Raw genomic sequence first — 72,089 nt, 5'->3', positions numbered from 1 at the left:
TCTCGTACATAAAATAAATGATGTTTCTGATATATGTAATTGTACTATGTGAAACCTGATTTTTTTTTTTTCATTTTAACAAGGCACTTTGAAGCCTATATTTTTTTACAAAAGTTGAATTGCACAAAAATTCTAGCATATTTTTGAAAGCTCAGGTTGTCCTGAAAAAAAACATGTATTGTTTCCCTGGTTAAACTAAAAGACCCCCCAGGAAAGGCTCTTAAAGTGAAAGAGTACAAAATATTCAAAAATGGTCTGGCAATAGAAGTACCAAATCAGCCAAATTGTCTGGCAGCGAAAAGGTTAAGTCTACTAGAAAATCATGTACACATTAAATAAACCAATATTTCTGGTTTTGCTTCCAATAAGGATTAATTATATCTCAAGTACAAGTTACTGTTTTTTATTACAGAGAAAAAGGAAATCATTTTTAAAAATTTGGATTAATTTATTATAATAGAGCCTATGGGAGACGGCCTTTCCGTAATTCTGAACTTTCTGGATAATGGGTTTCCGGATAACGGATCCCATACCTGTACCACAAAAAAGATTGCTTTGGAACTAGACAATAACAACATAAATGATTATGGGGTGAAAGAACGTATTCCATGTTACAAACAAGCTCACTGGTGATCAGGTGAGGTATTTTACTAGTAAATCACCATTTAGAAAGGTATCGGTTGGCAACTTTTACAAAATGAAGCATTAATATTAGGGAAGCACCGAATCCAGGATTCAGTTCGGGATTCGGCCTTTTTCAGCAGGATTCAGATTCGGCCGAATCCTTCTGCCTGCCTGAACCGACTCCGAATTTACATATGTAAATTAGGGGTGGGTAGGGAAATTAAGTGACTTTTCATCACAAAAGATTTTTTTTCCCACTTTTTCCTTTCATGACCGTAATTTGCATAAACAAATTAGGATTGGTTCGGTATTCGGCCGAATCTTTCACCAAGGATTCAGGAATTCGGCCGAATCTCAAATAGTGGATTCGGTGCATCCCTAATTAATAGTTCTCAAGAGACTAGGGATGCACCAAATCCACTATTTGGGATTCGGCCAAATCCCTGAATCCTCGGAGAAAGATTCAGCCGAATACCGAACCGACCCGAATCCTAATTTGCTTATGCAAATTACGGTCATGAAAGGAAAAAGTGGGAAAAAAATCTTCTTTTGTGATGAAAAGTCACTTAATTTCCCTACCCGCCCCTAATTTACATATGTAAATTTGGAGTCGGTTCGGCCAGGCAGAAGGATTCGGCTGAATCCTGCTGAAAAAGGCTGAATCCCGAACCGAATCCTGCATTCGGTGCATCCCTACAAGAGACTTTAGTTTACATGAGATGCTGTGTAAAAACATAATGGATAAAATGTCTTTTTAGAGCTTTTCTTCCACCTGGTTGTTTCTTCAAATCTATGCTCTTCGTTTTCCGAAGTTGCCTCATGAGTAAACTTCGGGCCACTTCGGAAAAAGAAGCGCTCCTAGTGCCATCCCACCGGTGATTTACATTCTAGCCGGCGGGAGGCAGTTCAGGGAGATTAGTCGCCCGAAGAATAGGAGATTAGTTGCTGGGTGACTAATCTCCCCGAATCTGAGCACGTGCCCTTACCCTAAGAGTGAGAGTTATAAAACAGTTACGATGTAATAACGTGATAGTAAATAGTCTTTCAAATCAAATTTACATGTAAGACTTATGGAAATGGCATACAGTGTACTGGGTAATTTCAGGCACTGTGTCCATCATTTTTAGATGATCAGAAGTCAGTAACAAATCACTTCAGATAAGAGATCATGTATTTTAGAAAATGGGTGTATGTTAGATTATTAGTGATGGGCGAATAAATTGGTCAGACGCAAATTTGTGGCGAATTTCTGCGTTTCAGGCAAAGGGAATTAATTCTTGAAGCTGTGGTGACAATTGTCAGGCGAAAAATCCAGAGCGTCAAAAAAAAAATATTAGTGCGCCCACTGACTTTAATGTATTTGGACCAAATAGTCACGCCTATAAAACTTGTCGCTCGGGGCAAAATTGACGTGCAATATAATTATATAGACGCTCATTAATTTCAATGCGTTTCGTGAATTTTTTGCCGTTTCATGAAACGCGACAGATCTGCCCATCACTGAAGATTATCTAACAAATTATCATTTGTGATACTGTGTGCAAGGTCCTGTATATATAATAACATGTCACAGGCAGTTAATCACTTATAGTGTTTTATTAGTTTAAAAAAAATGTCAGCATATCACATGGCAGTGTCGTCTTTCTGTCGGCATACCCCTTGCTAACCACACCCTCCTGATGAGTTTTGCATCATTGGGCACTTGATCAGAGGTGGTGTGACTGGATTAGCCCATATCTTTTTTTATACCTATCTTATTATATATATTACCATTCAGGGTGCCCTGTTGTATCCCATTTTGCCCATTGTTTGGGACCAAATCATTTTAGATGTGCTCGATTAGTCATGGATTTTACTTGATAGGCAGATTGCTGTTTTATTAATGCTACCAGTACAAAATGTTAATGGGGGCCCCAAGGTAACAGTCCCAGTGGGCCCAGGACCCCCAGTCCGTTTACTGAACGCTCCCTCTTGCGCCAGACTTGCCTTCGCCACCTCAGACCAGGTGAAGTGCAATAGAGTAGATAGGGATTGCTTCAAAAAAAAGTTGAAATTTTTTCTAAGTTCCAAAACACACTGGCGTCTTTTACTTTTTTTAGGGTGATAGGCTGAAAAAAATGGTACATTTTTTTGGGGGTACCCTCCTTCCCCCCCCTACATTTCCTAAAATATGGCACCTAAACTATACACTGGGCACATGTATAGGGCAAAATAACAACTCTATTTTATCTTATGAAGCTTTCCCAGGCTTGTGAAGTGTAATGTATTTGCTGCTACATATACATCCATTGTACTTTAACTTGGTGCCTAATGCAAATTAGGCTTCGCTAGCGTAACTTCGCCTGGCAAAAGTGCGGCGAAGCCTGCGCTAGCGCAACTCCGCAGGTTAGTGAATTTGCCCCATAGATAGAGAAACCAAGAACCTCATGCCGTCTAGTTGACACCTTTTAGAATCCATAGACCAGGGATCCCCAACCTTTTTACCCGTGGGGAGCAAAACCGGCATGAAAAAAAATTCCACAAGGGTGCAAAATAAGGGCTGTGATTGGGTATTTCATAGCCTCTTTGTGGACTGGCAGCCTACAGGAGCCACTATGTTTCAGTACATGTGATTTTTATCTAAAACTTCAAGCAAAAAATTGAAAAATAAGCACCTGCTTTGAGGCCAGTAACATCCAAGGGATCAGAGAACAACAGGTTGCCTGTGAGCCACTGGTTGGGGATCACTGCCCTAGAGCATAGAACCTTCACCATGATCCAATGTTTCCAGCACCCCAGAAGAGAAGCATTTATTCTAATGACAGTGTGCCTTTAATAGAGTGTCACACAATGTACAATAGGGGCCGCGCATTCAAGCAAATCACTCACTACACAGGTTTGTAGGTTTGAGGCAAATGATTTATTGCATTAAAACAAGTACAGTGTAACCAAAGTGAGAGAGGAGAAGAGAATTATTCCTGTGTTCATGTCTTGTGACTGGGTGCACCACCAATCCCAGTCCCCTCAGCTAGCTGCCACATGTAACTGCATTATTACATCACATACACAAATACCAATTGTATGTGCTACTGCCCGGGTTACTTTGTAGACTCAATAAGGCAATAACCTGCATTAAAACTACATGTTTCATGTACAGTACAGCATGGAGAAATGACATTTCATTGCACAAAATAACAAGGACATCCAACCAGCTGTATCTGAACTACACCTCCCACCATCTCAAGAACAAGAACTCTGTCAACTTGTATTTCAATTTGGAGGTGCAATGGTATAACTGTGCCAGAAAGTGAATCTGCCTTCAATACAAATAGATGCAATTTCCAACTGAATGGGCATAAAAAATACAAATGTGGATGAGGCCAAAGCGAGAGGCCTTCAGGTTGAACATCCCAGTCGTATGGCTTGCACAGCATGATGGCCAGTGTTTAATAAGAAGTCCAGCTAAATCTTGTATATAATGTATATAAAACATTGTGGATCCCCCCCACCCATGTTCCATGAGGACATGCTTCTAAAGTGAAAAAGAGAAGAATCTGAATATAATAATCCGTTATTTTCATTTGTACAGTATGTTAGATTACAGATTTCACATCATAGATTATCTCAGTGATTTCAAACAGACATAGGTTCCCATTTAGAAAGGGTTAGAAATAGGGTACAGTTTCCCTTTATTTAAAGCCGTAGCACATATCCTTTGTACTTTTTTACCTTGGTTGGTTGCTGCAATTCTCAGTGTGGCCGTCAGTCCTTCCACACAAGCCACAAACACTGTGAGCAAGCCCTGAAGTTCTGCAGTCCCATTGCTCTGATGTAGTTGCACTGCAAATGCAGCTCTGTGTTTTTAAGGCAGCTGCAGTCTTTCAATGCAACTTTGAGGAGCTTTTCTTTAATAAAGGACCCTTATATATTGTTTTCAAAGGTGTCTATTAAATGGTTAATGCAGTGTCCGCTCATATCTATGAAATTGGTGCAGGTGCAAAGCTGAAAGCAATCTCTCCTCTCCTAGAATGAAGTGCAAGAGTTGCTGCTCTCTCTCTGTATAGCTCTGCATTCCCTAGCACTAAATATAAGAGGGACGGAGATTTGTGTCACATTCAGAAGTAGCAAGCTGGGGGTGCCAGGGAGCTATGGCAGGTGGCAAATACAAGGTCCCCCATGTGTCTGACAGCTGACTGGCAGCAACTCTTCATTGCCTGTGGCTCTAAGCTCCATAGCCTCCTGCAGTTGCCCCTAACCAAGGTATGTCCAAAGACAGGCCCTGGGGCCAATTGCAGCCCACTTTCAAATTTACACTGGCCCTCAGCTTCCATCATGAAATTAATAATAATGTGCCCCCCCCAACACTGTGCAATTAGGAATAGCGTAGCCTTAGCAGCAGGTCTGGACTGAGAATTAAAATAGGCCCTGGCATTTATGTTAGAAAATAGCTTCTTTGCAGTGAATATTGTGTGCTTCTCTCATACAGGCAGTACAGAGTTGGCTTTGAAGTCATTACAGTGTCGACTACAGGAGACCCTGGGCCCTCTGGTTTCCAGAAAAACAGCAGCGGTGACTACAGGTAACACCAATCCTTCCCCCCTTTATATATGCAAATAATTCCAATCAGTTGGATACTTGATACCTATAGGGCACCCCACTTTGGGTCTAACATTGAGTCAAGTTCCCTTCAGCTCATAAGAACGTACCAGATATAAGAAAACACTGCTGTATCAGTCCCTGTCATGATTTCAAGCAGAACCTTACAATACCTAATGTACAGATTAGGGATTCACCGAATCCAGGATTCGGTTCGGGATTCGGCCAGGATTCTGCCTTTTTCAGCAGGATTCGGATTCGGCTGAATCCTTCTGCCTGGCCGAACCGAATCAGAATCCTAATTTGCATATGCAAATTAGGGGTGGGGAGGGAAATTGCGTGAGTCTTTGTCACAAAACAAGGAAGTAAAAAAATATCCCCTTCCCACCCCTAATTTGCATATGCAAATTCGGGGTCGGTATTCGGCCGAATCTTTCACAAAGGATTCGGGGGTTTAGCCGAATCCAAAATAGTGGATTCGGTGCATCCCTAGTACAGATGTTACCCAATATATACTTCAGCACCCTTCACATGCCTCAGCTTTATCTTTTATACTAAATAATGTGCACCTGCTTCTGAAACCATTTAAATGATGCAGCCCTCTAAATTGGTATGATAAGTCAGGATATGAGCGCTCAGCTAGAATGCTTATTGGCTGTCCTTTATACTCCTCTAAGACCAGCTTGAATGGCAGAACAAGTGATATTTGTGGGATAAGTGCTTATTTACTGTCATTGATTGGTTTTGCTTTTGTCACTTACATTTTCCATTTATGTAATTAATTAAATAAAATCAACACACCAGGGGACATTGCTGCCTTGTTGCCTAAAAACATGGCCTGAGGGATATGAGAGACACAACACCCACAATAAATCAGCTAATGAGTTGTTTTAGCTTTGTATGGGCACAGCCTTACAATCCCACACATATAGTGAGATGGTTGCACCACAATGGTCATTAATATCTGAAATTAAATGCAGGTGTCTGGCCAGTGCCGGGCCAAGCCTACTGGGCGCCCTAGGATACCCAGCCGGCCACCACGCTCCCCTCCATGCTCATGTGAGCGACGGAGGGGAGATTGCCAGAGGGGAGGGAAAAGCCAAAGGGGAGAGGGATGGCAAAAAGCAGAAGGGGAGAGAGCTGGAAGGGAATGGAGAGGTTGCATGAACATGGACTAGAGGTCGGCTGAAACAGACACCTGCCCAGTGCCCGTCTGTAATGGGAACTCATGTGTTTGTGAGGACCTGCCCAATTGGTACGATTGATCCAACCAGACCTCGAGTTCTTTCTCTGGAATCCCATGGAACTGGATGTACATTTTATTTCCTTTTTTTGCTTCATGAAATGATTCCTGAGACTTAAGTGACGGCTTCATACCATTTGGGCATCTGCTCAGTATATCTACCCGAGGGTATTCCCTAACTCTCAGCAAGTGCATCAAAGAAAGTGTGGCTTAAAAACAGCCTGTGATTAAGCCATACAGGCCAAAAGCATTTGAGTCTGAGCAGTAAAGTGTTGGGCCGTATTTAGTGATTCCCTGCTGCTTTATCACTGTGATATCATGTGCTGAGTCATGTCTCCCCAAGATACAGCTTCTGGGCCAAGGCACCCCATCCTCTGTGTGGATCTGGTGAAAGTCACCCTTTTTATCATTTAGAGAACTGTAAATGTATTATCTGCTGCTTATAAAATACCTTCAATATGGAATTATTAAAAGTTTCATTGTCAAGTGCAAAATTCATTTATATGCACAGCATGTGGAACGTTAATATAACACCAGGGCCAGTATTGCACTTTTTACTGCCAAGGAGGCAGCACCCACGTTCCCCCTCCAATTCTCTTCCCAGGTATCTGTCCTCTTGCAGACATGTGCAGAAAGGTGGGAGTTACAGGTATGGGACCCGTTATGCAAAAAGCTCCAAATTACAGAGACTGTCTCCCATAGGGGACATATTTATCAAAAAATTAAGTTAGAGATCGCCACAGTCCTCTAGAGTGAAATTCCGCCAAATTAATTTCTATGGGAAAGTTCATCATTGATAAATACGCCTTTCAAAATCCCATAGAAATTAATGGAATGTGGCAGAATTTCACTCTAGAGGACTGTGGCGACCTCTAACTTTACTCTTTGAAAATGACTTCCTTTTTCTCTGTAATAATAAAACTGTACCATGTACTTGCTCCTAACTAATATACAAGTAATCCTTAATGGGGGCAAAACAATCCTACTGTTTTTAATTAATGTTTAAATGATTTTCTAGTACGGGGCACGGAGATCCAAATTATGGAAAAGATGTGTTATCCAGAAAACGCCAGGTCCCGAGCATTCTGGATAACAGGTCCCATGCCTGTACTAGTGTACAGTGTGCTCCTGCCAAGCTAATGATCCTGTGTAAGACTGAGCCACTAGTACACTATAAATCAAACACTGATGTAGGAAATCATGTTTGTTAGCAACTACTAAAGTTAAATAGATTATCCTTTAAATGCTTTTTTAAGGTTAAAAACCCACCATATAATACAGTCATTATTTTTGAGGTTATTTATTGTTATTTTCATGTCTCTCTTCCAGGTGTGGTTTCTGCTACATGGAACTGGAGAATATCCCGGCTGGTGTCTATAACATTATAACTACTACATTTCTGCCTGCCCAGGAGGGACCCTTCTTTTTAGACTTCAACACCGCATTAGCCATTAAGGTGACCCAACTCCAGTGACCCGGGAATTAAAATCCGTTCTTCCAAGTGACAAAGATTTGCAAGCAGATTCCCAGTTCAAAGAGGCATGAAAGATCCTGCATTTCCCTGATGTGACATTGTGCATCTCCAGTACGGCTCACAGTCTTGTACAATCAGAATCTTCAAGGGAGTTGGGTACCACAGACAGCCCAAATGTAACTTGTACTTGAATCTTGTTTCAAAGGATAGTGCTATAAAAACTATTTTAAAGCTATAAAAACTGTGTTTTTTCACGTACTGTATATATGTGTATATCTATATATCACCTTGTAGCAATAGGAACCCCCTGACAAACTGACACAAGAACCTGCTTTAATAAATGTGTCCGTTCATTAAAATCATCCTGATGTTTGGAATATCCGGGGAGAGCAATTGTAGTATCTTAAAACAGAAAAAACTCTCAATATCGTTATTAAATAGACTATGGGGTTGAGTGCAGAGGATTTCTTCTATTTGCCAAGATAAGGAATTAGTTGGGCTTGAGATGTTGGCAGTTTTGAAGAAGAGGAATGGCAGCCTAACGTAGCAGATAAGCAAATAGAATTCCTGGGGGATGCCCCCCATTGGTTTTTACCTTTCCTTCTCTCTAAACAGTTGACAGCAATTCTGTTCACTTCAGTTTAAAACAAGGCGAGGGAGGGGTTAATTGAGTCGGCCAGCCTAAAGGGGCAGAGAAATGGTGCAAGCCGGAGGCAATGTATAATGATTTTCTCTCAGTTTGTGGATACATTCATATCTATATAAAAAAATAGGTAGTTCTATTATTCTTATTTATGCAGATTTTCTACATAAGCCCAACTGAATGAATTCATGTTTCCCCATTTTCCCATCTGTCAGCATAAGGGCTCTTACAGACGAGCGTTTTTACCTGCGCTCCCCTGCATTACGTTTTTCTGCGTTCAGCCGCAGGGGAGTGCAGGAATAGAGGCATTACATTTTTTCCAATGGGGCTGTACCCACACAGGCGCGTGTAGGAGCCGAACGCAGGTTGAGACGCAACATGCTGTATTTTTCCTGCGTTCGGCGCCTACACGCATCTGTGTGAGTACAGCCCCATTGCAAAAAATGTAATGCCTCTATTCCTGCGCTCCTCTGCGGCTGAACGCAGAAAAACGGAACGCAGGGGAGCGCAGGTAAAAACGCTCGTCTGTAAGAGCCTTTATGCTGACAAGACAGATGGGAAAATGGGGAAACATGAATTCATTCAGTTGGGCTTATGTAGAAAAGCTGCAAAAACAACATTATAGATTTTTGAAAGATTTTTTTTAAGGAAAGGTATTTAAGATTTCCAAATAATACAAAACAGACATCTTGCAACTTGCATGAAACACTCTTTATTTGGCTGCAGAAACACACAAATGAACACAAAGACAGCAGCAGTGGAAGTCATCATATTCCAATAAAACTAAATTCCCCTCGAGTTATTAATTAGTAGTGGAAACATTCAGTTAATGAGTAATGAATTAATTGTGGAAAACATTCAGTTTACGAGTTATTAATTAGTAGCGGAAACATTATGTGTTATTAGTGGTTGAAACATCATTCAGTTAACGAGTTATTAATTAGTAGTGAAAAACAATTTACTTATCGAGTTATTAATTAGTAGTGTAAAAATTAAGGTAACAGGTTAATAATTAGTGGAAACATCATTCAGTTATTAATTAGTAGTGTAAAAATTAAGGTAACAGGTTAATAATTAGTGGAAACATCATTCAGTTATTAATTAGTAGTGCAAACATTCAGTTAACAAGTTATTAATTAGTAGTCAAATTTTTTTATTGCTTATTAGTGGTCGAAACATCATTAAGTTAACGAGTTATAAATTAGTAGTGAAAAACATCATTCAGTTATTGCGTTATTAATTAGTAGTGCAAACATCATTAAGTTAACAAGTTAATAATTAGTAGTGTTAATGAGTTATTAATTAATAGTGGAAAACATCATTCCATTAACGAGTTATTAATTAGTAGTGGAAACATAATTCAGTTATTGAATTATTAATTTGTAGCGGAAACATCATTAAGTTTACAAGTTATTAAATAGTAGTGGAAAAAATCAGTTAAAAAGTTATTAATTATTAGTCGAAACATTGATATGGGTTATTAGTGGTCGAAACATCCTTCAGTAAACGATTTTTTAATTAGTAGTGAAAAACATTCTTTTATCATGTTATTTATTAGCAGTGCAAACATTCAGTTAACGAGTTATTAATTCGTTGTGGAAAACATCATTCAGTTAACGAGTTATTAATTAGTAGTGGAAACATTAAGTTAACAAGTTAATTAGTAGTAGACAATTAAGTTAACGAGTTATTAATTAGTACTGCAAACATCATTCAGTTAACAAGTTATTAATTAGTAGTGGAAACATTCAGCTAACAATGTATTAATTAGCAGTCGGAACATTGATATGGGTTATTAGTGGTCGAAACATCATTCAGTTAACGATTTATTAATTAGTAGTGAAATGTATCATTCTTGAGTTATTAATAAGCAGTGGAAACATCATTCATTTATCAAGTTATTAATTAGCAGTGCAAACATTCAGTTAACGAGTTATTAATTAGTTGTGGAAAACATTCAGTTAACGACTTTTTAATTAGTAGTGGAAAACATCATTCATTTATCAAGTTATTAATTAGCAGTGCAAACATCATTCAGTTAAGGAGTTATTAATTGGTAGTGAAAAACATCATTTAGTTAACGAGTTATTAATTAGTAGTGGAAACATTCAGTTACCAATTCATTAATTAGTAGTCGAAACATTGATATGAGCTATTAGTGATCGAAACCTCATTCAGTTAACTATTTATTAATTAGTAGTGAAATGCATCATTCTTTAACGAGTTATTAATAAGCAGTGCAAACATCATTTAGGTAATGAGTTATTAATTAGTTGTAGGAAACATCATTCTTTTTTCAAGTTATGTATTAGCAGGGCAAACATTCAGTTAACGAGTTATTAATTCGTCGTGGAAAACATCATTCAGTTAACGAGTTATTAATTAGTAGTGGAAACATTCAGTTAACAAGTTAATTAGTAGTAGACAATTAAGTTAACGAGTTATTAATTAGTACTGCAAACATCATTCAGTTAACAAGTTATTAATTAGTAGTGGAAACATTCAGCTAACAATGTATTAATTAGCAGTCGGAACATTGATATGGGTTATTAGTGGTCGAAACATCATTCAGTTAACGATTTATTAATTAGTAGTGAAATGTATCATTCTTTATTGAGTTATTAATAAGCAGTGGAAAACATCATTCAGTTAACAAGTTATTAATTAGTTGTAGAAAACATCATTCTTTTATCAAGTCATGTATTAGCAGTGCAAACATCATTTAGTTAATGAGTTTTTAATTAGTAGAGAAAAACATCATTTATCAAGTTATTAATTAGCAGTGCAAACATCATTCAGTTAAGGAGTTATTAATTGGTAGTGGAAAACATCATTCATTTATCAAGTCATTAATTAGTGCAAACATAATTTAGTTAACGAGTTTTTAATTAGTAGTGGAAAACCATTCATTTATCAAGTTATTAATTAGTAGTGGAAAACCAATCATTTATCAAGTTATTAATTAGCAGTGCAAACATCATTCAGTTAACGAGTTATTAATTAGTAGTGGAAAACATCATTCTTTTATCAAGTTATTAATTAGCAGTGCAAACATCATTCAGTTAACGAGTTATTAATTAGTAGTGGAAAACATCATTCATTTATCAATTATTAATTAGCAGTGCAAACATCATTCAGTTAACGAGTTATTAATTGGTGAAAACATCATTTAGTTAACGAGTTATTAATTAGTAGTGGAAAACATCATTCATTTATCAAGTTATTAATTAGCAGTGCAAACATCATTCAGTTAACGAGTTATTAATTGGTAGTGGAAAGCATCATCATTCAGTTAACGCGTTATTAATTAGTAGTGGAAACATTCAGTAACAATTATTAATTAGTAGTCGGAAACATTGATTATCGAAACATCATTCAGTTAACGATTATTAATTAGTAGTGAAATGTATCATTCTTTATTGAGTTATTAATAAGCAGTGCAAACATCATTCAGTTAACAAGTTATTAATTAGTTGTAGAAAACATCATTCTTTTATCAAGTTATGTATTAGCAGTGCAAACATGATTCAGTTAACGAGATATTAATTAGTTGTGCAAAACATTATTCAGTTAACGAGTTATTAATTAGTAGTGGAAACATCATTCAGTTAACGAGTTATTAATTAGTAGTGAAACATTCAGTTACAATTCATTAATTAGTAGTCGAACATTGATATGAGTTATTAGTGATCGAAACATCATTCAGTTAACTATTTATTAGTAGTGAAATGCATCATTCTTTAACGAGTTATTAATAAGCAGTGCAAACATCATTCAGTTAACGAGTTATTAATTAGTTGTAGAAAACATTATTCATTAGCAGTATTCAGTTAAAGAGATATTAATTAGGTGCAAACATTATTCAGTTAACGAGTTATTAATTAGTAGTGGAAACATCATTCATTTATCAAGTTATTAATTAGCAGTGCAAACATCATTCAGTTAACGAGTTATTAATTGGTAGTGGAAAACATCATTTAGTTAATGAGTTATTAATTAGTAGTGGAAAACATCATTCATTTATCAAGTTATTAATTAGCAGTGCAAATATCATTCAGTTAACGAGTTATAAATTGGTAGTGGAAACTCATTTAGTTAGTTATTGATTAGTAGTGGAAAACATCATTCATTTATCAAGTATTAATTAGCAGTGCAAACATCATTCAGTTAACGAGTTATTAATTAGTTGCATTTAGTTAGTTTTTAATTAGTAGTAAAATGCATCATTCTTTACGAGTTATTAATAAGCAGTGCAAACATCATTTAGTTAATGAGTTATTAATTAGTTGTAGAAAACATCATTCGTTTATCAAGTTATGTATTAGCAGTGCAAACATGATTCAGTTAACAAGTTATTAATTAGTAGTGGAAAACATCATTCATTTATCAAGTTATTAATTAGCAGTGCAAACATCATTCAGTTAACGAGTTATTAATTGGAAGTGGAAAAACATCATTTAGTTAACGAGTTATATTAGTAGTGGAAACATTTAGTTAACGAATTTATTAATTAGTAGTGGAAAACATCATTCATTTATCAAGTTATTAATTAGCAGTGCAAACATCATTCAGTTAACGAGTTATTAATCAGTTGTGGAAAACATAATTTAGTTAACGAGTTATCAATTAGTAGTGGAAAACATCATTTAGTTAACGAGTTATTAATTAGTAGTGAAAAACATCATTCATATATCAAGTTATTAATTAGCAGTGCAAACATCATTCAGTTAACGAGTTCTTAATTGGTAGTGGAAAACATCAGTCAGTTAACGAGTTATCAATTAGTAGTGGAAACATTCAGTTACCAATTCATTAATTAGTATTTGAAACATTGATATGAGTTATTAGTGATCGAAACATCATTCAGTTAACGATTTATTAATTAATAGTGAAATGCATCATTCTTTATCAAGTTATTAATAAGCAGTGCAAACATCATTCAGTTAACGAGTTATTAATTGTAGAAAACATCATTCTTTTATCAAGTTATGAATTAGCAGTGCAAACATGATTCAGTTAACGAGATATTAATTAGTTGTGCAAAACATTATTCTGTTAACGAGTTATTAATTAGTAGTGGAAAACATCATTCATTTATCAAGTTATTAATTAGCAGTGCAAACATCATTCAGTTAACGAGATATTAATTGGAAGTGGAAAACATCATTAGTTTAACAAGTTATTAATTAGTAGTGGAAAACATCATTCATTATCAAGTTATTAATTAGCAGTGCAAACATCATTCAGTTAACGAGTTATTAATTAGAAGTGGAAACATTCAGTTACAAATTCATTAATTAGTAGTCGAAACATTGATATGAGTTATTAGTGATCGAAACATCATTCAGTTAACGAGTCATTAATTAGTAGTGAAATGCATCATTCTTTATCGAGTTATTAATAAGCAGTGCAAACATCATTTAGTTAATGAGTTATTAATTAGTTGTAGAAAACATCATTCGTTTATCAAGTTATGTATTAGCAGTGCAAACATGATTCAGTTAACAAGTTATTAATTAGTAGTGGAAAACATCATTCATTTATCAAGTTATTAATTAGCAGTGCAAACATCATTCAGTTAATGAGTTATTAATTGGAAGTGGAAAACATCATTTAGTTAACGAGTTATCAATTAGTAGTGGAAAACATCATTTAGTTAACGAGTTATTAATTAGTAGTGGAAAACATCATTCATTTATCAAGTTATTAATTAGCAGTGCAAACATCATTCAGTTAACGAGTTTTTAATCAGTTGTGGAAAACATAATTTAGTTAACGAGTTATTAATTAGTAGTGAAAAACATCATTCATATATCAAGTTATTAATTAGCAGTGCAAACATCATTCAGTTAACGAGTTCTTAATTGGTAGTGGAAAACATCAGTCAGTTAATGAGTTATCAATTAGTAGTGGAAACATTCAGTTACCAATTCATTAATTAGTAGTCGAAACATTGATATGAGTTATTAGTGATCGAAACATCATTCAGTTAACGATTTATTAATTAATAGTGAAATGCATCATTCTTTATCAAGTTATTAATAAGCAGTGCAAACATCATTCAGTTAACGAGTTATTAATTAATTGTAGAAAACATCATTCTTTTATCAAGTTATGTATTAGCAGTGCAAACATGATTCAGTTAACGAGATATTAATTAGTTGTGCAAAACATTATTCTGTTAACGAGTTATTAATTAGCAGTGGAAAACATCATTCATTTATCAAGTTATTAATTAGCAGTGCAAACATCATTCAGTTAACGAGTTATTAATTGGTAGTGGAAAACATCATTTAGTTAACGAGTTATCAATTAGTAGTGGAAAACATCATTCATTTATCAAGTTATTAATTAGCAGTGCAAACATCATTCAGTTAATGAGATATTAATTAGTTGTGCAAAACATCATTTAGTTAACGAGTTATTAATTAGTAGTGGAAAACATTCATTTATCAAGTTATTAATTAGCAGTGCAAACATCATTCAGTTAACGAGTTATTAATTGGTAGTGGAAAACATCATTTAGTTAACGAGTTATTAATTAGTAGTGGAAAACATCATTCATTTATCAAGTTATTAATTAGCAGTGCAAACATCATTCAGTTAACGAGTTATTAATTGGTAGTGGAAAACATCATTTAGTTAACGAGTTATTAATTAGTAGTGGAAAACATTCATTCATTTATCAAGTTATTAATTAGCAGTGCAAACATCATTCAGTTAACGAGTTATTAATTAGTAGTGGAAACATTCAGTTACAAATTCATTAATTAGTAGTCGAAACATTGATATGAGTTATTAGTGATCGAAACATCATTCAGTTAACGATTCATTAATTAGTAGTGAAATGCATCATTCTTTATCGAGTTATTAATAAGCAGTGCAAAAATTTGTAGTGGAAACATTCAGTTACAAATTCATTAATTAGTTGTCGAAACATTGATATGAGTTAGTAGTGATCGAAACATCATTCAGTTAACGATTCATTAGTAGTGAAATGCATCATTCTTTATAGAGTTATTAATAAGCAGTGCAAACATCATTTAGTTAACGAGTTATTAATTAGTTGTAGAAAACATTATTCTTTTATCAAGTTATGTATTAGCAGTGCAAACATGATTCAGTTAACGAGATATTAATTAGTTGTGCAAAACATTATTCTGTTAACAAGTTATTAATTAGTAGTGGAAAACATCATTCATTTATCAAGTTATTAATTAGCAGTGCAAACATCATTCAGTTAACGAGTTATTAATTAGTTGTAGAAAACATCATTCTTTTATCAAGTTATTAATTAGCAGTGCAAACATGATTCAGTTAACAAGTTATTAATTGGTAGTGGAAAACATCATTTAGTTAACGAGTTATTAATTAGTAGTGGAAAACATCATTCATTTATCAAGTAATTAATTAGCAGTGCAAACATCATTCAGTTAACGAGTTATAAATTGGTAGTGGAAAACATCATTTAGTTGACAAGTTATTGATTAGTAGTGGAAAACATCATTCATTTATCAAGTTGTTAATTAGCAGTGCAAACATCATTCAGTTAACGAGTTATTAATTAGTTGTGCGAAACATCATTTAGTTAACGAGTTATTAATTAGTAGTGAAATGCATCATTCTTTATCGAGTTATTAATAAGCAGTGCAAACATCATTCAGTTAATGAGTTATTAATTAGTTGTAGAAAACATCATTCGTTTATCAAGTTATGTATTAGCAGTGCAAACATGATTCAGTTAACGAGATATTAATTAGTTTTGCAAAACATTATTCAGTTAACGAGTTATTAATTAGTAGTGGAAAACATCATTCATTTATCAAGTTATTAATTAGCAGTGCAAACATCATTCAGTTAACGAGTTATTAATTGGTAGTGGAAAACATCATGTAGTTAACGAGTTATCAATTAGTAGTGGAAAACATCATTTAGTTAACGAGTTATTAATCAGTTGTGGAAAACATAATTTAGTTAACGAGTTATTAATTAGTAGTGAAAAACATCATTCATATATCAAGTTATTAATTAGCAGTGCAAACATCATTCAGTTAACGAGTTATTAATTGGTAGTGGAAAACATCAGTCAGTTAACGAGTTATCAATTAGTAGTGGAAACATTCAGTTACTAATTCATTAATTAGTAGTCGAAACATTGATATGAGTTATTAGTGATCGAAACATCATTCAGTTAACGATTTATTAATTAGTAGTGAAATGCATCATTCTTTATCGAGTTATTAATAAGCAGTGCAAACATCATTCAGTTAACGAGTTATTAATTAGTTGTAGAAAACATCATTCTTTTATCAAGTTATGTATTAGCAGTGCAAACATGATTCAGTTAACGAGATATTAATTAGTTGTGCAAAACATTATTCAGTTAATGAGTTATTAATTAGTAGTGGAAAACATCATTCATTTATCAAGTTATTAATTAGCAGTGCAAACGTCATTCAGTTAACGAGTTATTAATTAGTAGTGCAACCATCATTCATTTAACGAGTTATTAATTAGTAGTAGACAATTAAGTTAACAAGTTAATAATTAGTTGTGGAAACATCTATCAGTTAACGAGTTATTAATTAATAGTGGAAAACATCATTCCGTAACCGAGTTATTAATTAGTAGTGGAAACATCATTCAGTTAATGAGTCATTAGTAGTGCAAACATCATTTAGTTAAAAAGTTTATAATTAGTAGTGGAAAAATCACACAGTTAACGAGTTGTTAATTAGTTGTGGAAAACATTCAGTTAACGAGTTATTAATTAATAGGGCAAACATTATTAAGTTAACAAGTTCTTAATTAGTAGTGGAAACATTAAGTTAACGAGTTATTAATTAGTAGTGGAAACATCATTAAATTAACAAGTTCTTATATCTATTTTAAGATGTTGGAAAAATGTGTTAAAACGTATTTATAAATCTAATGTACAACACGGAATTTGCTGTGAATAAAACGTGAAAGCTCGAGGCAACACTGATATTTCCATAATTCTGTTCATGACCCTCACATCCCCTACACTGTTTTCCCCCCAAATAGATGATTAACAAAAATTTTGGCCACAGGCTTTTATGATTAGCAATAATGTGACACAACATATATGACCACAACAACACCAACATACATGTATAATCATGTAACCTTTATACCAGTATAAACGTATTCATCAAGTTTTATATATGTATATCCATAGATGTGCAGCAATATAGAGCCCCCGTCAGTCTGTCCTTCACAACACTGGCCCTTGATCTCTTCTAGCCGCAACCTCTTGGCTCAGAGACAAACTGCCAGCCATTGACTCGGTAACTCCAATAGCCGCTGCTATTGAGCGCTAACTCCCAAGGGCCCAACCATCTCCTGTACTAAGTTGCCACCAATCCACCAAGTCTGGCAACCCACCTTAGGGGTTAAACCATTGGCCAAAAAACACCTGACTTGTGGCCCTGCCAATAGCTGTGACAATGCCCCCACTTGTCCACTTCACCGACCTGCCTCTGGTCCTCCCCAAATGCTTCCCGGCCACCGAAGTGACAAACTGCATGTAGACTCCACAGCCACCACCCCTCAAAAGTCAGGGAGGGCAGGTGGGGACTTAACTCTTCCCACTGGTTACCTAAAATGGTGCCAGTCTATTCTTTATCTCAACTAAAATGTGGTCCCTTAACTCCACCCCCACATCGGTACCTCCCACACGCTGTGCCGTAACCCACTTGGAGGCTGCGAGGGTCATGGCCGCCCTCCTCCAAGCCTGGCTGGCTGCTATCCGTGACTCACAGTCTGTGGGCCTCCTCTGCTTGTGGCTGCTGGAAGCACAGAGTGTCCTCCATAAATAGATATATTATTATTTGCCTGCTCTCAAGACCATCTGTCTGTTCAGTCACTGTGCTGTGATTATGCCTGATGCTAACATAAATCTTAATGATTATTAGTCTGCCCACATTGTGCTACACAGTTTACAGGCCTAAGGATAAAGCAGGGAACTAGGGGTAGGCACAGATATGTGTTGTAAGGCCACATGTGGCTGGTGAACTGGGCTGCATGTAGCTGGTTTAGTCCGTTACACTGCACACAATCAAAGAGACACTTTTCAATGAACCCAACAAGAATCTTTACTGAAGCACTGTGTCACATCCACCTTTCAACACCTTCAACCTTTTTCCCAAACTGAAACTATTGCCAAAAAAAAGAACATTTAAAACAAGCTTGGTTTCATTAAATAAAAATACTTTTTGTATACAATCATTTAAAAAGTCTGAATTTTTTTTGAATGTAGTAATGTTATGCTATTTCCCTGATGATCTGATGATAATCCAGGGTTGCCTCTTGGATTTCACCTGGACAGGCCGGTTTTTGGAAGGGCTGCCCAGTGATCACCATGTCATGAGTCCCGCCTTCCCATGTCACCTGCCCTGCCTGCCCACATCACCCACCCCCCCCCGATGTTACTGGCCCGCCCCCTGCCTGTTCTTGCCACACAAAAAAAAGGTGGCAACCCTATGATACCCACCACACAAATCTAGAGAGTTGGGAGAAAATAAGGATTATCACGAGTAGATTCTGAACAGCAAATAACATTTCCATATAAACAATGACCAAGTGAAATATATTAAAACTTTACTATATCCATTAGGTAAATAGAAAGGGGAATTAATAGGAAAGCTTATTGATCTTTTAAAGGGGTCATTCACCTTTAAGTGAAATTTTAGTACGTTATAGAATGACTAATTCTAAGCAACTTTTCAATTGGTCTTCATTATTTATTTTTTTATAGTTTTTTAATAATTCACGTTCTTCTTCTGACTCTTTCCCGCATTCCAATGGAGGTCACTGACCCCATCTAAAAAGAAATGCTCTTTAAGGCTGCAAATGCATTGTTATTGCTACGTTATATTAATCATCCGTCTATTCAAACACTCCCCTGTTTATAATCATATCTCTTATTCAAATAAGTGCATGGTTGCTAGGATAATTTGGACCCTAGCAACACAATTGCTGACACTGAAACTCAGGAGAGCTGCTGAATAAAAAGCTAAAGAACTCAAAAGACACAAATAAAAAAACATAAAAACCAACTGCAATTTGTGTCAGAATATCACTCTCTACAACCAACTAACAGTTAATTTAAACTACGCCTTTAACATTTTAAACAGATTCAATGAATCCTTGTTATCAATACTGTACTCATTTTATTGAAGAAGCCTTTTTTTAAGTTAACTATTACTATGTCATAGACTGGCAACATTTGAAGCAACCTTTCAGCTAGTCTTGATTATTTATTTATTTTTATTTAAAACCTTCTGATTCTTCTTTTCAGCTTTCAAATGTTGGTATCTAAAAAAATGCTCTTAAAGACTAAAAATCTATAGTTAGTGCCACTATTTTATTAGTAATTTATAGTTATTGCCCTATCCTATTTATGTTCCAGGCTCTTATTCAAATCAATGCATGGTTGCTAAGATAAATTGGACCCTAGAAACCAGACAAACCAGCAAATTGGAGTGCTGCTGAATAAAAAGCAAAATAACTGAAAAACCACACATAATAAAAAATGAAAACCAATTACAATGTGTCTCAAACATGAAAAATTCTTTTAGACAGAAAATATTCCTACAAAATCACAAATAAAAATAGTCCATATGTGAATAATAAGGGCAGAACACTGAATCAAAATAACTTAAAGGGACAGTATACATCCTTTTTATAACAGATTTAGACTTTTCCACTTCATTGGGCAAAAATGTATGCTTGCCGCAAGTCCTATTCATTGAATTTAGGTTGAAGAAGCGTGATATAGTCCCTTTAATGTATGTATGAAATGTACACCCTCCAGGAATGAAAGTAAAATTACTTAGTACTTTTAAGTATGTGATATTTTTTTCATGTGTTTTCTTCACATTACTCATTTAGGATCAAGTTTTCATACCAGAAGTATTGCGTTCCTATGCTGGCTAGATTAATGATGCAGAGTCTAGGGGGGTTGTTACTAAAACGCAAAGTATTTCCATTCTTCCATTAAAATAAAGTCGACTTAACTTTCCATCCATCAATTTACCTAGTTTATGAAAAAATAAGATTGAAAAAAATCGGTTTAGAAAAAGTCTCGACAAATTGAATCGCATGCCTTTTTCGAATACTTTTTCGAGTTGACGCCCGGTAACCTCAACTTTTTGGATTATTATATGAAAAGCAGAGCACGATGTCAAGAAACATCTTCAAATTGTAAAAGGGACATCTGCCATTGACGTCTAACTTGTCTTCGACAGGTATTAGTTGGAGTATTTTCGGATTTACCAGCTTCAGGATATAATCAATCTCTAAAAATTAAAATGTTTGTCTTTTAAAAACTTAACCAGAAGGTTTAATAAATAGGCCCCTAGCTTTCAGATTTTTTATTAGGCGGGTAAATACTATTTAGAATGGGGCAGGGTTTGCTGCCTGCATCCAGGACTTAACCCTCTGATGGCTGGCTGTTCAGCAAAAAGCTCAGTGCTGCTGGGAAGAAAGCATGATATTTGTAATGTAAAACTACTTATATCATCCAATAGCTACAGAAACACATTTATGTATATTTCAAACATGTTAAGAAGACCATTCTGTGCAATCTTATTTATTATTTACTAAAACCAAATAATCTCACAATTGAAATAAAAGAAGATCGACCAAAACTCCCATGCCCGATTTTGTCTTATTTATTAATAAAATAACTAGAATAAATCGGATTGGGAAAAAACCCAATCATACAATTTTTTCTGACTTTATCCCCAAATCGCTTGATTTTTTCAGGTTTTTGCCCTAAAACACCAAATTTAGCAGATTTTAGGTCTAAACCCCGCACAGACCACAATGACTTCAAATTAAGATAGGTGACTTATACAAAATATTAAACGTGATGCCTTGTTATCCTGCAGTCTTTCAAATACAAAAAAACTTCTTTGTGGTAGTAGAGGGAGATCACTAAGAAACACGGCAGTGCACATTTCCAAGTAACAATTGTTTGACAACTGATTTCAATTAAAAATGCCATAGCAGTCAATGGAGTGGACTTTAAGCATTAGAGACCTGCCTCCTGAGCTAATAAATATTGAAGGTGCCTGAAAATGTCCCATGGGACAGTGCCCAAACAATAAACGTTTGCATAACAAGGCTTTTGCTGCCAAAGAATAATTAATTTTCACTTTTCATTTATTTACATTTACTTGGAAATGTATCCCTGACCTTCCCACCTACTAAGTAAAGGCTGACATATTGCCTGAGTCCTTGTGAAATTAAATGAAGACAGGGTAGGACTGAGCTGGCGGGACATTGGAAAAAAATGGCCCTCATGGCCCAGACCCGCTCCCTGATCTGTCCGGCCCCCAAAGTGAAATATTGATATGCGGTGCCCATGTTTGAGTGCAGTTTGCTCATGAGCACTGTGCTGGCCCCAGAAGTTTGGAACCCGGGGCCCCCAATTATGTCTTTAGATTTCAAGCTACAAAGGTCCATATAAAAGACAGAGAGTTATTTTCAATGTATCCCATTAACACTTGTACAGATTTGTCATGCAGTTAAATGTATTTCTGACTGCCCAGCATTATCTTCTGGTGTGCCTTTGGTGCCTCATTCACACACTAATTGTATACATTGTACTGTATGCAAGGTTCCAAATAATGGATGGCAGGGCTGTGTTTCATAAGAAGGTAAACAACTCAAAAGCAGACCAACTTGTGTGTCTATCCTGACACCATCTATTGTATTTAAATGATCATCACAAAAAGATAAAACACAATATTGGTGAAACACCTCAAATCACATGAATGCATTCTTTAAGAGGTGGTTCACCTTCAAACAACTAGTCGTTTTCAGATAGATCACCAGATAAAACGACTTTTTTTCAATGACTTTCCATTTTCTATGTGTAATAATAAGCAAAAATGCCTGTTTGCGCCTATGTCCACACCGCATCAAGTTTCAGTGACCACCACAAGAACATAAAGAAATATCGGAACCTCAAAAAGACACCCTCTGCATTTAGACGCATTTTTTTTTTAGCGACCATAACTCTACATACATATTTAAAAGCAATACAATGGACAAAAAACTAAGAAAACATGAAATATTAAAAATATTAAATAAACTATTAGCAAAAATATTAAAATGAACTATTAGCAAAAACATACCCATAAAAACAGAAATTGCAAGAGATAAATCCGATACAATAATGACAATATTGCACATTTTTGGTCATGTGCAAAAAAAGATATGGATGTAGACCAAGCGCAACACTATTTCAAGTCACACGTGAAAAAAATTATCAGCGGGTCCCTCTAAGTTTAATAATAAGCAACAATGCCTATTTGCACCTAGGTCAATACGCATCAAGTTTCAGTGACCACCACAAGAACTTAAGGAATTACAGAAACCTCAAAAAGACACCCTCTGCATTTAAACGCATTCTTAGTGACCAGAATTCTACATACATATTTGAAAGAAATAAACTGGACAAAAATAAGAAAACATGAAATACAATAAACTATTAGCAAAAACATACCCAAGAAACAGAAATTCTAAGAGATAAATCCAATACAATAACGACAATATTGAATATTGGTCATGTGCAAAAAAAGATGTGCATGTAGACCAAGCGCAACACTATTTCAAGTCATAAGTGAAAAAAACTTGTCAGCAGGTTCCTTCGTATTGCGCCATGATGATCCTAGAGCAAACGATAGGGCCATGGAGCAACCTGTGTGCCAAGCAAATGCCCCAGGCACACATGTTGCCCCCACTGACGCCACCACTCTCCACCCCTGAATGTAGGGTTGCCACCTTTCTTCCATGGGGGAACCTGGCAGGGGGCGGGCCGGTGAAGTCGGGGTGTGGGACGGATGATGTTGGGGGCAAACGCCGGATAACGTCGAGGGCAGGGAGGTGATGTTGGGGGGCGGGCCAGATGACGTCAAGGGTGGGCCGGTGACGTGTCGATCAGTGATTGCCTGATCACCATGTCATTCACTTCAATGTCCTGTCTGGACTTGGAAATCCGGAAAGGCACTTTTCACCTGGGAAGCCCCTCCAAGAACTGGGCTGTGCGGGTGAAATCCAGAAAGGTGGAAACCCTACCAGTATGTGTTATAATAAGCAAAAATGCCTGTTTGCTCCTAGGTCCACATGCATCAAGTTTCAATGACCACCACAAGAACATAAAGAAATACAGAAACCTCAAAAAGACACCCTCTGCATTTAGACGCATTCTTAAGAGACCATAACTCTACATACATATTTAAAAGCAATAAACTGGAGAAAAAATAAGAAAACATGAAATACAATAAACATGCCCATGAAACAGAAATTGCAAGAGATAAATCCAATACAATAACTGTACATTTTTGGTCATGTGCAAAAAATATGTGGATGTAGACCAAACGCAACAGTATTCCAAGTCACAAGTGAAAAAAATTGTCAGCGATGATCCTAGAGCAAATGAAAGGGCCAGGGAGCAACCGGTGTGCCAAGCAAATGCCCCAGGCTCACATGCCCCCACTGACGCCATCACTATCTGCCCCTGAATGTAGGGTTGCCACCTTTCTTCCTTGGGGGAACCTGGCAGGGGGCGGGCTGGTGAAGTCGGGGTGTGGGCCGGATGACGTTGGGGACAAACGCCGGATAATGTAGAGGGCAGGGAGGGGATGTTGGGGGCGGGCCAGATAACGTCAAGGGCGGGCTGTTGACATGTCGATCAGCGATTGCCTGATCACCATGTCATTCACTTCAATGTCCTGTCCGGATTTGGAAATCCGGAAAGGCACTTTTCACCCGGGCAGCCCCTCCAAAACCTGGGTGAAATCCAGAAAAGTGGCAACGCTACCCGTATGTGTTATAATAAGCAGAAATGCCTGTTAGCGCCTAAGTCCACATCGCATCAAGTTTCAATGACCACCACAAGAACATAAAGAAATACAGAAACCTCTACGACACCCTCTGCATTTGGACGCATTCTTAGCGACCATAACTCTACATACATATCTGAAAGCAATAAACTGGACAAAAAATAAGAAAACATGAAATACAATAAACTTTTAGCAAAGGCATACCCATGAAACAGAAATTGCAAGAGATAAATCCAATACAATAACAACAATATTCTACATTTTTGGTCATGTGCAAAAAAAGATGTGGATGTAGACCAAGCGCAACATTATTTCAAGTCAGACAAAAAATAAGAAAACATGAAATGCAATAAACTTTTAGCAAAAGCATACCCATGTCACAGAAATATCAAGAGATAAATCCAATACAATAATGACAATATTGAACATTTTTGTGCAAAAACTAAGAGGCTGTAGACCAATCACAGCACTAATTCAAGTCACAAGTGAAAAAAATTGTCAGCTGGTCCCTTTGCATTGCTCCATGAAGATCTTAGAGCAAAGAAAGGAGCAGGGAGCAACCTGTGTGCCAAGCAAATGCTTTTGATAGTAAACGTTGCTGGGCCCCTGAACTAGACCAAAGACATAAACACAAATCCTAATTCATATTGCCATTTTTTCAGCACAGACGCTGCTACATTCTGTAGAATATCAGCATAATCCAGTTCTTTTAGGGTCACTCTCCTCCAATGCCACCCCTACCTGCCCATGCATGGTCTTGACTAATGCTATACAAGCTATACACATCATAGGCTGCAATGCTACAAACCATTAAAAATACTACAAACTTTTAAAACATCTCAAAACAAAGATATAAACACTGCAGATAAACTGTATTACATCAACAGAGATGTAGAACTGCAAGATCAAACAGGGTGCAGCTGCAGCATCTACACAGTTCAGCACTATTGTCCCCTCCAAGGGTCTAAATTGACTCGTAAACAATCCATAAAGGCTGACAAATTTAGGCTCAGTTACTACACCTCTATGCTGTAATGCTCCATAAGTAGAGAATATATACATACCAACAGCCTACACATAAAAAAAAACACTAAAAACAACTACATCATAAACTGAACACCTATCATAAACTTGCTACCACCACTACAAAAAAACTTTACTGAGCAAGAATGATTTTGCATAAATCCTGGGGGTGGGGGGGTATGCATAGCCGTTGTGCCATACATAAACATGCCCCTCAAATATTCTAATATTAAAAAAATAAAGTGTACAATATATAAAAATATATGCATTGGCATTACTCCCACAGCTAAACAGAAATAAAATCACATTGCAATATATTTGACATTTAAATTCTCTCTCAAAAAAGCAGTATCACCATTTATCGTAAGCACTCACACTTTACCAGATTTGTATATACATCTCTAGCAATATAGAGATAAATAGAGAAAAAGATAATAAAGCATTAAATGCATTAAAATAAAGTTTGCCACACATCACTAGTTCTGTGTTCACACATACAATTTTTAGGATATTAAATATTACGATTTTAAATCTATTTACTCTTCAATAAATACATAATGTGTTGTTTTTTGATTTAGAGGCTAATAGAATTCACCACAATTTACCAGAAAGGAACTTCCCTGCTCTCCATTTACCTATGCAGCATTATCAAATAATCTTTGTTTTAAACATTTAATAAATATGCACATGAAAATGCCAGCAAGTGAATAAAGAGTGAATCCGTGGGATTCCATCGTTGGGGCACAGAGCGCATTACGTTTTTTTGAAATTTGGCTTTTTGTCGCCTCTGTTAACTTGCGGGGCAATGCGGTCTAAGACAAGGTTCTCTCCTTGCCTCATGGCAGGCACCCACTGGAAATGGCACCTAAATGCCAGTACAGCACTGAGGCCTTTGGTATTTGCTCTCAGGGCAGAACACTGGCAAACAGAATGCTCCTCTCTACCTGTCACTGCGCCTAATACTAATGACAAGCCTGTAATTGAACACAGATGAGATGGAACAGTGACAGGAGCACCCCAACCAAAACACTAGCTTGAAAGCTTGAGCACTGAGATCTGTTTGTCACTGTTCTGTATGCGTTCACTACAGACCTAGTTGATGATTAGTATAAGGAGCAGTAAGGAGTAGTCACAAGTGGAGAAGGGGCACTGCCCTCTGCCTCAGCTGCAAACAAAATGTGCTGTGTGCCAGGGGCCTAGTGTGTAAGTACCTAAAATAACAATTTCTGAGTGAGCTGCCACTGCTGCTTTGGGGCCAGATAACATTTTTAATAATTCTGACTTACCTTGCCATGTATTTTTGTCTGAGGCGTTATCCTTTTCCTCTGGAATGAACGAGCCTTTACTAGCAGCAGTAGCTGTAGGGGTAAAAAAAAAAATTAACCCAAAAAATATTTTTTTTTTCAATATAAAAAGAGTAACTGCATCAGAGCACAGTCTAGTAGCAACCAATCAAAATCTTCCTTATAGTAGATCAGAACTATTTCCTTATTGTTATTATAAATATATATATATATATATATATATATATATATATATATATATATATATATATATATATATATATATATATATATAAGATTAGGGCATTTCTATTTCTCAAGCCCACCTTCAACACGCAACCACTGCTTTTATAATAACCCTGACATTTCTCATATATATCATGCAGCACCTTATGGATCTATGGCTAGATCCATAGAATCCCTATAAACTAGCTACAGTAATAGTGATATTCATAACTATGTAAATATAATGCCAACACTCCTACATATATACGCACAGATATTATTTCCCAACCAGGCACAGAAGGTGGTCCATGCTACTTGCTCAACCCAGAATTTATGCACAATGGGGAACACGCTGCAAACCAGCAAACCTGATTTCTCCTGCCAACGGAAATAACTGTCATCACTATCTGCTGGGCAGGTCAGCCCAGAAATTAGGCATAATTTAGTTAAACAAAAAGTTAACCTTGATGGGTATGTGTATTTTGTCAACCCTTGCTGCTATAACTATAAAAAGATACTATCTCACCTTCCTGCCATTATTGGGAATTTTATTGGAATTAAAATAATAAATAATAAAAATTAATCATTACAGAAAAAAATCAAACAAAACTGATAGCATCAATTAACAAAGCACCAAATCCTTATATTAACCCATCCTACTGATTTCTCCTGCCAACGGAAATAACTGTCATCACTATATGCTGGGCTACTAGCTACAATAATAGTGATATTAATAATATGTAAATATAATGCCAACACCCCTACACATACTCACAGATATTATTTCCCAACAAGACATAGAAGATAGACACATGCTACTTGTTGCTCAACCCAGAATTTAGCCACGCTGGGGAACATGCTGCAAACCTGATTTCTCCTGCCAATTGAAATAACTGTTATCACTGCTGGGCAGGTCAGCCCAGAAATTAGGCATAATTTAGCAAAACAAAAAGTTAACCTTGATGGTTATGTGTATTTTGTCAACCCTTGCTGCTATAACTATAAAAAGATTCTATCTCACCTTCCTGCCATTCTAAGTACTCAGACTGCTGCTCCCGACCTTGCTTACTTTTCTTTCTCAATCTCAATTTTCAGTTTCCCCACTGGGCTCCTTTTCCTTTCCCCTTTCCCTTTTCTCCATACCCACCACCTTTCAGTCGTCCCCTCCGCTGCCTTCATTCCTGCCATTATTGGGGTATGTGCTGCTGTCTGCTGCCCACTAGTCAGACCACACAACCAGCAATCCATCTTCAACTAACTGTCATCACTGTCTGCTGAACAGATTACCCCAGAAGTTAGGCACAATTTAGTTAATCAAAAATATAACCTTGATGATCATATTTTCTCAACCCTTGCTGCAATATACAGGTAACTATGAAAAGATAATATCTCACCTTCCTGCCATTATTGGGGTACATGCTACAGGATACTAGCGAGACCACACAACCAGCAGTCCATCCTCCTGATTCCTCCTTCCAACTGAACTAACTGTCATTGCTGTGGGCGTGGCTTCAGAAAGGAGGACTTCCTCCTTCCAACTGACCTAACTGTCATTCCTGGGGGTGTGGCTTCAGAAGGCTGTGTGCATTGGCTGGTACAGCACGTGGCCAGAGAAAGTTGTACTGAATAAAAAGGGCACCCCATATTATCCCTTGGTTCCCATGCCCATTTGCAGCTATACCAGTGAAGCATATTCACACATGACTAGAAACCACTTGCCTGACATATTGAGCCCATCACTGACACACACCCCTCAACTAAACGTCTGTACAAAGCAGGGAGAGCAATAGCAATATGTAAGGATATCATCACATGTACAAATGTAACACAGCTGTACTGTACCCTGGTCCCTGAAACACAAAACTGCCTTCAAAATTGTTCATCTATTTTCCCATCAGCATACCTGGCTCGGCAAGTTTGTCAGACAAGTTCTATGTCAGCTGCTGGCTCCGCGGGCCAATAGAAAACAGGGGGTGTGGCTTTGCATAACGCAGCACCGCACCCTTTCACTGGTTTTCAAGCCGCTGTCCCTAAGTTACTCCTTCACTAAGCAGCACTTGTTAACTACAACTCCCAGCTGCCTCAGCAATTCATTTGCTGTTTTACGTACTCCCCTTGGCAAGAACTAGAAAGTCCTGAGAACTCCACCCCCATGTCTCCCATGTGTCACGTGTATAAGGCAGTACAGTCAGTGTCCCTGTGGGGACAGCTTCCAGTAACACTCATTTCACCTGTAAAACATCTGCCTCCCTAAGGTTAGCTCTCCCCAATGTTAACATTCAATTATTCACACTGATTATTCCCTCGCTCCCTGTGTCATCCCTTATTTCTACTCTCTGCCCTGCGGCACCGCCCCTAACCCCGCCCACCTCTATCATCCCTCCCCATATGCTTCATGCACCCTCCTCTATCCCTCCTTCTAAGTTACTTGTATGTCCTGGGGACAGGTGTCTTTAATCCTACCTGAGGTATAGACATCTGCAGGCTCCTCCATGTCATTTCTCCTGCACGATATGTTTTCCCCTTCATAAGCCGTTTTTGCTTTCCCTGTTGACAGAAAGTCCCGCCCCACCATGGCTACAGCCAATCAGAATCGATAGAGGGCAGTCAGTTTTGATTGGCTCGTCTGCAACAACAATAATGGAATACTGCTTGCTCATTGGATTACATAAATGTTCCCACCCTCTGCTGGAAGGCGATTGGCTGAGAGCTGCTAGGGCGGGGAATCTGAGTCATATAGTTTAGATGCCAATGAGGGCAGGGATACTGGATGCTGCAAGTAAGCTGAAGGAAGCCTGACACCTGACTTAGATGTAGAGATCATGGAGGGGGTAAGATCCAATGGAATAGGGCAGATACATGACTAAATGCTAACGTTGGGGAGGTGGGAATTGTGACAGAGGGAGAGAGCCTGTAGCACATACGTAGCTCATTCCTGAGTTCATCCTAAAATGGACTGTATTGACAGACGAGCTGCGCCAGTTTCTGTGTTTTGCTGCTGTCCTTGGCATGATGTTTGTTTCCAAATTGGGATATTGTAAAAATGGCAAGTTCTGTGGAATTTCTAGTGTTCTTTGCTTTCCTATTCGGCGAGTCGTGCAGTCGTTTTAACCCTTTCACTACCAGAGGATTTGGGAAGTTTTTTTTGTACTTTTGTGTAATTACAAATTTATAGCAATCTATTCTTAATGTCTAAAAAATGGGAAAGTCAAAAATATTTGACTTAATATAACCACCTATCAGAAACCATTTATTTTATGCATGAAAATACAATTGTATACAATTTGTCCCATGACTCCCAAATGCGTCAATGACTTGTATATGACAAAAAGCAACAGCAGTACTTTACTAAAGTCCAAGAGCGCTGCTCCAGAAATCTGCAGACTTCAGAAATATAAAACTAACAGTAGGTTACCCTTAGGAAACTGGACATTTTTGGAAAAAAAAATATGACTAATCTAAAATGGGTAAATATGTCTTTCTACTCCTAAATTACCAAGTTTCAATGCTTTCCTAAAATTATCAGCTTTTATAAAAAAAATTGGAAACCTTGAAAAATATCCTCAAAGCTTCCAATTCAGAGGATCTTATCTCCTACAGGTCAATAATTAATGCATAGGCTTACCTAGGCTATAGGGGCCCGTGGGGCTTTTTAAGTTATTGGTTTCTTTAAAAAATATATATTTTTGCTGTGCTGGCTGGATCGGAGAAGATTAAGCAAAACAGTTTACGGCACGTGCATGTTTACACGTGCCCACTGGTGAGGAGGGTGGTGGCCGCTTGGTTACCTAGGGCTGCCGGACGGATTGGCCTGGCCCTGGGGGTCATAGATCACATCTAAAATCAAGTGCTTTGTAAGGCTGCAAAATGTATAGTTATTGCTACTTTGTATTGCTGATCTTTCTAATCAGGCCCTCTCCTAACCATATTCCAGTCTTGTAAATTAATTATTGCTAGGATAATTTGGACCCTAGCAACCGGATTGCTGAAACTGCAAACTGGAGAGCTGCTGAGTAAAAAACTAAATATTTCAATTTTATAATAGTCTAAAACAGACTGTAAGAACGTAATGTGTCCAGTAAACTACATCATAAGCTCATGGCAAAAACAATCACAATGTTAATGGTCTGTTCCATTGCCTGTGTTTTTATGTTAACATGGCAGATTCACTCCTGGAGCTACAGTAAGTGGAATATATTTTTCTCAGCTCTATTGGTACTGTTCATTATACGATAAATTGTGTGCTGGATGCTCTCTACAGAAAAATAGTCGTATTTTTATTTTATAAAAGCAGCTCAGTGTATAATCTCATCAGATATTCCTTTTTTTTTGTCATTTCATTCTGAATGTACATTTGTAGAATTTAACCATCAAAAATCCAAGTGCCTGCAATATTTAAGGCTGTGAAAAGCCACTGCAGTGAGTACTAAAAATGATTGCCTAGGTATCCTCAGTCTTCAGCAGGAATGACAGGTGAATCAACAGAAACCACCCCCAGTATCACATTCACTTAGGGGCCCATTCACTAAGTTCGAGTGAAGGAATAGAGGAAAAATAGTTCGAATTTCAAATGTTTTTTTTTGGTTACTTCGACTACTATCTTCGACTTCGAATCGAACTAAAAATTGTTCGACCATTCGATAGTCGAAGTACTGTCTCTTTAAAAATTTCTTCGACCCCCTAGTTCGCCACCTAAAACCTACCGAGGCCAATGTTAGCCTATGGGGAAGGTCCCCATAGGCTTGCTAACATTTTTCTGATCGAAGGATAATCCTTCGATCGATCGATTAAAATCCTTCGAATCGTTCGATCGAACGAATTACGCAAAATCCTTCGATTTCGATATTCGAAGACGAAGGATTTTAATTCGGCAGTCGAATATCGAGGGTTAATTAACCCTCGATATTCGACCCTTGATACATCTGCCCCTTAGTGTTCCACATCAAACACAGGAAGACTGATAAGTCCCCGTAGCATTATGACGTTTACCTTGTCTGACCTCTAAGGGTAAAAGCGCATGATTTACCTGCTCATAATCAAGTCTTTTGATCTATGTACTCTATTGAACAATATAACTTATGACCCTTATTCTGGCTAGAAGTATTCTTGTAATCATATTTGTGCACACATATAATCCTGTGTGTGTAGTAAAAATAAAAAGACTTTTGTGTAGGCAGAGGTGTTGTGGGTCTGAATAAGTTATAAATTATGGGGAAGATTTATTCATTTTCATGTTTTGCCACAATTGCAGTTTTTAAGAAATCTCATTTTTCCCCATTTTTTTTTTTAAAAAAGTTAAATTTTTGCTGCCTAACTTTTATATTTATTTATTTCATTTTTAATATAGCTAGAAGTAATGTTGGTTATAATGTCTGAGTAATATTCAAATGTCCTGTAAATAATATGTGCTTTAAATAATGTTATAATATAATGTTGCAGATTTGATATCACTACTGTGTTACAGTATAGGGAATAATGTACAGGTATGGAACCTTGGGTTTTAGGGATAAGGAGCCTTTCCGTAATTTGGACCTCCATGACCTGTCTACTAAATATACTTTAAATATTATTAAATCCAGTAGGATTGTCTTGCCTCCAAAATTGATTCATTATCTCTTAGTTTACAATTACAAGGTACTCTTTTATTAATACAAAAAAAAGTCATTTTTAAAATTTTAATTATTTAATGAAAATGGAATCTATGGGAGATGGCCTTCAAAAGCTGTCTGCATAACGGGTTTTCAGATAACAAAACCCTTACCTGTACTTTCAAATACAAGAATATTCAAATTTCCAGTTTGTTTAATGTACAGAAGCTAAAGGGAGGCGGATTGCCTTGTACAGGGCACCAAACGCAAAGGAACTTTTTAACCACATTTTTACATTCCATTCACAATATTCAGAAACCTCTGAATTATCATTTTAAGCAAATAATGCAAATTTTTAAAAAAAATAAAATATTTCCATTTTCTCTAATAATAGTAGATTATACTTGATGGTAACTAATTTGCATGAATTCATATTGGTGGCAAAACCACTCTATTGGGTTTATTTAAAGTTTAAATTTTAGATTTTTAGCAGACTTAAAGGGGTTGTTCAGTTTTTTTCAGTTCAGTTGGTTTCAGATAGTTAACCAGAAATAGAGACTTTTTCCATTCACTTTCTATTTTCTATGCGTGACAGTTTTTATGATATTGAAGTGTAAAGTGTAATTTTTCATCTTCTAAAGCAGCGGGTGGGGGGGTCGCCGACTCTGTAAACTGTTCTAAATTGATACAATAGTTGATATCTGTGTCCCTGCTGAGCAGAATCCCTGAGTTTTAGTTAGATAGAAGTCTATCGGCACATAAGGTGAATTGTTGTGGACTAGGGGCATAACTACACAGGAAGCAGACCCTGCGGCTGCAGGGGGCCAAAGAGGTATAAGGGCCCGATGAGGCCCTAATTCTTATACAAAGGTCAACCTCTGGGCATTGTGGGGGCCTGAAAAAGCTGTGGGGCCCAGTAATATCTATTTATGCCACTGTAGTAGACTTTTACTAAATCTGTTTCACACACAGTCTTTATAAACGTTTTTGTACAGTTGTATACTGTATATATTTGAATTCCTTATCCTAACCTAATTTTTTTGGTTGCAAACAATACATTTATGTTCGGAGTCATTGATAAATCTGCCCTGCTCTAAAGCTGGCCATACACTTCCAGATCGACTCATTTGTCAAGGTTGCCAAACTAACAGATCTGAGCACTGATTTGGCCATCTACATGGAGCACCTAATGAGGCTGATCTGTTTATTGGCCCTGGGAATCAGATCATACACTGGGGACTACAGAGGCCTGCTGGACAAGTACCACATCAATATGGTGATGCACTCCTCATCTGATGGGATTTTTAGGGCCCTATTCAAAGGATAATAAATTGCTGCAGACTTGTTCTGGAGAGTGGAGGGACCAATAATTATGACTTTGTAGTTGTCATGTTTATAGTAGAAGAAATATTGGTTTGAAGATGCACACCTACAAAACATAGGGCAGGGGGGTGCCATGGATGTCACTGCCTGTAGATATGGAGTGCTTTCTCTTCAGGTGTTTATCTTCTGGCAAAGAAAACACTAAGGGGGCCTTTATAGCATGCTGTGTAAAACACTGGAGAAAAACATTATCAGTGATGTTGCCCATAGCAACCAATCAAATTTTTGTTTTCTAACTCGTGGATCACTGTTGAAATCTATTTGCTGATTGGTTGCTATGGGTAACATCACCAGTGATGTTTTACTCCAGAGTTGTTCACTGCATGAGAAATATGCTTTTTTATTAAAAAAATGTAAAAGTAAAATTAACAAATAATGTGAAAAATAATTATTTAGCATGTAGTCAAATTAGGGTTGCCACCTGTCCGGTTTTGACCCGGACAGCCCGGTATTTTGAGGGGCTGCCCGGGTCTATACTTCCTGCCCGGTTTTCCAAATAAGGAAAACTGGGCGGGATTCCCTTGATTGACACGGCGATCGGCTGATCGCTGCGTCATAGCCCCACCCACTGATGTCATGGGTCCGACCCCCCGCCCGGTCTTAGCCAGACATAAAGGTGGCAACCCTAAGTCAAATGCTTTGTAAGGCTACAAAATGTACAGTTATTGCTACTTTGTATTGCTGATCTTTGTATTCAGGCCCTCTCCTACCCATATTCCAGTCTTGTAGATTAATTATTGCTAGGATAATTTGGACCTTAACAACCGGATTGCTGAAACTGCAAACTGGAGAGCTGCTGAGTAAAAAGCTAAATACAAATAATAATTTTTTTTAATTATTTGCAAATTGTCTCAGAATATCACTTAATGTGTAAGTAAATGAACAACCGCTTTTACCTCTTGGAAATTTGCTCATGATTACCAACCCCTTGGATGTTGCTCCCAGTAACCTCAAAGTAGGTGCTTATTACTGAATTCCATACTTGGAGGCAAGTTTTGGTTGTATAAAAACCAGATGTACTGCCAAACAGAGCCTCCTGTAGTCTGCCAGTCCACATAGGGGCCACCAAATAGCCAATCGCAGCCTTTATTTGGCATCCCCAGGGACTATTTTCATGCTTGTGTTGCTCCCCAACTCTTTTTATATTTAAATGTAAAAAAAGGTTGGGGACCGCTGCTATAGGCAGTCACTATTTATCTGGTTGGTGTGGGCTGTTTGGGCCTCTGTGTACTTGAAATGACAGGTCTTTTTATAAATCCCACTCCAGGCCCTCCACAGCTACAGGGGTCATGACTGAAGCAGAAAAAAAGGCTTGGTTCCTACACATGCATAGACTGTACTGGACATAAGGGAATTCATACAGTTTTGTTTTTAGACATATATACGCATTTACTCTGGACAACCAATATGGAATGCAGGTGGTAAAACTATCGGGGATCCTAAAAAATTCGATTTATAGTTTAGTTTATCAGAGGGGGCCCCAGGTTAATACTGGGCAGTAGCTGGAAATGTGTCTTCAAAATTGTGATCCCACATGCATTATCCTGAACCAGGCAGGCCTGGACCCTTTCTGGTCTAGTTAGGTGTATTGTAGTTTGTATTGTAATTAACTATATCCTGCAGGGCTCTATTTTCTTAATTCTTACTTTTTTGGTTATGTTGTCTGCTTTTGTCTTTAAGGTTTCTTCAGGTAAAGAACCCCTGGAGCCATTTACAATGGAAAGGAAGATTCTGTGTGAAAGATGAAAGAAGCTGGACTCTAGAAATCCTAAACGTTGATACCAGGACAGCACAGAAAATTGACAATGGTAATATAGGCAGGGTCGAGCCAAGCCAGCCAGCCCCCTCGCACCCCCTGCACACATGTACAACCACAGGCACGCGCACGCACAAGAGCACATTGCCGGCAAGAGAGGACAAGGGTCATGACTAGGGGTAAGTGATTGTAGAGGTAAGTGCCTAGTGTCCCCCACCACTGTGCCCTAGGCACATGCCTCTTCTGCCTACCCCTACTTCTGGCCTTAAATATGGGCAACGTGTAGTTTATGTAATGCAGTTTTTGTAATTTATTATACTTTAGTCACACTCGTCCCATTCTAATACCCACACTGTGCAGTAACATTATACGGGAACATATGCACAGCAATTCTATACCTAGACCAAATCTCTGATACTATAGAACATCATTTTACAATTTGTGCTATCGACCTCCATAAGCAAACCACAAATTGACTGCTTTTTGCAATTGCAGGTATTTTCTGGATAACATGGGAAGATCTACGAGTGGGATCTACTTGAGTGGAAACCAAAGTCTTTTGAAGAATCCACCTGCATACACAGGTATGTAACAGATATAGTAATATTCATTATACAGAAATTGAAAATGAGAGAATTCAAGCTAGACAAAATAATTGTACTCTGGGCCTGTGGAACACTGGGAAAAACCCAGTAGGCCCCACAGGGCCAGTACCTGCTCCTGGACCCGAGTCTCACTCCCCAGACTTTCAAGTGGAAAGTTGAGGAGGAGGTAGAAAAGGGTACGGGGTGATGGTGAAGGGGACAGGGGGATGGGGGAGGTGGACTAGGGCCCTTGAAAGCACAACCCTGGTGAGCCCCTGCCCATCCCAGAATATCCTATATACAAAGTACTTTGTGTGTATCCAGAGATACAGTATCCTCATAACAGTCAAATAAACACATAAAGCAGGAATGTACTAAATGCAATCTAAAATGTAGTCATTTTTTTGTGTGAGTGAATAGCGTGGTTGTTAACATGTTATTTTAATACTGTAAGTGTAATCAGGCTGGAACTGTCGATGCACTGGAAGGTTTGACCTGCCTGGTTAGTGCATTTATACTCTGAGGAAGTGCCATAGGGCATGAACCGCGTCAGTGGTGATTGTCATGCACTGTACCAAAGCTAACAAATTTTAATGGAACTAATAAAGTAACATAATTCTTCATAAATCAGTTATGTGTGATGTAGTGCATTTAAACTACTAGTTAATATTTTCATTTGGTGTCCGCACATGCCACCTACTTTGGTATATCTATGTATATTGGGCATCAAAATATTCAGTAGATCCTTGGCGTCAATATTTAGAGTGTTTTCCAATTGTATGTAAGAAATTATGTGGGATAAATGTGGCAAATTGCAATATTTTTAGGTGATCTTCAGAAATGTCATAAAAACCACTGCCTTTAGTGTAGCTTTTTGGATTCTTCAGAATGTGTAATTTACAAAAAATATATGCTTTTGCCGGGGTCTTTGCACTGTAGTTTGGAGCTTTCTGGATAACTGATCCCATACTTGTACTTTCATATGGATTTGTCTAATGGAAATGTGAAGAGCTACATGTATATTTATTTTACTTTTGATTTCTTTCCCCCAAGTTGTTCAGAAGCACGTTATAACCTCCAGAAAATCGAAATCCTTCCCAGCCTGTCGCCATTTCCCATTATAAAGAGGCTATTACCCAGCATTCTATGAGGTGTGTTATGGTGTCACTTGGGACTGGCTAACTGCATGGCCAGTTAATGTTATTCTGTGTAGTGAAGACACATTACAGCATATGCAGACAGATACAATAAATTCATGATTGCATAGATATTTCCTTTAAGCACAATTCCTTGGGAAAATATGAAGGGACAGCAGCAGAATGTCAGGAGCGCCCGTCTCCAGGGGCATCGCATCCAAGATGGTGGTGCCCATGACCCACGTGGGACAACCATGGGGCTCGTATAGGTAATGGGGAATGGGCTGGGTTTGTGTTAATCAGGTGCTTGTTTCAGTGTAACAAGCTTGTTAGTCGATCAGTGGCAAGTTTTATTTAGCATTTGTTAGAAATTTGCACCCCCAAGCGGCCAACTAAGTAGTATGGGCCTCTTTTTGGCAGTACCCTTTACTTGAAAAATTCTTTGGCCTCAATTACAAAGAGGGGGTCAACTTGTGTAATTACTCACAGTCAGCTGCAGTTTGAGGCAAATGTTGTCAGTGTAGTGGTTCCCGGATACTCTGTCCTAGGCATCCAAGTATTGTATCGATAAGTCAAAGCGGTTAGGAATCATACACTTGGGCAGAAATTGTCTGCTATTGTGCTTTTATTTTTGTCCACACAACATGTTTCAGGCTGCAAAGGCCCTTTCTTAAGTGTGTTCTTATTATTGCACTAATCAAGATCAAAAGAAAAGCACTAACTTTACCAGTGTTAAATCCCACCCAAAAAGCCTACCTCGATCCCCATTTCTGGAATATAACCGTGTTCATGCATTAACTCACTTTATTTGAATGGCACGGTGCATTTGTAAAACACAGAGTGAGAAAGTGGGAAAACTAGCAGCCAAAGGAATATGCACCGACTATATCAAGCTAAGTTTCTGTGGAGCATCGTCATCTGATTGTGGTGCCATCTCATTTGTGCTAAATCAGTACATGTATGGGACCTGTTATCCAGAATGCTCGGGACCTGGGGTTTTCCGGATAACGGATCTTTCCCTAATTTGGTTCTTCATGCCTTAAGTCTACTAGAAAATCATGTAAACATTAAATAAACCAAATAGGCTGGTTTTGCTTCCAATAAGGATTAATTATATCTCAGTTTGGATCAAGTACAAGTTACTGTTTTTTATTTCAGAGAAAAAGGAAATCATTTTTAAAAATTTGGATTAATTTATTATAATAGAAACGGCCTTTCTGTAATTCTGAACTCTCTGGATAATGGGTTTCCAGATAACGGATCCCATACCTGTACCACAAAAAGATTGCTTTGGAACTAGACAATAACAACATAAATGATTATGGGGTGAAAGAACTTATTCCATGTTACAACAAGCTCACTGTGATCAGTTGAGGTATTTTACTAGTAAATCACCATTTAGAAAGGTATCGGTTGGCAACTTTTACAAAATGAAAGCATTAATATTAGGGATGCACCGAATCCAGGATTCAGTTCGGGATTCGGCCAGGATTCTGCCTTTTTCAGCAGGATTCGGATTCGGCCAAATCCTTCTGCCTAGCCGAACCAAATCCGAATTTACATATGTAAATTAGGGGCGGGTAGGGAAATCACATGACTTTTCATCACAAAAGAAGATTTATTTTTCCACTTTTTCCTTTCCTGACCGTAATTTGCATAAGAAAATTAGGATTAGGTTCGGTATTTGGCCGAATCCCAAATAGTGGATTCGTTGCATCCCTAATTAATAGCTCTCAAGAGACTAGGGATGCACCGAATCCACTATTTGGAATTCGGCCAAATCCCCAAATCCTTGGTGAAAGATTCGGCCGAATACCAAACCGAATCCAAATCCTCAAAAAAAAAATATTTGTACACCCACTGACTTTAATGTATTTGGACCAAATAGTCACGCGTATAAAAACTGTCGCTCGGGGCAAAATTAACGTGCAATATAATTATTTTGACACTCATTAATTTCAATGCGTTTCGTGAATTTTTTGCCGTTTCATGAAACGCGTCAGATTCGTCACAGGCAGTTAATCACTTATAGTGTTTTATTAGTTTAAAAAAAATGTCAGCATATCACATGGCAGTGTCCTCTTTCTGTCGGCATACCCCTTGTTAACCACACCCTCCTGATGAGTTTTGCATCATTGGGCACTTGATCAGAGGTGGTGTGACTGGATTAGCTCATATCTTTTTTTATACCTATCTTATTATATATATTACCATTCAGGGTGCCCTGTTGTATCCCATTTTGCCCATTGTTTGGGACCAAATCATTTTAGATGTGCTCGATTAGTCATGGATTTTACTTGATAGGCAGATTGTTGTTTTATTAATGCTACCAGTACAAAATGTTGATGGGGGGGGCCCCCGAGGTAACAGTCCCAGTGGGCCCAGGACCCCCAGTCCGTTTACTGAACATTACCTCTTGCGCCAGACTTGCCTTCGCCACCTCAGATCAGGTGAAGTGCAATAGAGTAGATAGGGATTGCTTCAAAAAAAAGTTGACATTTTTTCTAAGTCCCAAAAAACGCTGGCGTCTTAAGGGTGATGGGCTGAAAAAGATCGTAAATTTTTTTGGGGGTACCCTCCTTTCCCCCTACATTTCCTAACATATGGCACCTAAACTATATAGTGGGCACATGTATAGGGCAAAATAACAACTCTATTTTATCTTATGAAGCTTTCCCAGGCTTGTGTAGTGTAATGTATTTGCTGCTACATATACATCCATTGTACTTTAACTTGGCGCCGTATGCAAATACGGCATCGCTAGCGTAACTTCGCCTGGCAAAAGTGTGGCGAAGCCTGCATTAGCGCAAGTCCTCAGTTTAGTGAATTTGCCCCATAGATAGAGAAACCAAGAACCTCATGCCGTCTAGTTGACACCTTTTAGAATCCCCAGACCAGGGATCCCCAACCTTTTTACCCGTGGGGAGCAAAACCGGCATGAAAAAAAATTCCATGAGGGTGCAAAATAAGGGCTGTGATTGGGTATTTCATAGCCTCTTTGTGGACTGGCAGCCTATAGGAGCCACTATGTTTCAGTACATGTGATTTTTATCTAAAACTTCAAGCAAAAAATTGAAAAATAAGCACCTGCTTTGAGGCCAGTACCATCCAAGGGATCAGAGAACAACAGGTTGCCTGTGAGCCACTGGTTGGGGATCACTGCCCTAGAGCATAGAACCTTCACCATGATCCAATGTTTCCAGCACCCCAGAAGAGAAGCATTTATTCTAATGACAGTGTGCCTTTAATAGAGTGTCACACAATGTACAATAGGGGCCGCGCATTCAAGCAAATCACTCCCTACACAAAGGTTTGAGGCAAATGATTTATAGCATTAAAACAAGTACCGTGTAACCAAAGTGAGAGAGGAGAAGAGAATTATTCCTGTGTTCATGTCTTGTGACTGGGTGCACCACCAATCCCAGTCCCCTCAGCTAGCTGCCACATGTAACTGCATTATTACATCACATACACAAATACCAATTGTATGTGCTACTGCCCGGGTTACTTTGTAGACTCAATAAGGCAATAACCTGCATTAAAACTACATGTTTCATGTACAGTACAGCATGGAGAAATGGACATTTCATTGCACAAAATAACAAGGACATCCATCCAGCTGTATCTGAACTACACCTCCCACCATCTCAAGAACAAGAACTCTGTCAACTTGTATTAAATTTGGAGGTGCAATGGTATAACTGTGCCAGAAAGTGAATCTGCCTTCAATACAAATAGATGCAATTTCCAACTGAATGGGCATAAAAAATACAAATGTGGATGAGGCCAAAGCGAGAGGCCTTCAGGTTGAACATCCCAGTCGTATGGCTTGCACAGCATGATGGCCAGTGTTTAATAAGAAGTCCAGCTAAATCTTGTATATAAACTGTATATAATGTATATAAAACATTGTGGATCCCCCCACCCATGTTCCATGAGGACATGCTTCTAAAGTGAAAAAGAGAAGAATCTGAATATAATAATCCCAGTTATTTTCATTTGTACAGCATTTTAGATTACAGATTTCACATCATAGATTATCTCAGTGATTTCAAACAGACATAGGTGCCCATTTAGAAAGGGTTAGAAATAGGGTACAGTTTCCCTTTATTTAAAGCCGTAGTACATATCCTTTGTACTTTTTTACCTTGGTTGGTTGCTGCAATTCTCAGTGTGGCCGTCAGTCCTTCCACACAAGCCACAAACACTGTGAGCAAGCCCTGAAGTTCTGCAGTCCCATTGCTCTGATGTAGTTGCACTGCAAATGCAGCTCTGTGTTTTTAAGCAGCTGCAGCCTTTCAATGCAACTTTGAGGAGCTTTTCTTTAATAAAGGAGCCTTATATATTGTTTTCAAAGGTGTCTATTAAATGGTTAATGCAGTGTCCGCTCATATCTATGAAATTGGTGCAGGTGCAAAGCTGAAAGCAATCTCTCCTCTCCTAGAATGAAGTGCAAGAGTTGCTGCTCTCTCTCTGTATAGCTCTGCATTCCCTAGCACTAAATATAAGAGGGACGGAGATTTGTGTCACATTCAGAAGTAGCAAGCTGGGGGTGCCAGGGAGCTATGGCAGGTGGCAAATACAAGGTCCCCCATGTGTCCGACAGCTGACTGGCAGCAACTCTTTATTGCCTGTGGCTCTAAGCTCCATAGCCTCCTGCAGTTGCCCCTAACCAAGGTATGTCCAAAGACGGGCCCTGGGGCCAATTGCAGCCCACTTTCAAATTTACACCGGCCCTCAGCTTCCATCATGAAATTAATAATAATGTGGCCCCCCCAACACTGTGCAATCAGGGATCGCGTAGCCTTAGCAGCAGGTCTGGACTGAGAATTAAAATAGGCCCTGGCATTTATGTAAGTAAATAGCTTTTTTGCAGTGAATATTGTGTGCTTCTCTCATACAGGCAGTACAGTGTTGGCTTTGAAGTCATTACAGTGTTGACTACAGGAGACCCTGGGCCCTCTGGTTTCCAGAAAAAGAGCAGCGGTGATTACAGGTAACACCAATCCTTCCCCCCTTTATATATGCAAATAATTCCAATCAGTTGGATACTTGATACCTATAGGGCACCCCACTTTGGGTCTAACATTGAGTCAAGTTCCCTTCAGCTCATAAGAACGTACCAGATATAAGAAAACACTGCTGTATCAGTCCCTGTCATGATTTCAAGCAGAACCTTACAATACCTAATGTACAGATTAGGGATGCACCGAATCCAGGATTCGGTTCGGGATTCGGCCTTTTTCAACAGGATCGGATTCGGCTGAATCCTTCTGCCTGGCCGAACTGAATCCGAATCCTAATTTGCATATGCAAATTATGGGTGGGGAGGGAAATTGCGTGACTATTTGTCATAAAACAAGGAAGAAAAAAAAATCCCCTTCCCACCCCTAATTTGCATATGCAAATTCGGGTTCGGTATTCCGCCGAATCTTTCACAAAGGATTCGGGGGTTTGGCCGAATCCAAAATAGTGGATTCGGTGCATCCCTAGTACAGATGTTACCCAATATATACTTCAGCACCCTTCACATGCGTCAGCTTTATCTTTTATACTAAATAATGTGCACCTGCTTCTGAAACCATTTAAATGATGCAGCCCTCTAAATTGGTATGATAAGTCAGGATATGAGTGCTCAGCTAGAATGCTTATTGGCTGTCCTTTATACTCCTCTAAGACCAGCTTGAATGGCAGAACAAGTGATATTTGTGGGATAAGTGCTTATTTACTGTCATTGATTGGTTTTGCTTTTGTCACTTACATTTTCCATTTATGTCATTAATTAAATAAAATCAACACACCAGGGGACATTGCTACCTTGTTGCCTAAAAACATGGCCTGAGGAATATGAGAGACACAACACCCACAATAAATCAGCTAATGAGTTGTTTTAGCTTTGTATGGGCAGAGCCTTACAATCCCACACATATAGTGAGATGGTTGCACCACAATGGTCAGTAATATCTGAAATTAAATGCAAGTGTCTGGCCACTGCCGGGCCAAGCCGACTGGGCGCCCTAGGATACCCAGCCGGCCACCACGCTCCCCTCCATGCTCATGTGAGCGACGGAGGGGAGATTGCCAGAGGGGAGGGGAAAAGCCAAAGGGGTGAGCTCCGGAAGGGAGAGGGAGGGCAGCGGAGATCGCCAAAGGGGAGGGAAAAAGCCGAAGGGGAGAGGGATGGCAAAAAGCAGAAGGGGAGAGAGCTGGAAGGGAATGGAGAGGTTGCATGAACATGGACTAGAGGTCGGCTGAAACAGACACCTGCCCAGTGCCCGTCTGTAATGGGAACTCGTGTGTTTGTGAGGACCTGCCCAATTGGTACGATTGATCCAACCAGACCTCGAGTTCTTTCTCTGGAATCCCATGGAACTGGATGTACATTTTATTTCCATTATTTGCTTCATGAAATGATTCCTGAGACTTAAGTGACGGCTTCATACCATTTGGGCATCTGCTCAGTATATCTACCCGAGGGTATTCCCTAACTCTCAGCAAGTGCATCAAAGAAAGTGTGGCTTGAAAACAGTCTGTGATTAAGCCATACAGGCCAAAAGCATTTGAGTCTGAGCAGTAAAGTGTTGGGCCGTATTTAGTGATTCCCTGCTGCTTTATCACTGTGATATCATGTGCTGAGTCATGTCTCCCCAAGATACAGCTTCTGGGCCAAGGCACCCCATCCTCTGTGTGGATCTTGTGAAAGTCACCCTTTTTATCATTTAGAGAACTGTAAATGTATTATCTGCTGCTTATAAAATACCTTCAATATGGAATTATTAAAAGTTTCATTGTCAAGTGCAAAATTAATTTATATGCACAGCATGTGGAACGTTAATATAACACCAGGGCCAGTATTGCACTTTTTACTGCCAAGGAGGCAGCACCCACGTTCCCCCTCCAATTCTCTTCCCAGGTATCTGTCCTCTTGCAGACATGTGCAGAAAGGTGGGGCTTACATGTATGGGACCCGTTATGCAAAAAGCTCCAAATTACAGAGACTGTCTCCCATAGGGGACATATTTATGAAAAAATTAAGTTAGAGATCGTCACAGTCCTCTAGAGTGAAATTCCGCCAAATTAATTTGTATGGGAAAGTTCATCCTTTGATAAATACGCCTTTCAAAATCCCATAGAAATTAATGGAAAGTGGCAGAATTTCACTCTAGAGGACTGTGGCGACCTCTAAATTTACTCTTTGATAAACATTTTATTTTTTATAAATGACTTCCTTTTTCTCTGTAATAATAAAACGGTACCATGTACTTGCTCCTAACTAATATACAAGTAATCCTTAATGGGGGCAAAACAATCCTACTGTGTTTAATGTTTAAATGATTTTCTAAGTACAGGGTACGGAGATCCAAATTAATGGAAAGATGTGTTATCCAGAAAACTCCAGGTCCCCGAGCATTCTGGATAACAGGTCCCCATACCTGTACTAGTGTACAGTGTGCTCCTGCCAAGCTATGATCCTGTGTAAGACTGAGCCACTAGTACACTAATAAATCAAACACTGATGTAGGAAATCATGAATGTTAGCAACTATTAAAGTTAAAATAGGTTATCCTTTAAATGCTTTTTTAAGGGTTAAAAACCCACCATATAATACAGTCATTATTTTTGAGGTTATTTATTGTTATTTTCATGTCTCATCTTCAGGTGTGGTTTTCTGCTACATTGAACTGGAGAATATCCGCGGCTGGTGTCTATAACAATTATAACTACTGACATTTCCTGCCTGCCGCAGGAGGGAACCCCACTTCTTTTTAGACTTCAACACCGCATTAGCCATTAAGGTGAACCCAACTCCCCAGGTTGAAAAAAAAAAAAAAAAAAAACCCCCCCGGGGGGAAAAATTAATCCGTTGCTTCCAAGTGACAAAGATTTGGCAAAGCAGATTCCAGTTCAAAGAGGCATGAAAGATCCCTGCAATTTCGCGCTGGATGTGACATTGTGCATCTCCAGTACGGCTCACAGTCTTGTAGCAATCAGAATCTTCAAGGGAGTTGGGTACCACAGACAGCGCCGAATGTAACTTGTTACTTTGAATCTTGTTTTTCAAAGGATAGTGCTATAAAACATTATTTTTTCAAAGCACCGTGCATAGTGTTTTTTTTTTTAAAGAGCTGTATATAGTGTGTAGTATCTATATATCACCTTGTAGCAATAGGAACCCCGACAAACTGAACAAGAATGCTGCTTTAATAATGGTGGTCAGTTCATGTAAGATCCATCCTGATGTTTGGCATTATCCGGGGATGAGCAATTGTGTAGTTAAAACAGAAAAACTCTCAATGTCGTTATTATATAAGACTATGGGGGCGAGTGCAGAGGATTTCTTCTTTTGCCAAGATAAGGACTTAGTTGGGCTGTGAGGAATGTGGGCAAGTTTGGAAGAATAGGAATGGCAGCCTAACCATTGTAGCGATAAGCAATAGAATTCGCTAGGGGGATGCCCCCCATTGGTTTTTAAACCTTTCCTTCTCCCTATAACAGTTGCAGCAATTCTGTTCACTTCAGTTTAACAAGGCGAGGGAGGGGTTAATGTTGAGTCCGGCCAGCCTAAAGGGGCAGAGAAATGGTGCAAGCGGAGGCGAATGTATAATGATGGTTGCTCTCAGTTTTGTGGATACATTCATATCTACATAAAAAAAACTAGGTAGTTCTATTAAATTCTTATTTTATGGGCAGCTTTTCCTTACATAAGCCCAACTGTGATGAATTCATGTTTCCCCATTTTCCCATCTGTCAGCATAAGGGCTCTTAAACAGACGAGCGTTTTTACCTGCGCTCGGCCTGCATTCGTTTTTCTGCTTCAGCTCGCAGGGGGAGCGGCAGAATAGCACGCGTTCATTTTTTCCACTATGGGGCTGTACTCAGACAGGCGCGTGTAGGAGCCGAACGCAGGTTGAGATGCAAGCATGCTGCATTTTTCCCTGGCGTTCGCGCCTGGTGGTGAGTACAGCCATTGTAAAATGTAATGCGTCTATTCTGCGGCTCCCTGCGGCTTGAACGCAGAAAGACGGAATGCAGGGGAGCGCAGGTAAATAACACTCGTCTGTAAGAGCCTTATGCCTGGACAGATGGGAATGGGGAAGCATGATTCATTCAGTTTGGGCTTAATGGTAGAAAGTTGCAAACACCAACATTATAGATTTTTGGGGCGGCCAGATGACGTCAAGGGTGGGCCGTGACGTTCGATCAGTGATTGCCTGATCACCATGTCATTACTTCAATGTCCTGTCTGACTTGGATCTGGAAAGGCGCTTTTCACTGGGAAGCCCCTCTCAAGATACTGGGCTGTGCGGGTGAAACCAGAAGGTGGAAACCCACCCGTATGTGGTTTTATAATAGCATAAAATGCCTGTTTTGCCCAAGGTCCACATGCATCAAGTTTCAATGCCACCACAGAGCATAAAGAAATTACAGAAAACCCAAAAAGACACCCTCTGCATTTAGACGCATTCTTAAGAGACCATAATTCTACATACATATTAAAAGCAATAAACTGGAGAAAAAAATAAGAACATGATAAGCAATAACATGCCCAATGAAACAGAAATTGACAAGAGATAATCCACATACAATAACTGTACATTTTTGGTCATGTGCAAAAAATATGTGGATGTAGACGGCAAACGATACAGTATTCCAAGTCACAAGTGAAAAAATGTCAGCGATGATCCTAGGCAAGGATGAAAGGGCCAGGGAGCAACCGGTGTGCCAAGCAAATGCCCCAGGCACACATGCCCCCACGAGGCCATCGACTATCTGCCCTGATGTAGGGTGCCAACCTTCTCCCTTGGGGGAACTCTGGCAGGGGGCGTGGGCACTGGTGAAGTTCGGGGTGTGGGCCGGATGACGTTGGGGACAAACGCCCGGATAAATGTAGAGGGCAGGGAGGGATGTTGGGGGGCGGCCAAGAATAACGTAAAGGGCGGGCTGTTGACATGTCGATTCTACGCGATTGCCTGATTCACCATGTCATTCACTTCAATTCCGTCCGGATTTGGAAATCCGGAAAGGCACTTTCACTCCGGGCAGCCACTCCAAAACCTGGTAAATCCAGAAAAGTGGCAACCTACCCGTATGTTGGTTAGTAATAAGGCAGAAATGCCTGTTAGCTGCCTAAGTCCACATCGCATCAATTTTCAATACCACCACAGAACATAAAGAAATAACAGAACCTCTACGACACCCTCTGCATTGGACCATTCTTAAGCGGACCATAACTCTACAATACATTATCTGAAGCAAATAAACTGGACAAAACTAAGAAAACATGAAAATACAATAAACCTTTTGCAAAAAAGCTACCCATGAAACAGAAAATTGCAAGAGAATAAATCCAACAAAACACAATATTCTAACATTTTTGGTCATGTCAAAAAATGGTGGCTGTAGATCCAAGCGCAACATTATCAAGTAACAAAAAATAAAGAAAAACATGAAAGCATAAACTTTTTAGCAAAAGCATACCCATGAAGACAGAAATTGCAAGAGAGTAAAATCCAATACAAAAGCAACAATATTCAACATTTTTGGTCATGTGCAAAAAAAAGATATGTGGATGTAGACCAGAGCGCAAATTATTTCAAGTCAGACCAAAAAAATTAAGCAAAACATGAAATGCAATAAATTTAAGTAAAAAAGCATACGCCATGGTCACAGAAATATCAAGAAGCTAAATCCAATCACAATAATGACAATATTGGTACATTTTTGTGCAAACTAAAGAGGCTGTAGAACCAATCACAGCACTAATTCCAAGTCATCAATGAAAATAAATTGTGCAGCTGGTCCCTTTGGCATTGCTCCATGAAGATCTTAGAGCAAAGAAGGAGCAGGGAGGCAACCTGTGTGCCAGCAAATGCTTTTGATAGTAAACGGTTGCTGGCCCCTGAACTAGACCAAGAACATCAAACGACAAATGCCTAATTCATATTAGCCATTTTTTCAGCACAGACGCTGCTGCATTCTGTAGTAATATAAGCATACATCAGTCTTTTACGGTCACTAATCCCTCCAATGCCACCCCTACCTGCCATATGCCATGGTCTTGAGCTAAGCCTATACAAGCATACACATCATAGGCCTGCATGCTACAACTTAAAAACTACTACAAACTTTTAAAACATCTCAACAAGATGCATAAACACTGCAAGATAAACTGTATTACATCAACAGAGATGAGAACTGCAAATCAAAACAGGGTGCAGCTAGCAGACTATCACAGTTCAGCAACTATTGTCCTCCAAGGGTCTAAATTGACTCGTAAACAATCCGATAAAGGCTGACAAATTTAGGCTGCGAGTTACTACACTGCTATGGCTGTAATGCTCCATAAGTAGAGAATAATACATACCAACAGCCACAGCATAAAAAAAACACTAAAAACAACTACATCATAACAACTGAACACCTATCATAAACTTGCTACCACCACTACAAAAAAACTTTACTGAGCAAGAATGATTTTGCATAAATCCTGGGGGTGGGGGGTATGCATAGCCGTTGCTGCCATACATAAACATGCCCTCAAATATTCTAATATTAAGACAAAATAAAGTGGTACAATATATAAAAATATATGCATTGGCATTACTCCACAGCCTAAACAGAAATAAATCAATATATTTGACATTTTAAATTCTCTCTCAAAAAAGCAGTATCACCATTTATCGTAAGCACTCACACTTTACCAGATTTGTATATACATCTCTAGCAATATAGAGATAAATAGAGAAAAAGATTAATAAAGCATTAAATGCATTAAAATAAAGTTGCCTCACATCACTAGTTCTGTGTTCACACATACAATTTTTAGGATATTAAATATTAAGATTTTAAATCTATTTACTCTTCAATAAATACATAATGTGTTGTTTTTTGATTTAGAGGCTAATAGAATTCACCACAATTTACCAGAAAGGAACTTCCCTGCTCTCCATTTACCTATGCCAGCATTATCAAATAATCTTTGTTTTAAACATTTAATGAATATGCACATGAAAATGCCAGCAAGTGAATAAAGAGTGAATCCGTGGGATTCCATCGTTGGGGCACAGAGCGCATTACGTTTTTTTGAAATTTGGCTTTTTGTCGCCTCTGTTAACTTGCGGGGCAATGCGGTCTAAGACAAGGTTCTCTCCTTGCCTCATGGCAGGCACCCACTGGAAATGGCACCTAAATGCCAGTACAGCACTGAGGCCTTTGGTATTTGCTCTCAGGGCAGAACACTGGCAGACAGAATGCTCCTCTCTACCTGTCACTGCGCCTAATACTAATGACAAGCCTGTAATTGAACACAGATGAGATGGAACAGTGACAGGAGCACCCAACCAAAACACTAGCTTGAAAGCTTGAGCACTGAGATCTGTCTGTCACTGTTCTGTATGCGTTTCAATACAGACCTAGCTGATGATTAGTATAAGGAGCAGTAAGGAGTAGTCACAAGTGGAGAAGGGGCACTGCCCTCTGCCTCAGCTGCAAACAAAATGTGCTGTGGGCCCTAGTGTGTAAGTACCTAAAATAACAATTTCTGAGTGAGCTGCCACTGCTGCTTTGGGGCCAGATAACATTTTTAATAATTCTGACTTACCTTGCCATGTATTTTGTCTGAGGCGTTATCCTTTCCTCTGGAATGAACGAGCCTTTACTAGCAGCAGTAGCTGTAGGGGTAAAAAAAAAAATTAACCCAAAAAATATTTTTTTTTTCAATATAAAAAGAGTAACTGGCATCAGAGCACATTCTAGTAGCAACCAATCAAAATCTTCCTTATAGTAGATCAGAACTATTTCCTTATTGTTATTATAAATATATATATTATATATATATATATATATATATATATATATATATATATATATATATATATACAGATTAGGGCATTTCTATTTCTAAAGCCCACCTTCAACACACAACCACTGCTTTATAATAACCCTGACATTCTCATATATATCATGCAGCACCTTATGGATCTATGGCTAGATCCATAGAATCCCTATAAACTAGCTACAGTAATAGTGATATTCATAACTATGTAAATATAATGCCAACACTCCTACATATATACGCACAGATATTATTTCCCAACCAGGCACAGAAGGTGGTCCATGCTACTTGTTGCTCAACCCAGAATTTATGCACAATGGGGAACATGCTGCAAACCAGCAAACCTGATTTCTCCAGCCAACGGAAATAACTGTCATCACTATCTGCTGGGCAGGTCAGCCCAGAAATTAGGCATAATTTAGTTAAACAAAAAGTTAACCTTGATGGTTATGTGTATTTTGTCAACCCTTGCTGCTATAACTATAAAAAGATACTATCTCACCTTCCTGCCATTATTGGGAATTTTATTGGAATTAAAATAATAAATAATAAAAATTAATCATTACAGAAAAAATCAAACAAAACTGATAGCATCAATTAACAAAGCACCAAATCCTTATATTAACCCATCCTACTGATTTCTCCTGCCAACGGAAATAACTGTCATCACTATATGCTGGGCTACTAGCTACAATAATAGTGATATTAATAATATGTAAATATAATGCCAACACCCCTACACATACTCACAGATATTATTTCCCAACAAGACATAGAAGATAGACACATGCTACTTGTTGCTCAACCCAGAATTTAGCCACGCTGGGGAACATGCTGCAAACCTGATTTCTCCTGCCAATTGAAATAACTGTTATCACTGCTGGGCAGGTCAGCCCAGAAATTAGGCATAATTTAGCAAAACAAAAAGTTAACCTTGATGGTTATGTGTATTTTGTCAACCCTTGCTGCTATAACTATAAAAAGATTCTATCTCACCTTCCTGCCATTCTAAGTACTCAGACTGCTGCTCCCGACCTTGCTTACTTTTCTTTCTCACTCTCAATTTTCAGTTTCCCCACTGGGCTCCTTTTCCTTTCCCCTTTCCCTTTTCTCCATACCCACCACCTTTCAGTCGTCCCCTCCGCTGCCTTCATTCCTGCCATTATTGGGGTATGTGCTGCTGTCTGCTGCCCACTAGTCAGACCACACAACCAGCAATCCATCTTCAACTAACTGTCATCACTGTCTGCTGAACAGATTACCCCAGAAGTTAGGCACAATTTAGTTAATCAAAAATATAACCTTGATGATCATATTTTCTCAACCCTTGCTGCAATATACAGGTAACTATGAAAAGATAATATCTCACCTTCCTGCCATTATTGGGGTACATGCTACAGGATACTAGCGAGACCACACAACCAGCAGTCCATCCTCCTGATTCCTCCTTCCAACTGAACTAACTGTCATTGCTGTGGGCGTGGCTTCAGAAAGGAGGACTTCCTCCTTCCAACTGATCTAACTGTCATTGCTGTGGGCGGGACTTCAGAAAGGAGGGATTCCTCCTTCCAACTGACCTAACTGTCATTCCTGGGGGTGTGGCTTCAGAGGGCTGTGTGCATTGGCTGGTACAGCACGTGGGCAGAGAAAGTTGTACTGAATAAAAAGGGCACCCCATATTAACCCTTGGTTCCCATGCCCATTTGCAGCTATACCAGTGAATCATATTCACACATGACTAGAAACCACTTGCCTGACATATTGAGCCCATCCCTGACACACACCCCTCAACTAAACGTCTGTACAAAGCAGGGAGAGCAATAGCAATATGTAAGGATATCATCACATGTACAAATGTAACACAGCTGTACTGTACCCTGGTCCCTGAAACACAAAACTGCCTTCAAAATTGTTCATCTATTTTCCCATCAGCATACCTGGCTCGGCAAGTTTGTCAGACAAGTTCTATGTCAGCTGCTGGCTCCGCGGGCCAATAGAAAACAGGGGGTGTGGCTTTGCATAACGCAGCGCCGCCCCTTTCACTGGTTTTCAAGCCGCTGTCCCTAAGTTACTCCTTCACTAAGCAGCACTTGTTAACTACAACTCCCAGCTGCCTCAGCAATTCATTTGCTGTTTTACGTACTCCCCTTGGCAAGAACTAGAAAGTCCTGAGAACTCCACCCCCATGTCTCCCATGTGTCACGTGTATAAGGCAGTACAGTCAGTGTCCCTGTGGGGACAGCTTCCAGTAACACTCATTTCACCTGCAAAACATCTGCCTCCCTAAGGTTAGCTCTCCCCAATGTTAACATTCAATTATTCACACTGATTATTCCCTCGCTCCCTGTGTCATCCCTTATTTCTACTCTCTGCCCTGCGGCACCGCCCCTAACCCCGCCCACCTCTATCATCCCTCCCATATGCTTCATGCACCCTCCTCTATCCCTCCTTCTAAGTTACTTGTATGTCCTGGGGACAGGTGTCTTTAATCCTACCTGAGGTATAGACATCTGCAGGCTCCTCCATGTCATTTCTCCTGCACGATATGTTTTCCCCTTCATAAGCCGTTTTTGCTTTCCCTGTTGACAGAAAGTCCCGCCCCACCATGGCTACAGCCAATCAGAATCGATAGAGGGCAGTCAGTTTGATTGGCTCGTCTGAAACAGCAATAATGGAATACTGCTTGCTCATTGGATTACATAAATGTTCCCACCCTCTGCTGGAAGGCGATTGGCTGAGAGCTGCTAGGGCGGGGAATCTGAGTCATATAGTTTAGATGCCAATGAGGGCAGGAATACTGGATGCTGCAAGTAAGTTGAAGGAAGCCTGACACCAGACTTAGATGTAGAGATCATGGAGGGGGTAAGATCCAATGGAATAGGGCAGATACATGACTAAATGCTAACGTTGGGGAGGTGGGAATTGTGACAGAGGGAGAGAGCCTGTAGCACATACGTTTTTCCTGAGTTCATCCTAAAATGGACTGTATTGACAGACGAGCTGCGCCAGTTTCTGTGTTTTGCTGCTGTCCTTGGCATGATGTTTGTTTCCAAATTGGGATATTGTAAAAATGGCAAGTTCTGTGGAATTTCTAGTGTTCTTTGCTTTCCTATTCGGCGAGTCGTGCAGTCGTTTTAACCCTTTCACTACCAGAGGATTTGGGAGGTTTTTTTTGTACTTTTGTGTAATTACAAATTTATAGCAATCTATTCTTAATGTCTAAAAAATGGAAAAGTCAAAAATATTTGACTTAATATAACCACCTATCAGAAACCATTTATTTTATGCATGAAAATACAATTGTATACAATTTGTCCCATGACTCCCAAATGCGTCTATAAAAAAGATGTCGTTTTGTGGAAAGTTCTGACTTGTATATGTCAAAAAGCAACAGCAGTACTTTAGTAAAGGCCAAGAGAATTTGCAGACTTCAGAAATATAAAACTAACAGTAGGTTACCCTTAGGAAACTGGACATTTTTGGAATAAAATATATGACTAATCTAAAATGTGTAAATATGTCTTTCTACTCCTAAATTACCAAGTTTCAATGCTTTCCTAAAATTATCAGCTTTTATAAAAAAAAAATTGGAAACCTTGAAAAATATCCTCAAAGCTTCCAATTCAGAGGATCTTATCTCCTACAGGTCAATAATTAATGCATAGGCTTACCTAGGCTATAGGGGCCCGTGGGGCTTTTTAAGTTATTGGTTTCTTTAAAAAATATATATTTTTGCTGTGCTGGCTGGATCGGAGAAGATTAAGCAAAACAGTTTACGGCACGTGCATGTTTACACGTGCCCACTGGTGAGGAGGGTGGTGGCCGCTTGGTTACCTAGGGCTGCCGGACGGATTGGCCTGGCCCTGGGGGTCATAGATCACATCTAAAATCAAGTGCTTTGTAAGGCTGCAAAATGTATAGTTATTGCTACTTTGTATTGCTGATCTTTCTAATCAGGCCCTCTCCTAACCATATTCCAGTCTTGTAAATTAATTATTGCTAGGATAATTTGGACCCTAGCAACCGGATTGCTGAAACTGCAAACTGGAGAGCTGCTGAGTAAAAAACTAAATATTTCAATTTTATAATAGTCTAAAACAGACTGTAAGAACGTAATGTGTCCAGTAAACTACATCATAAGCTCATGGCAAAAACAATCACAATGTTAATGGTCTGTTCCATTGCCTGTGTTTTTATGTTAACATGGCAGATTCACTCCTGGAGCTACAGTAAGTGGAATATATTTTTCTCAGCTCTATTGGTACTGTTCATTATACGATAAATTGTGTGCTGGATGCTCTCTACAGAAAAATAGTCGTATTTTTATTTTATAAAAGCAGCTCAGTGTATAATCTCATCAGATATTCCTTTTTTTTTGTCATTTCATTCTGAATGTACATTTGTAGAATTTAACCATCAAAAATCCAAGTGCCTGCAATATTTAAGGCTGTGAAAAGCCACTGCAGTGAGTACTAAAAATGATTGCCTAGGTATCCTCAGTCTTCAGCAGGAATGACAGGTGAATCAACAGAAACCACCCCCAGTATCACATTCACTTAGGGGCCCATTCACTAAGTTCGAGTGAAGGAATAGAGGAAAAATAGTTCGAATTTCAAATGTTTTTTTTGGTTACTTCGACTACTATCTTCGACTTCGAATCGAACTAAAAATTGTTCGACCATTCGATAGTCGAAGTACTGTCTCTTTAAAAATTTCTTCGACCCCCTAGTTCGCCACCTAAAACCTACCGAGGCCAATGTTAGCCTATGGGGAAGGTCCCCATAGGCTTGCTAACATTTTTCTGATCGAAGGATAATCCTTCGATCGATCGATTAAAATCCTTCGAATCGTTCGATCGAACGAATTACGCAAAATCCTTCGATTTCGATATTCGAAGACGAAGGATTTTAATTCGGCAGTCGAATATCGAGGGTTAATTAACCCTCGATATTCGACCCTTGATACATCTGCCCCTTAGTGTTCCACATCAAACACAGGAAGACTGATAAGTCCCCGTAGCATTATGACGTTTACCTTGTCTGACCTCTAAGGGTAAAAGCGCATGATTTACCTGCTCATAATCAAGTCTTTTGATCTATGTACTCTATTGAACAATATAACTTATGACCCTTATTCTGGCTAGAAGTATTCTTGTAATCATATTTGTGCACACATATAATCCTGTGTGTGTAGTAAAAATAAAAAGACTTTTGTGTAGGCAGAGGTGTTGTGGGTCTGAATAAGTTATAAATTATGGGGAAGATTTATTCATTTTCATGTTTTGCCACAATTGCAGTTTTTAAGAAATCTCATTTTTCCCCATTTTTTTTTTTAAAAAAGTTAAATTTTTGCTGCCTAACTTTTATATTTATTTATTTCATTTTTAATATAGCTAGAAGTAATGTTGGTTATAATGTCTGAGTAATATTCAAATGTCCTGTAAATAATATGTGCTTTAAATAATGTTATAATATAATGTTGCAGATTTGATATCACTACTGTGTTACAGTATAGGGAATAATGTACAGGTATGGAACCTTGGGTTTTAGGGATAAGGAGCCTTTCCGTAATTTGGACCTCCATGACCTGTCTACTAAATATACTTTAAATATTATTAAATCCAGTAGGATTGTCTTGCCTCCAAAATTGATTCATTATCTCTTAGTTTACAATTACAAGGTACTCTTTTATTAATACAAAAAAAAGTCATTTTTAAAATTTTAATTATTTAATGAAAATGGAATCTATGGGAGATGGCCTTCAAAAGCTGTCTGCATAACGGGTTTTCAGATAACAAAACCCTTACCTGTACTTTCAAATACAAGAATATTCAAATTTCCAGTTTGTTTAATGTACAGAAGCTAAAGGGAGGCGGATTGCCTTGTACAGGGCACCAAACGCAAAGGAACTTTTTAACCACATTTTTACATTCCATTCACAATATTCAGAAACCTCTGAATTATCATTTTAAGCAAATAATGCAAATTTTTAAAAAAATAAAATATTTCCATTTTCTCTAATAATAGTAGATTATACTTGATGGTAACTAATTTGCATGAATTCATATTGGTGGCAAAACCACTCTATTGGGTTTATTTAAAGTTTAAATTTTAGATTTTTAGCAGACTTAAAGGGGTTGTTCAGTTTTTTTCAGTTCAGTTGGTTTCAGATAGTTAACCAGAAATAGAGACTTTTTCCATTCACTTTCTATTTTCTATGCGTGACAGTTTTTATGATATTGAAGTGTAAAGTGTAATTTTTCATCTTCTAAAGCAGCGGGTGGGGGGGTCGCCGACTCTGTAAACTGTTCTAAATTGATACAATAGTTGATATCTGTGTCCCTGCTGAGCAGAATCCCTGAGTTTTAGTTAGATAGAAGTCTATCGGCACATAAGGTGAATTGTTGTGGACTAGGGGCATAACTACACAGGAAGCAGACCCTGCGGCTGCAGGGGGCCAAAGAGGTATAAGGGCCCGATGAGGCCCTAATTCTTATACAAAGGTCAACCTCTGGGCATTGTGGGGGCCTGAAAAAGCTGTGGGGCCCAGTAATATCTATTTATGCCACTGTAGTAGACTTTTACTAAATCTGTTTCACACACAGTCTTTATAAACGTTTTTGTACAGTTGTATACTGTATATATTTGAATTCCTTATCCTAACCTAATTTTTTTGGTTGCAAACAATACATTTATGTTCGGAGTCATTGATAAATCTGCCCTGCTCTAAAGCTGGCCATACACTTCCAGATCGACTCATTTGTCAAGGTTGCCAAACTAACAGATCTGAGCACTGATTTGGCCATCTACATGGAGCACCTAATGAGGCTGATCTGTTTATTGGCCCTGGGAATCAGATCATACACTGGGGACTACAGAGGCCTGCTGGACAAGTACCACATCAATGTGGTGATGCACTCCTCATCTGATGGGATTTTTAGGGCCCTATTCAAAGGATAATAAATTGCTGCAGACTTGTTCTGGAGAGTGGAGGGACCAATAATTATGACTTTGTAGTTGTCATGTTTATAGTAGAAGAAATATTGGTTTGAAGATGCACACCTACAAAACATAGGGCAGGGGGGTGCCATGGATGTCACTGCCTGTAGATATGGAGTGCTTTCTCTTCAGGTGTTTATCTTCTGGCAAAGAAAACACTAAGGGGGCCTTTATAGCATGCTGTGTAAAACACTGGAGAAAAACATTATCAGTGATGTTGCCCATAGCAACCAATCAAATTTTTGTTTTCTAACTCGTGGATCACTGTTGAAATCTATTTGCTGATTGGTTGCTATGGGTAACATCACCAGTGATGTTTTACTCCAGAGTTGTTCACTGCATGAGAAATATGCTTTTTTATTAAAAAAATGTAAAAGTAAAATTAACAAATAATGTGAAAAATAATTATTTAGCATGTAGTCAAATTAGGGTTGCCACCTGTCCGGTTTTGACCCGGACAGCCCGGTATTTTGAGGGGCTGCCCGGGTCTATACTTCCTGCCCGGTTTTCCAAATAAGGAAAACTGGGCGGGATTCCCTTGATTGACACGGCGATCGGCTGATCGCTGCGTCATAGCCCCACCCACTGATGTCATGGGTCCGCCCCCCCGCCCGGTCTTAGCCAGACATAAAGGTGGCAACCCTAAGTCAAATGCTTTGTAAGGCTACAAAATGTACAGTTATTGCTACTTTGTATTGCTGATCTTTGTATTCAGGCCCTCTCCTACCCATATTCCAGTCTTGTAGATTAATTATTGCTAGGATAATTTGGACCTTAGCAACCGGATTGCTGAAACTGCAAACTGGAGAGCTGCTGAGTAAAAAGCTAAATACAAATAATAAATTTTTTCAAATTATTTGCAAATTGTCTCAGAATATCACTTAATGTGTAAGTAAATGAACAACCGCTTTTACCTCTTGGAAATTTGCTCATGATTACCAACCCCTTGGATGTTGCTCCCAGTAACCTCAAAGTAGGTGCTTATTATTGAATTCAATACTTGGAGGCAAGTTTTGGTTGTATAAAAACCAGATGTACTGCCAAACAGAGACTCCTGTAGTCTGCCAGTCCACATAGGGGCTACCAAATAGCCAATCGCAGCCTTTATTTGGCATCCTCAGGGACTATTTTCATGCTTGTGTTGCTCCCCAACTCTTTTTATATTTAAATGTAAAAAAGGTTGGGGACCCCTGCTATAGGCAGTCACTATTTATCTGGTTGGTGTGGGCTGTTTGGGCCTTTGTGTACTTGAAATGACAGGTCTTTTTATAAATCCCACTCCAGGCCTGCCACAGCTACAGGGGTCATGACTGAAGCAGAAAAAAAGGCTTGGTTCCTACACATGCATAGACTGTCCTGGACATAAGGGAACTCATACAGTTTTGTTTTTAGACATATATACGCATTTACTCTGGACAACCAATATGGAATGCAGGTGGTAAAACTATCGGGGATTCTAAAAAATTCGATTTATAGTTTAGTTTATCAGAGGGGGCCCCAGGTTAATACTGGGCAGTAGCTGGAAATGTGTCTTCAAAATTGTGATCCCACATGCATTATCCTGAACCAGGCAGGCCTGGACACTTTCTGGTCTAGTTAGGTGTATTGTAATTAACTATATCCTGCAGGGCTCTATTTTCTTAATTCTTACTTTTTTGGTTATGTTGTCTGCTTTTGTCTTTAAGGTTTCTTCAGGTAAAGAACCCCTGGAGCCCTTTACAATGGAAAGGAAGATTCTGTGTGAAAGATGAAAGAAGCTGGACTCTAGAAATCCTAAACGTTGATACCAGGACAGCACAGAAAATTGACAATGGTAATATAGGCAGGGCCAGGCCAAGCCAGCCAGCCCCCTCGCACCCCCTGCACACATGTACAACCACAGGCACGCGCACGCACAAGAGCACATTGCCGGCAAGAGAGGACAAGGGTCATGACTAGGGGTAAGTGATTGTAGAGGTAAGTGCCTAGTGTCCCCCACCACTGTGCCCTAGGCACATGCCTCTTCTGCCTACCCCTACTTCTGGCCTTAAATATGGGCAACGTGTAGTTTATGTAATGCAGTTTTTGTAAATTATTATACTTTAGTCACACTCGTCCCATTCTAATACCCACAATGTGCAGTAACATTATACGGGGACATATGCACAGCAATGCTATACCTAGACCAAATCTCTGATACTATAGAACATCATTTTACAATTTGTGCTATCGACCTCCTAATGTACAAAGTAATATTCCATAAGCAAACCACAAATTGACTGCTTTTTGCAATTGCAGGTATTTTCTGGATAACATGGGAAGATCTACGAGTGGGATCTACTTGAGTGGAAACCAAAGTCTTTTGAAGAATCCACCTGCATACACAGGTATGTAACAGATATAGTAATATTCATTATACAGAAATTGAAAATGAGAGAATTCAAGCTAGACAAAATAATTATACTCTGGGCCTGTGGAACACTGGGAAAAACCCAGTAGGCCCCACAGGGCCAGTACCTGCTCCTGGACCCGAGTCTCACTCCCCAGACTTTCAAGTGGAAAGTTGAGGAGGAGGTAGAAAAGGGTACGGGGTGATGGTGAAGGGGACAGGGGGATGGGGGAGGTGGACTAGGGCCCTTGAAAGCACAACCCTGGTGAGCCCCTGCCCATCCCAGAATATCCTATATACAAAGTACTTTGTGTGTATCCAGAGATACAGTATCCTCATAACAGTCAAATAAACACATAAAGCAGGAATGTACTAAATGCAATCTAAAATGTAGTCATTTTTTTTGTGTGAGTGAATAGCGTGGTTGTTAACATGTTATTTTAATACTGTAAGTGTAATTAGGCTGGAACTGTCGATGCACTGGAAGGTTTGACCTGCCTGGTTAGTGCATTTATACTCTGAGGAAGTGCCATAGGGCATGAACCGCGTCAGTGGTGATTGTCATGCACTGTACCAAAGCTAACAAATTTTAATGGAACTAATAAAGTAACCCCCAAGCGGCCAACTAAGTAGTATGGGCCTCTTTTTGGCAGTACCCTTTACTTGAAAAATTCTTTGGCCTCAATTACAAAGAGGGGGTCAACTTGTGTAATTACTCACAGTCAGCTGCAGTTTGAGGCAAATGTTGTCAGTGTAGTGGTTCCCGGATACTCTGTCCTAGGCATCCAAGTATTGTATCGATAAGTCAAAGAGGTTAGGAATCATACACTTGGGCAGAAATTGTCTGCTATTGTGCTTTTATTTTTGTCCACACAACATGTTTCAGGCTGCAAAGGCCCTTTCTTAAGTGTGTTCTAATTAGTGCACTAATCAAAAGAAAAGCACTAACTTTACCAGTGTTAAATCCCACCCAAAAAGCCTACCTCGATCCCCATTTCTGGAATATAACCGTGTTCATGCATTAACTCACTTTATTTGAATGGCACGGTGCATTTGTAAAACACAGAGTGAGAAAGTGGGAAAACTAGCAGCCAAAGGAATATGCGCAGACTATATCAAGCTAAGTTTCTGTGGAGCATCGTCATCTGATTGTGGTGCCATCTCATTTGTGCTAAATCAGTACATGTATAGGACCTGTTATCCAGAATGCTCGGGACCTGGGGTTTTCCGGATAACGGATCTTTCCCTAATTTGGTTCTTCATGCCTTAAGTCTACTAGAAAATCATGTAAACATTAAATAAACCAAATAGGCTGGTTTTGCTTCCAATAAGGATTAATTATATCTCAGTTTGGATCAAGTACAAGTTACTGTTTTTTATTTCAGAGAAAAAGGAAATCATTTTTAAAAATTTGGATTAATTTATTATAACAGAGCCTATGGGAAACGGCCTTTCTGTAATTCTGAACTCTCTGGATAATGGGTTTCCAGATAACGGATCCCATACCTGTACCACAAAAAGATTGCTTTGGAACTAGACAATAACAACATAAATGATTATGGGGTGAAAGAACTTATTCCATGTTACAACAAGCTCACTGTGATCAGGTGAGGTATTTTACTAGTAAATCACCATTTAGAAAGGTATCGGTTGGCAACTTTTACAAAATGAAAGCATTAATATTAGGGATGCACCGAATCCAGGATTCAGTTCGGGATTCGGCCAGGATTCTGCCTTTTTCAGCAGGATTCGGATTCGGCCAAATCCTTCTGCCTAGCCGAACCAAATCCGAATTTACATTTGTAAATTAGGGGCGGGTAGGGAAATCACATGACTTCATCACAAAAGAAGATTTATTTTTCCACTTTTTCCTTTCCTGACCGTAATTTGCATAAGAAAATTAGGATTAGGTTCGGTATTTGGCCGAATCCCAAATAGTGGATTCGTTGCATCCCTAATTAATAGCTCTCAAGAGACTAGGGATGCACCGAATCCACTATTTGGAATTCGGCCAAATCCCCAAATCCTTGGTGAAAGATTCGGCCGAATACCAAACCGAATCCAAATCCTCAAAAAAAAAATATTTGTACACCCACTGACTTTAATGTATTTGGACCAAATAGTCACGCGTATAAAAACTGTCGCTCGGGGCAAAATTAACGTGCAATATAATTATTTTGACACTCATTAATTTCAATGCGTTTCGTGAATTTTTTGCCGTTTCATGAAACGCGTCAGATTCGTCACAGGCAGTTAATCACTTATAGTGTTTTATTAGTTTAAAAAAAATGTCAGCATATCACATGGCAGTGTCCTCTTTCTGTCGGCATACCCCTTGCTAACCACACCCTCCTGATGAGTTTTGCATCATTGGGCACTTGATCAGAGGTGGTGTGACTGGATTAGCTCATATCTTTTTTTATACCTATCTTATTATATATATTACCATTCAGGGTGCCCTGTTGTATCCCATTTTGCCCATTGTTTGGGACCAAATCATTTTAGATGTGCTCGATTAGTCATGGATTTTACTTGATAGGCAGATTGTTGTTTTATTAATGCTACCAGTACAAAATGTTGATGGGGGGGCCCCCGAGGTAACAGTCCCAGTGGGCCCAGGACCCCCAGTCCGTTTACTGAACATTACCTCTTGCGCCAGACTTGCCTTCGCCACCTCAGATCAGGTGAAGTGCAATAGAGTAGATAGGGATTGCTTCAAAAAAAAGTTGACATTTTTTCTAAGTCCCAAAAAACGCTGGCGTCTTAAGGGTGATGGGCTGAAAAAGATCGTAAATTTTTTTGGGGGTACCCTCCTTTCCCCCTACATTTCCTAACATATGGCACCTAAACTATACACTGGGCACATGTATAGGGCAAAATAACAACTCTATTTTATTTTATGAAGCTTTCCCAGGCTTCTGTAGTGTAATGTATTTGCTGCTACATATACGTCCATTGTACTTTAACTTGGCGCCGTATGCAAATAAGGCATCGCTAGCGTAACTTCGCCTGGCAAAAGTGTGGCGAAGCCTGCATTAGCGCAAGTCCTCAGTTTAGTGAATTTGCCCCATAGATAGAGAAACCAAGAACCTCATGCCGTCTAGTTGACACCTTTTAGAATCCCCAGACCAGGGATCCCCAACCTTTTTACCCGTGGGGAGCAAAACCGGCATGAAAAAAAATTCCATGAGGGTGCAAAATAAGGGCTGTGATTGGGTATTTCATAGCCTCTTTGTGGACTGGCAGCCTATAGGAGCCACTATGTTTCAGTACATGTGATTTTTATCTAAAACTTCAAGCAAAAAATTGAAAAATAAGCATCTGCTTTGAGGCCAGTAACATCCAAGGGATCGGAGAACAACAGGTTGCCTGTGAGCCACTGGTTGGGGATCACTGCCCTAGAGCATAGAACCTTCACCATGATCCAATGTTTCCAGCACCCCAGAAGAGAAGCATTTATTCTAATGACAGTGTGCCTTTAATAGAGTGTCACACAATGTACAATAGGGGCCGCGCATTCAAGCAAATCACTCACTACACAAAGGTTTGAGGCAAATGATTTATTGCATTAAAACAAGTACCGTGTAACCAAAGTGAGAGAGGAGAAGAGAATTATTCCTGTGTTCATGTCTTGTGACTGGGTGCACCACCAATCCCAGTCCCCTCAGCTAGCTGCCACATGTAACTGCATTATTACATCACATACACAAATACCAATTGAATGTGCTTCTGCCCGGGTTACTTTGTAGACTCAATAAGGCAATAACCTGCATTAAAACTACATGTTTCATGTACAGTACAGCATGGAGAAATGACATTTCATTTCACAAAATAACAAGGACATCCATCCAGCTGTATCTGAACTACACCTCCCACCATCTCAAGAACAAGAACTCTGTCAACTTGTATTCAATTTGGAGGTGCAATGGTATAACTGTGCCAGAAAGTGAATCTGCCTTCAATACAAATAGATGCAATTTCCAACTGAATGGGCATAAAAAATACAAATGTGGATGAGGCCTTCAGGTTGAACATCCCAGTCGTATGGCTTGCACAGCATGATGGCCAGTGTTTAATAAGAAGTCCAGCTAAATCTTGTATATAAACTGTATATAATGTATATAAAACATTGTGGATCCCCCCACCCATGTTCCATGAGGACATGCTTCTAAAGTGAAAAAGAGAAGAATCTGAATATAATAATCCCAGTTATTTTCATTTGTACAGCATTTTAGATTACAGATTTCACATTATAGATTATCTCAGTGATTTCAAACAGACATAGGTGCCCATTTAGAAAGGGTTAGAAATAGGGTACAGTTTCCCTTTATTTAAAGCCGTAGTACATATCCTTTGTACTTTTTTACCTTGGTTGATTGCTGCAATTCTCAGTGTGGCCGTCAGTCCTTCCACACAAGCCACAAACACTGTGAGCAAGCCCTGAAGTTCTGCAGTCCCATTGCTCTGATGTAGTTGCACTGCAAATGCAGCTCTGTGTTTTTAAGCAGCTGCAGCCTTTCAATGCAACTTTGAGGAGCTTTTCTTTAATAAAGGAGCCTTATATATTGTTTTCAAAGGTGTCTATTAAATGGTTAATGCAGTGTCCGCTCATATCTATGAAATTGGGGCAGGGTGCAAAGCTGAAAGCAATCTCTCCTCTCCTAGAATGAAGTGCAAGAGTCACTGCTCTCTCTCTGTATAGCTCTGCATTCACTAGCACTAAATATAAGAGGGATGGAGATTTGTGTCACATTCAGAAGTAGCAAGCTGGGGGTGCCAGGGAGCTATGGCAGGTGGCAAATACAAGATCCCCCATGTGTCTGACAGCTGACTGGCAGCAACTCTTCATTGCCTGTGGCTCTAAGCTCCATAGCCTCCTGCAGTTGCCCCTAACCAAGGTATGTCCAAAGACGGGCCCTGGGACCAATTGCAGCCCACTTTCAAATTTACACCGGCCCTCAGCTTCCATCATGAAATTAATAATAATGTGGCCCCCCCAACACTGTGCAATCAGGGATCGCGTAGCCTTAGCAGCAGGTCTGGACTGAGAATTAAAATAGGCCCTGGCATTTATGTAAGTAAATAGCTTCTTTGCAGTGAATATTGTGTGCTTCTCTCATACAGGCAGTACAGTGTTGGCTTTGAAGTCATTACAGTGTTGACTACAGGAGACCCTGGGCCCTCTGGTTTCCAGAAAAAGAGCAGCGGTGATTACAGGTAACACCAATCCTTCCCCCCTTTATATATGCAAATAATTCCAATCAGTTGGATACTTGATACCTATAGGGCACCCCACTTTGGGTCTAACATTGAGTCAAGGTCCATTCAGTTCATAAGAACGTACCAGATATAAGAAAACACTGCTGTATCAGTCCCTGTCATGATTTCAAGCAGAACCTTACAATACCTAATGTACAGATTAGGGATGCACCGAATCCAGGATTCGGTTCGGGATTCGGCCTTTTTCAACAGGATCGGATTCGGCTGAATCCTTCTGCCTGGCCGAACTGAATCCGAATCCTAATTTGCATATGCAAATTATGGGTGGGGAGGGAAATTGCGTGACTATTTGTCATAAAACAAGGAAGAAAAAAAAATCCCCTTCCCACCCCTAATTTGCATATGCAAATTCGGGTTCGGTATTCGGCCGAATCTTTCACAAAGGATTCGGGGGTTTGGCCGAATCCAAAATAGTGGATTCGGTGCATCCCTAGTACAGATGTTTACCCAATATATACTTCAGCACCCTTCACATGCGTCAGCTTTATCTTTTATACTAAATAATGTGCACCTGCTTCTGAAACCATTTAAATGATGCAGCCCTCTAAATTGGTATGATAAGTCAGGATATGAGCGCTCAGCTAGAATGCTTATTGGCTGTCCTTTATACTCCTCTAAGACCAGCTTGAATGGCAGAACAAGTGATATTTGTGGGATAAGTGCTTATTTACTGTCATTGATTGGTTTTGCTTTTGTCACTTACATTTTCCATTTATGTCATTAATTAAATAAAATCAACACACCAGGGGACATTGCTACCTTGTTGCCTAAAAACATGGCCTGAGGAATATGAGAGACACAACACCCACAATAAATCAGCTAATGAGTTGTTTTAGCTTTGTATGGGCAGAGCCTTACAATCCCACACATATAGTGAGATGGTTGCACCACAATGGTCAGTAATATCTGAAATTAAATGCAGGTGTCTGGCCACTGCCGGGCCAAGCCGACTGGGCGCCCTAGGATACCCAGCCGGCCACCACGCTCCCCTCCATGCTCGTGTGAGCGACGGAGGGGAGATTGCCAGAGGGGAGGGGAAAAGCCAAAGGGGTGAGCTCCGGAAGGGAGAGGGAGGGCAGCGGAGATCGCCAAAGGGGAGGGAAAAAGCCGAAGGGGAGAGGGATGGCAAAAAGCAGAAGGGGAGAGAGCTGGAAGGGAATGGAGAGGTTGCATGAACATGGACTAGAGGTCGGCAGAAACAGACACCTGCCCAGTGCCCGTCTGTAATGGGAACTCGTGTGTTTGTGAGGACCTGCCCAATTGGTACGATTGATCCAACCAGACCTCGAGTTCTTTCTCTGGAATCCCATGGAAGTGGATGTACATTTTATTTCCATTATTTGCTTCATGAAATGATTCCCTGAGACTTAAGTGACGGCTTCATACCATTTGGGCATCTGCTCAGTATATCTACCCGAGGGTAATCCCTAACTCTCAGCAAGTGCATCAAAGAAAGTGTGGCTTGAAAACAGTCTGTGATTAAGCCATACAGGCCAAAAGCATTTGAGTCTGAGCAGTAAAGTGTTGGGCCGTATTTAGTGATTCCCTGCTGCTTTATCACTGTGATATCATGTGCTGAGTCATGTCTCCCCAAGATACAGCTTCTGGGCCAAGGCACCCCATCCTCTGTGTGGATCTGGTGAAAGTCACCCTTTTTATCATTTAGAGAACTGTAAATGTATTATCTGCTGCTTATAAAATACCTTCAATATGGAATTATTAAAAGTTTCATTGTCAAGTGCAAAATTAATTTATATGCACAGCATGTGGAACGTTAATATAACACCAGGGCCAGTATTGCACTTTTTACTGCCAAGGAGGCAGCACCCACGTTCCCCCTCCAATTCTCTTCCCAGGTATCTGTCCTCTTGCAGACATGTACAGAAAGGTGGGGCTTACATGTATGGGACCCGTTATGCAAAAAGCTCCAAATTACAGAGACTGTCTCCCATAGGGGACATATTTATGAAAAAATTAAGTTAGAGATCGTCACAGTCCTCTAGAGTGAAATTCATCCTTTGATAAATGCGCCTTTCAAAATCCCATAGAAATTAATGGAAAGTGGCAGAATTTCACTCTAGAGGACTGTGGCGACTGATGGTATTTTTAGTAATACCATTTTGACCTCGTGTAAGACAAAACTCAGTAAAGGAAAACCTTTAGTAATAGTCAGGCAATTTATTCTTACATAATACAACATAACAGTTTTGTCTGGGTAAGCTGTTGGAGCAACACACAGAATGTCAGCCAAGGACTTACCAAAGACCCACCTCTTGGTCCAAGCGTTATATAACTTTCAGAAGGCATTTACAGTAATTATGACAAGGGGTTCACGGAAATACCATACATGGTCGGCGAGGAGACTTACTGGCATATATTTGTACATTCCTGTAAGATGTGCAGTTTTGCAACATAAGAGATTTCTGGTTCCAACTGTCCACAGCCTCGTAAACATCTGTTGGCTAAACATAGCCATTGTGGTACAGACAACTATTGAGCAACACTTCTGCAAAAGGGCATAAGAGACTTGCTGACACTATGCTGACACTCTGGAATCTAAGTAACAGAGTGGGGATCATTTATTTGTATGGCCTAGTATAAGTTATATGAGTGACCATTGTCCACAGTAGACCATTAGCCCTTAAAGTCCATCCTGCCTTAGGCCATATAGCGTTATGGCGTCATAGAGGGCGGGGGTGACAACTATCAACCCTCTGACACTAGCCATTCGTCCGTCTTAGGATTTAGACCGTTCCAGATATACATTATAATAACACGACCTCTAAATTTACTCTTTGATAAACATACCCTATAGACTCCATTTTATCCAAAAAATTGTATTTTTTATAAATGACTTCCTTTTTCTCTGTAATAATAAAACTGTACCATGTACTTGCTCCTAACTAATATACAAGTAATCCTTAATGGGGGCAAAACAATCCTACTGTGTTTAATGTTTAAATGATTTTCTAGTACAGGGTACGGAGATCCAAATTATGGCAAGATGTGTTATCCAGAAAACTCCAGGTCCCGAGCATTCTGGATAACAGGTCCCATACCTGTACTAGTGTACAGTGTGCTCCTGCCAAGCTTATGATCCTGTGTAAGACTGAGCCACTAGTACACTATAAATCAAACACTGATGTAGGAAATCATGTTTGTTAGCAACTATTAAAGTTAAATAGGTTATCCTTTAAATGCTTTTTTAGGGTTAAAAACCCACCATATAATACAGTCATTATTTTTGAGGTTATTTATTGTTATTTTCATGTCTCTCTTCCAGGTGTGGTTTCTGCTACATGGAACTGGAGAATATCCCGGCTGGTGTCTATAACATTATAACTACTACATTTCTGCCTGCCCAGGAGGGACCCTTCTTTTTAGACTTCAACACCGCATTAGCCATTAAGGTGACCCAACTCCAGTGACCCGGGAATTAAAATCCGTTCTTCCAAGTGACAAAGATTTGCAAGCAGATTCCCAGTTCAAAGAGGCATGAAAGATCCTGCATTTCCCTGATGTGACATTGTGCATCTCCAGTACGGCTCACAGTCTTGTACAATCAGAATCTTCAAGGGAGTTGGGTACCACAGACAGCCCAAATGTAACTTGTACTTGAATCTTGTTTCAAAGGATAGTGCTATAAAACATATTTTTTCAATACCGTGCAGTGTTTTTTTTTAACGTACTGTATATATGTGTATATCTATATATCACCTTGTAGCAATAGGAACCCCCGACAAACTGAAACAAGAATCTGCTTTAATAAATGTGTCAGTTCATTAAAATCATCCTGCTGTTTGGAATATCCGGGGAGAGCAATTGTAGTAGCTTAAAACAGAAAAAACTCTCAATGTCGTTATTATATAGACTATGGGGGCGAGTGCAGAAGATTTCTTCTATTTGCCAAGATAAGGAATTAGTTGGGCTTGAGATGTTGGCAGTTTTGAAGAAGAGGAATGGCAGCCTAACGTAGCAGATAAGCAAATAGAATTCCTGGGGGATGCCCCCCATTGGTTTTTACCTTTCCTTCTCCCTAAACAGTTGACAGCAATTCTGTTCACTTCAGTTTAAAACAAGGCGAGGGAGGGGTTAATTGAGTCGGCCAGCCTAAAAGGGGCAGAGAAATGGTGCAAGCCGGAGGCAATGTATAATGATTTGCTCTCAGTTTGTGGATACGTTCATATCTACATAAAAAAATAGGTAGTTCTATTATTCTTATTTATGCAGCTTTTCTACATAAGCCCAACTGAATGAATTCATGTTTCCCCATTTTCCCATCTGTCAGCATAAGGGCTCTTACAGACGAGCGTTTTTACCTGCGCTCCCCTGCATTCCGTTTTTCTGCGTTCAGCCGCAGGGGAGCGCAGGAATAGACGCATTACATTTTTTCCAATGGGGCTGTACTCACACAGGCGCGTGTAGGAGCCGAACGCAGGTTGAGATGCAACATGCTGCATTTTTCCTGCGTTCGGCGCCTGTGTGAGTACAGCCCCATTGGAAAAAATGTAATGCGTCTATTCCTGCGCTCCCCTGCGGCTGAACGCAGAAAAACGGAATGCAGGGGAGCGCAGGTAAAAACGCTCGTCTGTAAGAGCCCTTATGCTGACAGATGGGAAAATGGGGAAACATGAATTCATTCAGTTGGGCTTATGTAGAAAAGCTGCAAAAACAACATTATAGATTTTTTTTAAGGAAAGGTATTTAAGAATTCCAAATAATACAAAACAGACATCTTGTAACTTGCATGAAAAACTCTTTATTTGGCTGCAGAAAAACACAAATGAACACAAAGACAGCAGCAGTGGAAGTCATCATATTCCAATTATACTAAATTCCCCTGGAGTTATTAATTAGTAGTGGAAACATCATTCAGTTAATGAGTAATGAATTAATTGTGGAAAACATCATTCAGTTTACGAGTTATTAATTAGTAGTGAAAAACATAATTTACTTATCGAGTTATTAATTAGTAGTGTAAAAATTAAGGTAACAGGTTAATAATTAGTGGAAACATCATTCAGTTAACAAGTTATTAATTAGTAGTCAAATTTTTTTATTGCTTATTAGTGGTCGAAACATCATTAAGTTAACGAGTTATAAATTAGTAGTGAAAAACATCATTCAGTTATTGCGTTATTAATTAGTAGTGCAAACATCATTAAGTTAACAAGTTAATAATTAGTAGTGTTAATGAGTTATTAATTAGTTGTGGAAAACATCATTCAGTTAAAGAGTTATTAATTAGTTGTGGAAACATCATTCAGTTAAGTTATTAATTAGTAGCAGAAAGCATTCAGTTAACGAGTTCATTAGTAGTGCAAACATTCAGTTAATGGATTATTAATTAGTGATAGACACTTAATTACGTTAACAAGTTATTAATAAGTTGTGGAAACAAAATTCAGTTAACGACGTATTAAATAGTAGAAAACATCATTCTATTAACGAGTTTTTAATTAGTAGTGGAAACATCATTCAGTTATTGAGTTATAAATTAGTAGTGGAAACATTCAGTTAACGAGTTATTAATTAATAGTGAAAAACATTTGCTTATCCAGTTATTAATTAGTAGTGCAAACATCTTTAAGTTAACAAGCTAATAATTAGAGGAAACATCATTCAGTTAATGAGTTGTTAATTAGTAGTGCAAACAATATTCAGTTAACAAGTTATTATTATTAGTCGAAACATTGATATGGGTTATTAGTGGTTGAAATATCCTTCAGTAAACGATTTTTAATTAGTAGTGAAAAACATTCTTTATCATGTTATTTATTAGCAGTGCAAACATTCAGTTAACGAGTTATTAATTTGTTGTGGAAAACATCAGTTAACGAGTTATTAATTAGTAGTGGAAACATTCAGTTAACGAGTTATTAATTAGTAGTAGACAATTAACTTAAGTTATTTAATTAGTAGTGTAAACATCATTCAGTTAACAAGCTATTTATTGGTAGTAGACAATTACGTTAAGTTATTAATAGTAGTGGAGAAAATAATTCAGTTAATGATTTATTAATTAATAGTTAAAAACATCATTCTTTTATTCGTTATTTATTAGCAGTGCAAACATCATTCATTTAGACGAGTTATAATTAGTAGTAGACAATGAAGTTAACGAGTTTTTAATTAGTACTGCAAACATCAATTCAGTTAATGAGTTATTAATTTGTTGTTGGAAAACATCAGTAAAGGAGTTATTAATTAGTTAGTGAAAAACATCGTTCTTTTATCAAGTTATTTATTAGCAATGCAAACATCATTCAGTTAACGAGTTATTAATTAGTAGTGAAAAGCATCATTCATTTATCGAGTTATGAATTACAAGTGCAAACATCATTCAGTTACGAATAATAATAGTTGGAAAAATCATTCAGTTAACGAGTTTAATTAGTAGTGCAAACATCATTCAGTAACGAGTTATTAATTAGTAGTAGACAAATTAAGTTACAAGTTATTAATTAGTAGTGCAAAAATAATTCAGTTAACGATTTATTAATTAGTAGTGAAAAACATCATTCTTTTTATCAAGATATTCATTAGCAGTGCAAACATCATTCAGTTAACGAGTTATTAATAGTAGTGGAAACATTCATAAACGAGTTATTAATTAGTAATAGACAATTAGGTTAACGAGTTTTTTAATTAGTACTGCAAAACATCATTCAGTTAACGATTTATTAATTGGTAGTGGAAACATTCATTAGCAATGTATTAATTAGTAGTTCGGAAACCATTGATGAGAGTTATCTAGTGGTCGAAAACATCATTCATTAACGATTTATTAATGAGTAGAAATGCATCATATTCTTTATCGAGTTATTAAAATAAGCAGTGGCAAAACATCATTCAGTTTAACGAGTTTATTAATTAGTTGTAGAGAATAAACATCATTCTTTTATCAAGTTATGTATTAGCAGTGCAAACATGATTCAGTTAACGAGGATATTTAGTTGTGCAAAACATTATTCAGTTAACGAGTATTTAATTAGTAGTGGGACAGTAGCATTCATTCATTTATCAAGTTACTTTAATTAGCAGTGCAAACATGTATTCAGTTAACGAGTTATTAATTAGTTGTAGGAAAACATCATTCTTTTATCAAGTTATGTATTAGCAGTGCAAAACATGATTTCAGTTAACCGAGGATATTTAATTAGCAGTGCAAAAATCATTCAGTTAACAAGTTATTA

General features: G+C 38.6%; 1 protein-coding gene and 1 long non-coding RNA gene across 5 annotated transcripts; both read left to right on the top strand.

Moving 5' to 3' along the window:
- The first annotated feature begins 3,296 nt into the window (after window positions 1-3,296).
- On the top strand, window positions 3,297-8,136 carry LOC121394622 (calpain-7-like). Of its 2 annotated transcripts, none has more exons than XM_041566061.1 (3): window positions 3,297-3,499; window positions 5,090-5,182; window positions 7,772-8,136. In XM_041566061.1, exons 1-3 carry the CDS (start codon window positions 3,385-3,387, stop codon window positions 7,828-7,830), a joined length of 267 nt encoding a protein of 88 aa, XP_041421995.1. In that variant the 5' UTR covers window positions 3,297-3,384; the 3' UTR covers window positions 7,831-8,136. The 2 variants fall into 2 exon arrangements, with proteins under 2 accessions (XP_041421995.1, XP_041421994.1); XM_041566060.1 differs by lacking the exon at window positions 3,297-3,499 and adding an exon at window positions 3,552-4,003.
- Window positions 8,137-35,734: 27,598 nt separating this feature from the next.
- LOC121394623 lies at window positions 35,735-68,554 on the top strand. Of its 3 annotated transcripts, none has more exons than XR_005961849.1 (5): window positions 35,735-35,871; window positions 36,188-36,276; window positions 59,523-59,611; window positions 64,738-64,830; window positions 68,177-68,554. It is a non-coding gene; the product is annotated as an uncharacterized LOC121394623 (long non-coding RNA). The 3 variants fall into 3 exon arrangements; XR_005961848.1 differs by lacking the exons at window positions 35,735-35,871; window positions 36,188-36,276 and adding exons at window positions 52,904-53,057; window positions 58,931-59,185; XR_005961847.1 differs by lacking the exons at window positions 35,735-35,871; window positions 36,188-36,276 and adding exons at window positions 52,907-53,109; window positions 58,931-59,185.
- The last annotated feature ends 3,535 nt before the right edge of the window (window positions 68,555-72,089 follow it).

This window comes from Xenopus laevis, chromosome 6L (assembly GCF_017654675.1).
Source record: "Xenopus laevis strain J_2021 chromosome 6L, Xenopus_laevis_v10.1, whole genome shotgun sequence".
NCBI lineage: Eukaryota > Metazoa > Chordata > Amphibia > Anura > Pipidae > Xenopus > Xenopus laevis.
This window is presented reverse-complemented; position numbering and strand designations above follow the sequence as displayed.

What these genes read in the sequence shown, in the direction of transcription:
- LOC121394622 (XM_041566060.1), top strand. Translation starts at nt 3,972, where the DNA reads ATGTGGATGAGGCCAAAGCGAGAGGCCTTCAG. An exon ending in CCAAAGCGAGAGGCCTTCAG is followed by an intron (nt 4,004 to 5,089) that starts GTTGAACATCCC and finishes TCTCTCATACAG; the next exon opens with GCAGTACAGAGTTGGCTTTG. An exon ending in AACAGCAGCGGTGACTACAG is followed by an intron (nt 5,183 to 7,771) that starts GTAACACCAATC and finishes TCTCTCTTCCAG; the next exon opens with GTGTGGTTTCTGCTACATGG.